The 70,015-nt window shown below is 57.8% G+C and overlaps 1 protein-coding gene and 2 long non-coding RNA genes across 3 annotated transcripts in view; all 3 read right to left on the bottom strand.

Moving 5' to 3' along the window:
* LOC101154601 (putative uncharacterized protein encoded by LINC00322) overlaps nt 1-1,412 on the bottom strand; it is a 2,467-nt gene extending 1,055 nt beyond the window's left edge. Inside the window, 3 exon segments of the mRNA XM_063702793.1 lie at nt 1-534; nt 629-717; nt 1,388-1,412. The exon segment at nt 1-534 is cut by the window's left edge and continues 130 nt beyond it. Coding sequence (XP_063558863.1) covers nt 1-534; nt 629-717; nt 1,388-1,412 — 648 coding nt within the window.
* LOC134757884 (uncharacterized) overlaps nt 1-2,814 on the bottom strand; it is a 10,062-nt gene extending 7,248 nt beyond the window's left edge. Inside the window, exon 1 of the long non-coding RNA XR_010132429.1 lies at nt 2,489-2,814. This is a non-coding gene — a long non-coding RNA (uncharacterized lncRNA). The remainder of the gene's footprint in view (nt 1-2,488) is intronic.
* Nucleotides 2,815-37,161: 34,347 nt separating this feature from the next.
* Nucleotides 37,162-40,303, bottom strand: LOC129529241 (uncharacterized). Its single transcript, XR_008674707.1, has 3 exons — nt 40,227-40,303; nt 39,114-39,330; nt 37,162-38,559 (listed from the first exon to the last, which is right to left on the bottom strand). It is a non-coding gene; the product is annotated as an uncharacterized lncRNA (long non-coding RNA).
* Nucleotides 40,304-70,015: the final 29,712 nt, after the last annotated feature.

Raw genomic sequence — 70,015 nt, forward strand, 5'->3', positions numbered from 1 at the left:
GTGGGGTGATGAGGGCACCGGGAGGAAACATCCCGCCAGACAAGTGGAGAGGCAGCTGGAGTGTTCCAGGGGCTGGGGCTCGCAGGACAGCTGAGTGTGGGGGTGCTGAGGACACGGCGTCTGCACACTGGTGTCCAGGCGGCCCTCGCTCAGCCAGCTCTCCAAGTCATTTCTGCAAGGTTTATGGAAACGCGGTTCTGCCCGGGAGGTATGTGTGTCACTGGGAATTGTTGAATGTCTGTTTACAGTCGCCATTCCTGCCGGGGTGATTAAAAGCGCCACCAGAGTTGATTGTAGCCTGGGTGGTCTCTTGATCTGGGGGTCCTCTGGGTTGACGGTGTGCTCTTGCCCTTCCCTTTCTGGTGTGGCCCGAACCTGAGCTGGAAGAGAGAGGCTCCCGCACCCTCCTGGCCAGAGACCGCAAACCCAGACGACCCCTGTGAGGTGGAGTGAAGTCTCGCAAACCCAGGGACTCGGCTTGGACAGAATTTCCTGGCTGCTCCATTCTTGAGCCCTTCCGTCTTGCTTGTCTTGCTTTTAGTCCTGCCTATCTGAGACAGCCCAGCCTCACCCCGTGTGTCCAGGGATCTGCTGGTCTTCCCCCGAGCTCCATCCCTCTGTCCCACACCAGCCCCTCCTCCTGGCACACGCCACACAGTGAGACCCTCTCACCCCCTCCAGGGTGCAGCTGGAGGTCCAGGAACCTGCGCGTGGGCCCTGGGAAGCAGCACGGGGCTTTGTGGGCCAGGCGGGGTCCAAGCTCAAAGGCTGGGTCCACAGTGCCTGCTGGTGACCTTCGGCACCCAGCTTCCTCCTGAATCAGGGATGCCCTTGCTCTGGGCCTGCTTCTGCTGTAGGAAGCCTTCTCCAATTCAGGCTGAGACAGATGTCACAAACAGGACTGCCTCCCCGATTCAGGCTGAGATAGATGTTACAAATAGGACTGTCTCCCCGGGACAGGCGGCCTGTGCTGGTGGCTGGAACCTCTGTCATGTCATGGCAACACAGCCAACGGCTGCTGTGTGTCCCTCCCAACCCCAGGTCCCAGTCCTTGGACAACTCATGGGACAGTGCGGGGAGCCCAGAGGCAAATCTCCCTGCTGCAGATGCCGCTGCTGCCTGTGGGTGGGGTCCCTCGGTGCGGGTTCCTCTGCACCTGCTGTCCTGTGTGTTCTGCCGGGCCAGTGTCACCTGGGCTTCCCTCACACCCACTCCCCACTGACTAAGGAGGCCACACAGACTCAGGCCTGAGCCCCAGCCCGCTGCCTGCAGGTTCAGACACTTGGGCATGTTTCTTAGCCATTTGGAGCCTCGGTTTTCCCATCTGGGAAATGGGGACAGTGATATCTCAGAGACACTGTAGTGATCACCGGAGAGGACCACAGACCACTCTCGGCGGGGGTGCCAGGCATCGTGTCCACGTTTGGCGAGGAAAGATTCAGCCCGACCCTTGGCTTTCTCCATCCCAGATGTCCCTTGAGGCATGTGGCCTGGGGTGGGGGATCCGGAGAGGAAGGGAGACAGGCCATGATGTACGGTGACCCCAGGCTAGGCCCACAGACCCGGGTAGATCGCCACCACTCCCACTGGAATTCTCAGGGCTGGACACCCATTGTTTGGAAATAATTATTTTTGTGCAGTCCTTAGTTTCCGTAATTAATTCTTTGATAACAGTCCCTTCTATAATAGCTCCTCACAAAGATTCTATAGAAAGCACCAGGCGGTTTCAGCTGAGCCGGCAGCAACAGCCTTTTCTCTAAGCTCAAGGTCCGGGCACAGTCGCAGCAGCAGAGAAATGCTGGGTAAAGAGGCCCTGGACGTTGGGAGGGGCACCAGCAGAGCAAGGGGCTTCCCACCGCCGCCTCCCTCCCCACAGGCTGGTCAGGCGGCCAGGCTACAGGTGCCCTGCTCTGCAGAAGGCCTTTCCTTCCAGAGCCCTGCAGCCTCTGGGAGCCAGCACCAGCCCCACCAAGCCAGTCCTCGGAGTGGGTGGAGTGGGGCCTGGGGGCTCGAACCCCCAGACCGACGGCCACAGCATGTCGTCTATGGCGCTCTGTGATGGGATGGGGGGACTGCCACAGAGGGAAGAAAGAGAATCGGCCCCTGCCTTCCCAGGGGCCTGATCCTACGGGGAGGTGGGACACTCGTGCTCAAGGGCCCAGATGCTGTAAACACAGCTGCCCCTGGTGGTCCAGGTCAGGAAGAGGCTCAGATGGGTCGGAGCCCCAACTCCGCGGCGGTTTGGAGAACAGCCCAGGGGCAAGTGAGTCTGTAGACGTATCTGGCCACCCCGGAGACTCCCCTCTTCCACCTGTTGGGAGCCAGAAAGCCTCCATCTTCCTGCCCCGCCTCGGTCTGCCACTCATAAAGCCTAGACCATCCCACTTCGATATTGCAACATTGCATGGCTGGGGTCCTTTCAGTTGAAGTGACAGAATCCCACCCCAAGCTCATTTCAGAAAAGAAGGGCGTTTGCAGGTTGACTTACCTAGAAAATGTGGGGTACGGTGGCTTCAGGTGTAGCTGGGTCCAGGAGTTCAGAGGCTGTCACTAGGCACCATCTAATTCAGACTCTAAGCTCAATCCTGCCTGTGTTGGCTTCATTCTCAGGGAAAGACGGCCCGGGAGCTCTAAGTTCAGGGGGTCCTCGAAACTCCCAACTTGGAGGGTCAGGGTGCTTCTGTCTTCAGCAAAATCCCAGGCAGGGCTTTGTGTGGGCTCGGGCCCCATGCCCACCCCTGTCCTGCTGTCTGTGGTGGAGGATTGAGGTCCTCTTGCTGGCTAGCCTTGGGGGTCATGTGATCACCCCGAGGTTGGCGGCAGCCCTAGAAACACAGACAACAAAATACATGACACTATGTAAGAGTCAGCAGGCGGGTTTTCTTAAACAAAACAAACAGGGTTTTGTGACGAAGAGAAGAGGAAACTGTCTGGGAAGGCGAAGATCACCAGGGCCCGACAGCACTGTAGACACAATGACATCACTCGGAGTAGCGCGCTTGCTTTCTGGGCCTCACATGCCCCCTGGAGTATCTTCCATCTCTCATGCCTGGGAGGCCCCGCCCCACATGCTGTCCCAGGAGCATAGCAGGCATCGTACACTGTGCAGTGTGGGGTACACACATAGGCACTCCAGACCCAGGAATCACGGACTCCTGTCTCCTGCCATCCATGTGGGAGGTCTCACCTCCCTGGGGAGGTCTGTTTGGTCTCCACTGTAGACAGAGATATGAGGTGTGTGTGTTTGCATGTGTGTGCGTGTGTTTGCTTGTGTGTGCGTGTGTGCATGCGTGTGCTTGTGTGTGCATGTGTTTGCATTTGTGTGCGTGTTTCCTTGTGTGTGTGCATGTGTGTTTGTGTTTGCATGTGTTTGCATGTGCATATGTGGGAGTGGCAGAGAGGGAGAGTGTGCACACATTCTGGGTCTATGCCCCAAGGGCCACTCCTACCCCTGCCATGGGGATGCGGTGCCCTTGGGGGTCTGCCCTCTGTGACCCCCAGGCATGTGAATTTTCTAAAACTGGCTTCTCCCCTCTTGGCTCCTGTCTGTCCCAGATCCGGCATCCACGTACGTTTGACGCCAATGGAAACTCTGCCTTGTGACTCGTGGAGGGGCCTCCACAAGGGGCATGTGACTGTGAGGGGGCCAGGCTGGGCTCGCTTGTGTGGAGGGGAGGGGCACTTTGCGGGGGTGGGGGGGCGCCACCCCCACCAGGCCAGCCTCAGGGCAGCCGGGGCAGAACCTGTGGCTCTGGGGTAAATGCCGGGGCCAGCTTAAAGGAGGCAGCTCTCTGCAGCCTGCCTCGGCTGGGTGGGAATGAGTCCAGGCTTCCAGGCATTTGGAACCCAAGCAGCTGCAGGGACAGGCTGGAGCCTCAGCCTTCCCTCCCCCACCCCAGACCCTCTCTGGCCCCTCTTAACCCAGCCAGATGAGCTGTTTGCGAAACCTGGCCTGTCACAGACTGCGGAGAGATCTGAGGAGGAAGGAAACCGTTTCTTAGCACCTCCAGCAGTTCAAGCCCACCTCAAGCCCTCCACGTCCGGGCTTTCTCCTCCTTTGCAAATCTGCTCCTGCTTCTGCGCTTCCAGGAGCCTGGCTGGGGCTGGAAATAGAAATGCATTCCATGCATTCATTCTCTCAACAAATATTTACTAAGCACCTCCTCAGGGCAGGCCGGGGCTGGGTACAGCGTCATCCTCCGCCTCCTCGTCCTCCTCCTCACCAGTGAGCAAAACAGACAAAGCCTGCACCTACGCGAAGTGGATGCCCTAGTAGGGGAGCAAAGGGAGGGGGAAGAAGTGCATCTCGTAGTATAGGGAAGCCTGAGAGCTTTGACAGGGCAGCCGGGAGCCGGGGGTCACAGTTCCACCTGGCTGTTGGCGGCGTTTGATCAGGAGACAGTCGCTGGAGGCCGTGAGCCCAGCAGCGTGGAGCTCCCTGGACTGCTGTGACTGCCGCGTGGAGCACAGACGGCGGCGGGGGTGGATGGGAAACTGTAGGAGTCTCCTGCAGTCATCCAGGCCAGCGAGGCAGGGAAGTGGGCAGATTCTGGATGCATTCCGATGACAGAGCTCATGGGGTTCCTGGAAACCAGGAGAACGCGATTCACTCTGAGCAACTGGAAGGATGGCTCTGTCACCACCCAAGAGGGGGATGGCCGTGTGCAGGGATGGGAGGTGGGAGCGGCTGTGCGCTCAGGGTAGGAGGGATGTCTCTCGTGAGACATTTACTGGATGTCCACTTGAAGGAAGCAGTTGGGGACACAGTCCGGAGGCCAGGGGCGAGCGGGGTTGCAGAGACACCCAGGAGCCATGGAGAGTACTCACTGCCATGACAAATCTCTTAATTCCTAGACCCAGGAAAAGTCTTGCAAATGTTTATCTGGCATCTCCCCCCACGGTCCCCACCCTGTAGGGAAAAGTTCCTCAGGACTCCAGGGCCAATTTTGAGTCCTCCCAAGGGTTCAAAGTCCTCCTCAGGTTCCTGAAGCTGGAGACACGCTGGTCATGCGTGAGCCTTCACGTCCCTCTCTCTGTCAGCAGAAGCCCCGCCAACCCCCCAGGAACCCTGACCACCAGAGGAGGCCGCAGTCTGATGGTGAGGCTGCTTCTGTGGCCCAGGTCCTGAAACCAGGAAGAAATTAGATGAGAAGGCTCCTATCCCCCAGCTTCCAGCATGGGCACTTCCACCCCACCCTCAGAGTGATGGAAAAACGCCGGGGGTGTGTCTGTGTGTGCGTTTGAGAGTATATGTACGTGTGTTGTTTGTATGTGCTTGTGAGCATGGTGCATGCATGTGTGATTTGTGTGTGTGTTATGTGTATATGCATGAGCATTGTGTGCATGCATTTGTATTTGTGTGTGGTTCAGCACACATATGTGTATGTTATGTACGTGTGCTCTGTGTTGTGTGAGTGCATATTATGTGTGTTTGTGCATGAATGTTCAGTATGTGTGTGTATGTTCTTGTGTGAGTGTGTGTTTATGCATGTGTGGATGTGTGTATGTCTGTGGAGTGTGCAGCACACATGTATATTTGTGTGTGTGTGTGTACTTAAGTCTGGTGTAGGCCGGGCATGGTGGCTCACACCTATAATCCCAGGACTTTGGGAGGCCGAAGCAGGTGGATCACTTGATGTCAGGAGTTCAAAACCAGCCTGGCCAACATGGTGAAAGCCCGTCTCTACTAAAAATACAAAAATTAGTGGGGTGTGGTGGCGGGCACCTCTAATCCCAGCTACTTGGGAGGCTGAGGCAAGAGAATCACTTGAACCTGGGAGGCAGAGGTTGCAGGAAGCCAAGATTGCACTCTAGCCTGGGTGACAGACTGAGATACCGTCTCAAAAAAATAATAATAAAGTCTGGTGTAGAGTGATCGAGTGACATCACACAGAGCCCTCCGGGGCTGCACCTCTCAGAGGCAGGGAGCAGTGAGTGAGTGTGTGCAGGCCAGGCAGTCATGGGCGCTCCGTCAGCAGCAGGCACGCACCCCCCGACCCTGGGGACACCAGTTGTATCAAGAGAGACTCACCGTCCACCTCCTGGCTGTGGGCAGAGAAGCTACTCCTTAGACCAGGTGGTGCTTCTGGGGGAGGGGGGCGAGGCCCAAGAGGGGCTGAGGGGCAAGAAGAGGAAGTGAACGTCCTCAGGTGAACCACAGCTGGGGTAGGAGAGGGCAGGAGGGGGTCTGGGAGGGCAGCCCCACCAGAGACAACTTCCTTTGAGTGCTTATCGGGACCTTGGCACATAAGGAACCCAAATGCCAATGGGTCAGCAGTGGGCACAGAGCTGGACAGATGGTGTGTGGCCTGTGGTCAGTGGTTCGGGGAAAGACAAGGATGCAGTGAAAGCAGTGTGGGCCATGGCTGGACAGTGAGCTGAGGGCTGACAGGACTCATCCTAGCCAGTGCTGACCTCCTGGGGTCCAGTGCACCCCTGATCATGCAGGCAGCCCCATCAGAATTGAAATGGGGAGCACGGATGATGATTTCTGCAGGTGGTTGGAAAGCAGATAGCAAATGCCATGAGCTTTCTCTAGAAAATGGCCAGCTTTATTTACAGCAGTGAGAACATTACTAACACCACCACTGCCACCACTACCATCGCCACTATCATCCCATCATTATCACTACAATCACCACCATCACCATCACCACCATCACCATCACCACCATCACCATCACCACCATCACCATCATCACCATCACCACCACCAACACCACCACCATCACCACCACCATCACCATCACCACCACCATCACCATCACCACCATCACCACCACCATCACCATCACCACCACCAACACCACCACCATCACCACCACCATCACCACCATCACCACCATCACCATCACCATCACCACCACCACCATCACCACCACCATCACCACCACCATCACCATCACCACCACCATCACCACCATCACCACCATCACCATCACCATCACCACCACCACCATCACCACCACCATCACCACCACCATCACCATCACCATCACCACCACCAACACCACCATCACCACCACCATCACCATCACCACCACCAACACCACCACCAACACCACCACCATCACCACCATCACCACCATCACCATCACCATCACCACCACCACCATCACCACCATCACCACCATCACCATCACCACCATCACCACCACCATCACCACCATCACCACCACCAACACCACCACCATCACCGCCACCATCACCACCATCACCACCATCACCATCACCACCACCACCACCACCACCATCACCACCACCATCACCACCACCATCACCATCACCACCACCATCACCATCACCACCATCACCATCACCACCATCACCATCACCACCACCACCACCATCACCACCACCACCACCACCACCATCACCATCACCACCACCATCACCATCACCACCATCACCATCACCACCACCATCACCACCATCACCATCACCACCACCAACACCACCACCATCACCACCACCACCATCACCACCATCACCACCACCATCACCATCACCACCATCACCACCATCACCACCATCACCACCATCACCATCACCACCATCACCATCACCACCACCATCACCATCACCATCACCACCATCACCACCATCACCACCATCACCATCACCACCATCACCATCACCACCACCATCACCATCACCATCACCACCATCACCACCATCACCACCATCACCATCACCACCACCACCATCACCACCACCATCACCACCACCACCATCACCATCACTACCACCACCTAGCTACTACTCTTGGGGGTAAGGACTGGATATTTCTGGTTGCCCCACATCCTCTCTCCATCCCTCTTCCTGCCACCTGTACTGCACTTCTGAAAGCTGCCTGCTAGGCAGGTGACTTCTCCCTCTAGGCTCCTTCACCTCTGGGCTTCTGTTTGGGGCTTCAGCCAATCAAAGATGGTGGCAGGACATCAGATTCAGGAAGGACAGACAGGACAGGAGGGACCTTCTGACCACGTCCCTCCAGGAGCACACCCTCCTGCCAGGTGGCCCCTCCCCGGGGCTCTGACCCTTGTTCTGGCAACAGCTTTCCTTCCTTTGCTTCTTTGGTCCTGGGGGTGGTCACGCCTTCCACTACCACAGGCCCCTTGGTGTTTTTCCCTCAACCTGCCGACACCTCTGAAAATGCTCTTTTCATAAACAAATCTCTTCAAACACCCCCGATGAGTGGGCCATCTGTTTCCTGCCCAGACTCTGAGAGGTGTCTGTCTTGCAGTGTGCCAGGATGGCACACACAGCCAGGGAATCCCAGCAGCACCTGTGCAAGGCCAGCACCACCGCAAAGTGTCTGGCGTTATCCGTGCCCGCAGTGTCCAGGTTGAGCTCAGGGCCGGGGCCTATCTTGGGGCTCTGCAGGAAAGCCAGGCTTCAGGCAGACGGGGCCTGGGCAAGCTCCAGAACCCAGAGGTGGTGAGAAGGCAGGAAAGATCCCGGGAATCAGATAGGCCAGATGCTATGCTGGAGGGGTGACCTGCTGCGGGCCCCAGAACCTGTCCTGACTGCCCCAGGCTGTGATGGCCTGGCTGAACTCTGGTGTCCGAGAGCCTTGGAGAGAGGGCAAAGAAAGCCCCTGGCCACGGGGACCCACCACGCTACGCCACGCCACGCCAGGGCAGTGGGGAACTTCCAGGCTGGCTCCTCTCTCCTGTGCATGGCCCGCCTCCCTGCCTCCATCCCCTCCTGATTCCCATCCTGTCCTTTCCCTGCTCCCATCCCATTCTATTTTCACCAAAGCAGCTCCCGGGTTTCCCAGCTCAGAAACCTCTGATGGGATGGGCGTGAGGAGCGCCAGCCCCTGCTGTCCATTGGTCATGACCTCCAAAGAAAGCAACCCCCAGAGCAAGGGGACAAGGAGGCACCTCACTGCATCCTGGGCTGCCCTCTCCTGTTCCCTTGACTCCAGGATGGGAGCCCAGAGTGGGTGCCTGTACCCCGGGAGGGTCTGCAGAAGCGGGCGGGTGGGACTCTGTCATTTCTCTACCAGCTCCTTCCGGAGAGTCCACCACTCCTGAGCTTCAGGGGTGCCCGGACAAACCCCAGCAGCGGCCACAGGCTGTGGTGGGGGGCACTGTCCCAGGCAGGAGGAAACTGGCCTCACTGCACAGGTGTGGCTGGAAAGGAAGCGTGAGTTTCTGGCGTGGAGCCCGACTGGGGCTGAGACGCCACTTTCCCTCCCCTGGGACCCCAGCTCCTTCCAGGGTCTGTGTGACCCCGTTTCCTTCCAGGTCTGGATCCTTGGCACGACAGCAGCCTCAGTCACTCTTCCTTCCTGCCGCCTCTGCAGCTGCCTCCTGCTGCCTCCTTCCTCTTTCTCTCCTGTTCTTCTCCGTAGTAACACTGGTAGCTACCACCCCCAGCCCCTGCTGGACACAGCTGTGAGAGCCATCTGGGGGCAGGTCACCCTTTCCTGGAGCACACTCTCATCTTGGGACTGTGAACTACCCCCAAAGATCTGGGAGGTGTCCCAGGTGCCCCGACAAAGCCACCGTTTCTTTGGAATCTCATATTTTTATGTGAACAATTCCAGTGTGTCCTCCTCCACTGCCCTATCAACACTGGCGCTAATGGGCAGTGCAGCCTCCCCTCAGCCTCTGCCTACAAGGACAGTGCTCCAGGAACCAGGCGTCTCCATCCTGCAGCTCTGCCTACCCCTCCCGGCCCATCAGGATGGACACGAGTGTGCATCCCCAGAACTTAGTCGAGAATGACCTGCAGTGTGGTGGCCCCAAAGACGACCAGGCCCTAATCCTGGGAGCTGTGAAAATGTCTCACCTTACATGGCAGAGGGTAGCTGGGGCGGGTCCCCACCCGGCTGGCAGTGGAGAGGCACCTGGGTTCCCCGGCAGGCCCGATGTGAGCACAGAGGGCAGGGGAGGGAGGACACCCAGCATCAGATGCAACACAAGGGCCCCGCCCCCCACAGCTGGCTTGGAACCGAGGAAGAGGCTGTGAGCCAGGGAATGTGGGTGGCCTCGGGAAGCAGGAAAAGGCAGGGAAGTGGTTTCTCCCTGCGCCTGCAGGAGGAAGGCCGCCTGGCCCACACTGTCATCTCCGTCAGCAAGAGCTGGGTCAGGACATCGACCTCCAGAAGCCTGAGAATCGATCTGCGCGTTCCAGCCACTGAGTGTCTGGCCGTCTGTTACCACAGGGCTGGGGAGGCATGGACTGAGCAACAAGCCCCATGGGAATCTCAGTTCTGTCTCCCATGAGTGTGCGACCAGGAGTGACCACAGCCTCCCTGAGCCTGGAATTCTCCACCTGGAACACGGTCCGTGAAGAGCCAGGCTGGCTTAGGTAGACAACACGATAGCACCTGGTAGGACGGCCTCCTCCGTCAGGGCGGCACCTCTGTCCCGGGACATCACCAGGTGGGGGTGGGCTGCAGGGGCTGGGGAGGAGGGACAGGCCCTGATGAGGGAGAGGTGCCCTCCAAAGATGACCAAGGCATCAGCATCTGCCTCTAGGCAGGGCTCCCAACCTCACACTCCAAGTGGGCTGCAGGTCAGTGGAGTTGTTGGTCCCACCTCGCCTGGGACTGGACGGACCCCCAGCAAGGAACCTCAGGGGCACCCAGCTCTCCTTGTGGCTGGGAATGGGATCCAGTGAGCACGCTCTGCCCAGGGTCTTTAAACACAAGTCAGTCTGTCCTCAGTGTTTAAAGCCAGCCCCGATGACCAGCAGAGTCCCCTCCCCAGGCCAGGAGCTGTGGCCCCGGCATGCGCCCTCCAGCCTGGGGAGAGGGGCCGTCTTGGAGCTCAGCAATCAGCTGAGGTGGGGTGTTTGAGCCGAGGAGCAGAGGGCGTCTGCAGAGGTGAGCTGAGGGAGGCAGGTCAGGCTGTCGGGGGCAGTTGCTGCCAGGAGTTGGGGGCAGCCTGCTGGCGGGGGCACCTGGATGGTGCCTGGGCTGTTGACTGACGCAGGGTAGGTTGGAGGGGTTGGGGGAGCTGCCTTCTTGGGAGGCCTTCCCGAGGATAAAGCGTGGAATGTCAGAGATGACTCACCTCTTCTGTTCCTGGGTGGGTGGGGTCGGTGACAAAGGGCGGTCGGGAGGAGACACACGTGGGGTCACATAGCTGGACTCAAACCCGGCTCTTTCCCAGGGAAGTGCTGCACTCACGCCTGACGCTCCCTGGAGCGCCCTGTAGGGACCCCACGAAGTGCACGTTCTTCTCGCCCCTCCTGGCCGCTGCGTTTCTCAGGAGTATCCTTTGAGGACCCTTTCAGTGAAATTGCAGGTTTCCAGCCGTGGCCAGGGCTCCTGCCAAGCCCCTCAATTAGCTGGAGTCCTTTGGTGGCCACAGGGTGGCCGGCCCACTGCTGCTGGGGGCCGTCAGGGCAGCCCGTCCTGGGAGAGACAATTCTCCAGCTTCCGCCTTCTCTTAGGGGACTGACCTGGTGCTTGTATCATGGAAACTGCTTTTAAAAACCCAGCTCCTGGGGAGACAGGGGTGTGGGCTCAGCACTGGGCTGCATACAGCCACCCCTGTCTCCCTGCGGGACCTTCTCTGCACCCCCAGAGCTGTGATGTCACCGTGACTCCCAGTAGCTGCTGAGCACCCGGCGTGAGCCCCTCCTGGCCAGCTCAGCACTGACGCAAATCAAAAGCTCCCAGCTCCCCAGGCAGCTGCCACTGCCCCAGCTGGCAGCCCTAGGCTGCCCGGGGTGAGGGGGGCTCTGGCGTGGGGCCTGCTATTCGAGGTCATCAGCTGCTCTTCAGGGGGCAGCCAGCATGGCTTGTGGGGCTCCCCAGAGGTCAGGGAGAGGCAGATACTCTGAAGTTCCTGGTGGGGACGGTGGCCCCATGAAGCCACAGGTTCTGCCTGCCAGGCCAGCCCCTGCTTGTCTCCCTGTTCCTGGCGGATGGTGGCCCCTTGGCTGTGGTCACTGGTGGTGTGGCCCGACTGGCACTTGAAGCATGGCAGGAATTCAGGCCAGGGTGCCCACAGGCTGTGAGGCAGGCGCCGTGCCTGCCCCAGGGGTGTGAAGGTGGCACATGGGGGCCATGTGCCATGTGTGGTGGCACATGGGGTCATGCAGGGCGGCCTCTGCAGGGGGGTGAGCGGCATGTGGGCCGTGTCCTATTTCCTCTGGGTCCCTTTATACCTGGGCTTCTTAATAGCAGCCAGTGGGAGCTACAGCTGCTGGCCTCCATCAGCCTCCCAGGGACTGTCTCATCTTTCAGAAGATCCTCGCCGGGGCGGCTCACCGCCACACGGACACACGGAACGAGTCTTCTGAGAGCCACATGGGAGCCGGGGTGCATAATGGGAGGCCTGGGGCACCCTTTAGACCCCACCAGACTGGAGCCACCATGGAGATCTCGGCTGCCCTGGCGAGCGCCACCCACTGCTCCACAGACACATGCTGCCAGCCTGCAGGAGCAACCTGTGCATCCTTAAATAGGCGCGTGCACACACACACACAAACATACACACGCACGCACACACACACACACACACAAACATACACACATACACAAACATACACACATATATGCATACACACATACTCATACACACACATACGCATACACACATGCACACACATACACACGCACACACTCACGCATACACACATACATGCACACACACGCGCACACACATACACACATATACACACACGTGCACATACACATACATATACACACATACACATACACACATACACTTGGGCTTACACGCACATTCCCATGCACACCCACACAACACACTCACTTGCACATACATATGCACGCACACACACATCAAGCACATGTACAGGACACGAGCACACACACGTGTGCAAAATGTGTGCACACATGTACACAGCACATATGTGTGTGTGCAACGCAAGCACACGTTCACACGCATAACAGCAGAGAGCGTGTCTCAGGATTTTGACCGTTTCTCTGTCCCCTCCACGACACACACACTGTGCAGCTGGGGCTGAGACCCTCTGCCCTGCACTCAGTTGGCATGAAGGATCAGGGTGTCCACGGGCTGAGAATGGCCACCTGGGGGCTGACAATGGGGCAGTTGTTCAGGGTCAGGGTGGGTCCAGGTGGGTGGGACGAGACTGGGGTTGAGGACGATGATGTGAGGCCCCCCCCAGGGCACCTTTGCCCCTGACAGGCAGCCCGGGGTGAGAACTGGCTCCAGCCACCTTTATCCGATATGTGAGGCAGACAGTCACGGGACACGGTGGACATGACGCTCTGTTGTGCAGAGAAACCGCTCTGTGTGCACAGCCCAAGTTCACCGGGCGGTGAGAGCTGGGTAAGGATGGGGAACACAGCAGCCTGTGACCTCTCAGCCACTGCAGAGGCCACCTGTGTGGGTGGCCTTCAGAGGGCAGAACCCTCCCTGGGGACGCACCTGCCTCGGGCGCGGCCTGTGCATTCCTGCCTGGAGACAGGAGCTACCAGTCCCCGGTGCTGTTTACCTTCCGTCTGGTGGCCCAGCAGAGAGCCACCACCCTCCCCTCTCCTGGCCTATATATAAGGCCTTGTCCTGGCTTTGCCCTGGGCGGGGACGCTGCTGTACTGTGCTGACCCTCTGCTCCCAGAAACCCAGGGCCACTGGCAGCTTCAGGGACAACCCTGCCTCTGAATTGGGGCCACGGACACCCAGGTTACTCACAAAACAGGTGCCCTTTTCCATGCAGATAGCTGAAGTGCAGACCCACAGCTCATGGGATTGCTGGTGGAAACTTCCAGAAGCATGCAGCAGGATTGCCATGGGGTTAGGAAGCCAAACAACGAGCAGACAGGCAGGTGCATCTCGGTAGGACCCCCCTCTGGGGAGGTCCCTGAACTGCATCTCCTACTGGGGTCAGGACCAGCCTGCTTCCCAGAGCGCCCCGTGTGCTCCCATAGCAGGGCTGGGCTGGCACTCCTGGGCAGGAACGGCACTCCTGGGCCGGGCTGGCGCTCCTGGGCCGGGCTGGCTCTCCTGGGCAGGGCTGGTGTCAGCGGGCCCCAAAGACAGGCCCCGGGCCTGGGTGAACTCAGGGGCTCCAGCTGCAGCTCACCAGCCCAGGAAGTGGTTGCTGGGGGTCCTTAGGAGGCTCCATTCTCCCGGTGGGCTCCCCTGCATCCCCTCCGGCTGCCTCCCCGCTGCACTAGCCTTTGCAGGTGTGTGTGTTTACCTTTAATAACTTAACCCTTTGGCCCAGGCTCCATTTGCCGATGCACAGCAGGCTGGCGGTCGTGCTCCCCATATGGCAGGGCTGGTGGCCATCACCAGCAAGTGTGGACAGGGCTGGAGGAGGGACCAAGCAAGGGCTTCTGCCCTCAGGCACAGCAAAAGCCAGAGAGGCGGAAGGACCCCTGCCCCCACCCCACCCGCTGGGGAAAGTCGTGGTCAGGAGGGGGCTGATCGAGGGTTGCTCAGTCACCCCAAGATGAGGAACAGTCGCTGGCACAGCCGCCTCGGCCCTCCTTCTCTCTTGGCAGGTAAATAGAGGCCCAGGTGGCCCCTAGACCAAGGCAGACGCCTCTGCTCATTTTGGCCGAGCAAGGCCAAAGGCAGCCAAGGGTTGGTTTCCCTGCCCACCCCCAGTCGAGAGTCAACATCCCACACACGCCAAACTGCCCTTTAGTTCCTAAGACGTAAATATTTGCTCTTCCGTTAAGAAAATACTCAGCGGTCCTCCTGTAAGTGCAGCGTACACCCCGGCACCCTTCAAAAGCAAACACTGCTGTTTCCAAACAAGGAGTGCGAGGAGAAAGCCTGGGTGGGGGCTCCTGGGGGTGCACACCGACGCTGCGGGCTCTGCCCCGACCTGCCTGAATGTTCTCCAAGCCCAGGGCACCCAGGAAGGAAGCCGAGTTTGGTGAGAGGGAGGCTGGCAGGAGCCCAGGGCCCTGAGACCGAGGCTGGGAGGAAGAGTGGGCTGCTCTCGGCCACTTGGTATTGCACAGCCGCCCCCAGGCCCCACCCGGGGGCAGCAGGCAGGGGCTTCTGCTGGGAGTGAGGCGGTGTCCAGGCCCCCAGCCCCCACCCGACCTTGCCAGAGCAGCAGTCGGAGGGCAGAGAAAGGCAGGGACCTTCAGTTGCACAGGAAGGTCTGCATCTGGGTCCGTTCTGCTTCTCACTGCACATGTGGCCTTGCGCAGCCTGTCCGCCTCTCGAGATCTCCATATTCTCACTTTAAACTAAGGGAACACAGCTTCCTTGCACCGCCGCTGACCTCCCTGGGCTAGACCTAAGCTGTGGCTGGTGGCTGGGGGTCCCAGCTTATGGACTGGGGCGTTTCGTCCCGACAGTGTCTCGTGACTTCACGTCGGTAGGTCGGAATCGGCCATGCTGGGAGTGTTTGCACCACGGGAACTGGTGAATGCTGTGCGTCAAAGCCAGGTCACCGCCCACGACGGCCCTGGTCTCCCAGGGCCCCTCTTGCCTCACCTTGGGGGCTGCATTACAGACTGGAAAGTCTGCTTATGAGCACGGCACATGGTGGACCCTCGCTACAGGAGTCACATGAATGCATGAGAAAACCAAGGAACAACTGAATAGACAGCTGGGGCCATGCTCTCTCACGTCTCCACTTCTGCCGGGTGTCAGAACTTCCCAGGGCAGGGGAGCAGCCCCTTCCCACAGGCGTCTCTCCCTGCAGAGAAGACGCCCCAGAAACCCACACTGCAGCGAGGGCCAGCGTGGCCCCTTGCCTCCCTGGCAACATCACAAGGGCCTCCATGCAAGTCCCAAGCGGTCCATCCGAGGTGCAGGGAAGCCGGGGGGCCCGCGCTCTCTGACTGCTTCCTGTAGATACGTATCGAGCTGCCTGGGAGCCTCTTCGACCTGGGTGGGTGCGTCCCTGTGCCCCAGCCCCCTCTGGAGAGGCTCCTCACTCCCAGCTCAAGCAGCTCCTAGAAGTTGTCTCTGATCTGGACCCCGCTCCAGACCACACTCTGGCTGGGAGCCGGGTTTGGGGCTGACCAAGTGAGAACTCCCATGGACGTGGGTTAGCGTCTGCTCCAGGGCTGGCGGAGGAGGAAGGGTGCCCGGCCGCCCAGACCCCACCATCTCGTCTGGGCCTGAGGCATCGGCCCGCAGAGCCCCATTTCCCCGTCGCCGAGAGGGTATGAGAAGCGTGTGCCCAACTGGAGCTCAGTGAGGATGACCTCTGGCTTCCTTCATTTTAATAATGTCTTTCCAGGGGCCTCTGGAGCTGATGCAGGGGCTCCCTGGGCCTCTCTAGGGGACGGTGTTACTGGCTTATTTTCTGCCAACAGGAGCAAAAGATTAGGCAACACATCACCCTGAGTTGGGCGGGGTGGAGGGTCGTGGTCAATCCCGTATCCACCACGTGATCCAGTGAGAACAGGCAAGGCCTGGGAACTGTGAGTAAGAAAGCACTCAGGCTGAGTCACGTGCAGCTGAGCGGGGGCCTGTCCTTCCTGTCCTCCTGGATGGAGGCCCTCCCTGCGGGTTCCTCTGCTCTTTCCTGCCCCACTCCTTCTTTCACGAAGCAGCCCCTCCGCCCCGAGCCTGTCCTGGCCCCATTTTAACCCACGCTTCTTCCTCTGCATCTCTGGCTGTCAGGGAGGCCCCGCTCAAGGGCCTGCTGAGGCTCCACCACCCCCTCCTCCTGCAGAAGACACTTCTTTCACCTGCCCCAAGGACCAGGCAGCCTCCTGCCGGGCCTCCCCCTGCATCCCCTCATTCCAGAGGGCTCCCAAGGGCAGAGGCAGCTTGAAGTGAGCGTCTGTGGACGGCAGGCCCGCCTCAGGGGAAGCACACACAGGCTCTGCTGCACTTGGAGGCTTCCAGCCAGCTGTGGACGGTCACCATTCCCCAGCTCAGGGCCCACTGAGCAGGGCTGGGAGATGGTGCAGTGGGAGGCCCAGAGGAGGTTCTAGGCCTACCCAGTACCTGGCCTGGCTGCTTGGGGAGGGGCAGCCACTGCCCCTGGAGGGCCTCTTCTGTGCAGGTGCCCCCACGGCACACACCATCCAGGAATTCCAAGTCCCGGGTCAGGAGCGTGACCACCGCCTGCCTGCAGCAGGCTGAGGAATGAGGTCTGTGAGCCTTTGCTTCCCGGCATGTTGCTGACTTACCCCTCTGCCAGGAATGACCACGCTGGACTCTGCAGCTTGGGCCGAGAAAGCAGTCCCAGAAGAATGTTTCTGAGATAGGATCTTCATGTCCCATGATCCGGCAGCTCCCAGACCACAATGAGGGGGTCAGAGACCACCCAGGTCTCCGTACCCCTTGGGGAGCTCTGGCGTCGCCCCCATCTGTCTGTTTTGGGTGTAAAGTGGAGTCCACAGGCCCTGGAACCCACCAGCAGTTTTGAGTGGCTGGGCCTGACCTTTCAGTTGGTACTGAGAAGCCCTCGGCCCTCACCCCCAACTGCCACCAAGGAACCCTGTGGTTACCTAAACCCCAGGCCATGTGGCTGGGACCCCAGGGCCTGCCTTTCCCACCAGGCCCACTTGCAAAGGCAAGGGTGAACCCCCAACCCTACAGAAAGCAGGCACCCGCACCTTCCAGATGGCTCCCCCACTGCCCCAAAGCACAAATGACTGGTCAGACAGTGGGCCTGAGAACAGATGCCCCATCACGACCCACGCACAAACTCCCAGGAAACAAGCCAGCGGCCCCTCCATTCGTCTGAGGAGCACACGAAGAGCTTAGACCTTTTTGAATTCTTCTTCCAGAGCATGTGATGGAGCCACACCTCACTGTTCAAGGCCAACTGACGGAGGACAGATGTGCCTGGTAGGTTCCTTCCCCATCCACAGTGCCGGCCCCCAGCCCAGCTCTGGCCCTGTTAGCCTGGTGACCATCACAGCCCAGGCAGGGAAGGGACGTCAGGACCCAGGGACCCCAGGACACGTGGTGGGAAGAGGCCTCAAATCAGGCAGGGCCTTAGGATGCTTGCGGTGGAATGGGATTTTAGCGTCTACTTTTGAACAGTCATAGATTGGTTTTCTTGCATATTAGAAAAAAATGTAGGGCATAAAAACCACGACGAAGGATTCTGGCGTTTTTGGCAGAGGCTGAATTCGTAGTCAGCCTGAGCCAGCTGAATGAGAAACACCCGTCTCTTGGAGGGGCCTCCTGTCGGCACCCCGTCTCTGGAAGGGGCCTTGCGGTCTCTGCCCTCAAAGTGCAGAAGCATCCACAGATGTGGAAAAGTGGGTGTGGCTTGTGCCAATTACACTGTGTTTATGGACCTGGAAATGGGAATTCTGTTTAACTTTCATGTGTCGCAAAGCCTTCTCTTTTCCCCAACCATTTGTAAATGTTAGAATCATTCCTAGCCTGTGGTCAGACACGGGCAGGTTGAATTTGGCCATGGCCACAGGTGCCACCCTGGAGCTGCCTCATGTTCCCATCCTGTGGCTGAAGGACAGACCCAGGACGCTGAAGGGGCTCGCTGGACGCATGTGGCACTGGGCATCAGGGCCTGGGCTGGAACTCCTGTCCCCACCTCAGGGCCCCACCTGGGGGTCTTGGGGGTGTGGTGGGCACTGGGTATGGTTGCTGCCGGCTGTATCCCAGCCCCTTCCTGCCTCTGCCGCATCAGTAGGGGGCCTCTTGCCTCTGGGGCTGGAGGTATCCCGGCTGGGCCACCATGCAGGCTGTGGGGTGCTGTGTGGCCAGGCCGGGCCCAGAAGGAGTCCCAAACGTCAGAGGAGAGAAAGAGGCCCCACCCAGAGGGAAACAGGGTGGACAGTAGGAGGGGGCTGGGTCGCTGAAGTCCCCAAGGCCGGCTCCTTCAAGGACTCTCAAAAAACTTCCTTTTTGGCTTAAAGTTATTTTGAGTTCAGGTCTCGTTTCCTGCAATTCTCAAAATCCTGAAGCTCCACGAGTTTGCCCTCGCCACCCAGAGGAGACCCCGGAGAACCCAGCCAGGCTCACTGTGAAACAGCCCCTCGGAGCTCATGGCCCCTCAGGACAGGGTCCCAGCCGCAGCGAGGAAGCAGGGCCCAGGGGCTCCAAGGGCGGCGCCTGCACACATGCCTGGGAGAGCAAATGACACACCCAGAAACCCACCAGCCCACTTGGACCTGCCCTGGGCAGCCCCGAGACATGGTCAGGGCGATGCAGACTGCGTTTCCCTGAGAGAAGCCCGCCCCTCGCCACGGTGAGCCCTGTCCCGATCCGCTCTTGACCTGTCCAGGGCACCACGGCCTTGCCTGGGAACTTGTTGCTGAGCCAAGATGAGCCCAAGGAGCCGGCAGTTGTGCCGGAATATTCCAAAGGCCCAGAGGCTGTCACAGACAGTGACGTGTGATAAAAACCCCCAAATGTTCCAGGACAGGAAGCCAGTTTAACCCTTCCCGTTTACCCTGCCTGCGGCTGCTGTAGAAACACAATCATTTCATAGCCAGAAATTTACCGGCGTCCTGCTGGAAGCCATGAATGTGTCTGACAAGAGACTGAAACAGCGGTTGGCAGAGACATGAATAAAAGACCAGTGTCTTGGTTTAATCACCTGGCTCTAAGGTGGCGCTTGCTTTTTAAGGGATCCAGGGGCCAAAGCTGGAGGAGGAGGCAGCCAGCTCCCGGGGGGAGGGTAGCCGGCTCAACCCCCTGGAGGCCCTGTGCAACCTCAGCCTAGGAGGCTGAAGCTGCAGCCTCTGCCCACTGCGCCATCCTTGCGAAGGGGCTCCCACAGAAGGGTTGGCTGTGCCTACTAGGAGCTGGTCCTGCCGCTCACTTCCATGGCCCTGATGGCCTTCATGGAGACAGCCATTGTGTGCAAAGGACGGAAAGTAAGAGGCCCCCTCCTTCTCTCACCCTTTCTGGGGAAACCGAGGCAAGTGACACCTTAAGTCCCAGGGCGCTCTGTGGAGCAGCTGAGACTCCAGCTTCCATTTTCTGACTTCCAGGGAGCTATCTTTCTGGGTCCCTGGGAGGGAGGCTGGAAAGGGCTCGTTTCAGAATGCGGTTGGGCAAGTTTGTTTTTCTCAATTCTGCATTAAAATGGCCTCGAGTCATGGTTCTGATGACACACGAATGTGTGTGTAGATTGTGCATATGTGCAATGGAGCCAATCGATTAGCAAAAGCATATTTTGCCATAATTTGTAACCTATGCTTCCTACATAATGACTGTGGTTTAAAGCACCTGAGAAAATGTTAATAAAAGGTATGAGTTCTCTGGCAATCTGGCTGACATCTTGAAGGCCACGACTGAACCAAGGTATCTTCCGGAGCAGGAGCTATCTGGGTCACCTCAGGATAGAATCCCAAGGTAATTCTCTTCCTCCCCAAACTCACTCTTTCCCGCCCCCCTCCCCCCTCCTCTCTCATCCTCTCTCCCGCCCCTCTGCTCTCACACACACACTTTTCCAGACGGAGCTGACGGCACAGTCCCTCCGCCCCCATCACAGGTGGTCCAGCATCTGGCAGGAGGGACGTATGGAGAATGGTCCCCCCAAGGACTTTTGGGGAGGACAGCCCCTAGCGCAGGGGTGCAGTTAAGCCCTCTGACACCTGTCCCCCACCCCGAGACATTCTGTGCCACCCCCAGGTGGCTGGGAGCTATGGATCCCAGGGAACTGTGACTGTCAGAGACCATTGGGACCGCAGGACCGACTCCCACTCAGACCAGATCTGGGGTGAGAGGGGGTGGAGACGTGGGGATGTGGGGGCCCTGCATGGCTCAGGGCTCTGAGGAGACATTGAGCATAGGTGACCAAACCTCCCCATTTGGCCTGGACTAGCAGGGTGTGGGGCTTTTAGTGCTGAAACCAAGGAAGTCCCGGGCAGATCAGGACCCTGGTCCCTCGCTGGGATGGAAGTCTGGGAGATCTGTGGGGCGGCGGGTGTGCAGATGAAGGCTGAGGCCCCAAGGCCCCACCATCCCAACTGTGTGCTTGCCACCCGGGTCCCGCCCCTTGGAAAGGACAGTGTTGAGTCCTGGCCAGTTCCCCCTGCCCGGGCTCAGGTGGCAGCTGAGAGGGGTGTGGAGGACACCTGGCCCCTCACACTGAGCCTGCTGTCCTCGGAACAGGCTCTGCAGAGACCAAGACACCAGCTATGGAATAGCTGATAGGCACCAATATGCCCTGGGCCCCGTCTCACCACTAGCATCACCACACACACTTCTCCGACGCTCCTCCCTCCCGGCTCTTCGAGATGCCAGCAGAAGGAGACACAGTGCCCGAGTGATGTGCAGCGGCACGGGGTCCCCCAGCCTGGCAGGTGAGAGAACGGGGCCAGCTTGGTTCAGGGAGGCCCCAGCTGAGGCCTCCTGTCCAGGCAGCCGGTAAATAGTTTAAATCCTTTTTTCCTCACTATCAAAATAATACATATTCATTGACAGAGAATTTGGAAATTAAGAACATTACAAGAAACAGAAGGAGAAAAACCCACCATATATTCACAACACAAAGAGAACACCATCAACATTTTGGAATGTTTCCTTCCAGCATTGCCTGTTTCTGTGCATTTCAAAAACATAGTTAAATAATGTCTCTGTGTGTGTGTGTGTGTGTGTGTGTGTGTGTGTTCTAGCTGGGTTTTCTGAGATTCTGTATTTGTCTTTTTGGCATCCATTTGTCACAGGGCCAATTGCATTCACTATAATTTTCTTATTTTCTGTATTCTTGATGCTCTGGCATTCAAAGACTCTTGCAGACTGTCCCTCCCAGAGCTGGCTGATTTCAGAGCCAAGATAGGGCTTGGCCTAGAGCAGCCAGTCCTGTCTATACCCCAACCACCCGCTTCATCTCACTGGTACACCAAGCCAGCATTTTCCCTGCCCTAGATGACCCCAGATCCAGGCAAGCAGGGACAGCCCCTACGCCCCAAAGTCCACCAGAATTGTTCATGCCAGCCAGTCCTGAGCCATCTACCCGCCTGCCCTACCTTTCCTAAGGAAACCCCAAGAAAGGCTGGTGCCTGCTCCTCCCCAGACTAACTGGCATTTCCTGGCCCTGCGAGGCGTCGCAGGCCCCTCCTCTTGTAAATACAAAAATCTCCTTTCTGGGACATGGCCTCTTCGGGTTGACACTCAGTCATACCTCCGTAAACTCACTCCCGGGTTTGATTTTAACCCCACGTGTGCGTGTGTGTGGTGTGTGTGTGCATAAGCTTAGCTCACGTTTGTTGCTCAACACCGTAACCATGGGGGTCTCCAGTGCCGTTAGCATCCTTTTTCAATGTAATTTGTAATGACTGTATGGCATTCTCTCCTATGGATATACCCAAATCTCTCCTTTTGCTATATTGGATTTGCTTCTGTGCATTTTTTAATTACCCTGAGATGAATCTTTTTCTGCATCAATATTTTCCCATAGCTTGGGATCTTTCCTTATGTTAGAGGATCAGAAATAGAAGCCCAGGATTGAAGGAACTTTTTCAGGTTGCAGATTCACGTTGACAACATCCTCTAAAAGTCTACCTGCATTTACGCTCCCCTGAGGATGATCAGTTAATACAATTTCGCTAGTTCAACAGGGAAACTATAGTGTCCGGATGTACATTCTTTTGTTGACGAATGAGGTCGAACCTTCTTCCCGGTGTTTAGTGTTCCCTTATATTCACATCCTTGAGAACTCCCTACCCCTCTTCTCGACCTGCCTTTCAAGTTGAGGTATGTTTTAAAAAGGTAAACTGAGGCATAATATACTTTTTAAAGAGTTGACTTGAGCAAACCACCATTCATGAATCAGGCAGCCCCACACCAGAATGGATCAGGAGCTCCACCAAGGGAACACACGGGCAGCTCTGCTAGGACATGTGCAGATGTCAGGCTGAGAAAGTCGTCTGATTGGTCACAGGTATGCCATTGCCTGTCGTACACCAGAGAAGGTATCTGATTGGCCACAGGCACGCAGTTGACGCACATAAAGCAGAGAAAGTGTCTGATTGGCTGCTAGCAGGCAGAGAAGGTATCTGATTGGCTGCAGGTATGCAGTTGCCTGACATACACCAGAGAAAGTATCTGATTGGTCGTAGGTACAGCAGTTGCCTAAGGTGAAGCAGAGAAAGTATCTGATTGGCCGCACGTACGCGGTTTCTTTATTGGGTCCATCCCATTGGAAAGTCCCTGGTTATGTAAGTTTGTTGGCTGCCTCTGATTGGTGGAGCTTAAGTTCTGTTTCTCTTTAATGCAGGCATTTACAAGAAATAGCTCAGTTTCGCTTACCTCTGCAACTCAAGCAAGGGTGAGGTCACTTGCGAGGACTGCCTGGCACCATCCGCTTGGGCCTCTTGGGGCCTTGTCTCCAATTTAATGTAACGGGCCACTGAGACTTCTTTATTTCCGTTTGGAGAAGTTCTTTGCTTATGAGGGGATTGTTACGGGTTGAATTACGTCTGTCTCCATTCCACTCCCCCATTTATATGTCGAAGTCCTGACCCCCACTACCTCAGAATGTGACTCATTTGGAAATAGGCTTTTTGCAGATGGAATTGGTTAAAAGGAGGCCATGCTGGAGTAGGCTGGGCCCCTAATCCAATGACCACTGTCCTTCCGAGAAGGGGAGATTTGGGCACAGACAGGTGCTGGAGAACGTGTGTGAAGAGGGAGACAGGGACCGGGATGACGCTTCCACCAGCCAGGGAATGCCAAGGGTCCCAGAGGCGCAGAGAGAGGCCGGGGCAGACGCAGTCCCCCAGCCCCAGAAGGAACCAGCCCTGCCAACGGCTTCATCTCGGGGGTCCGGCCTCCAGCAGCGCAAGAAAGTGAATGTCTGTTGTCTGGACCCCCGTCTGTGGTGCTTTGTGCAACAGCCGCAGGACACCCAGGGGTCAAGCCTGACCAGCCGGATGGCTGCCAGCATGGTCTCGATTTTCTCCGTGGGGGATGGAAGGCAGCTCTGCTCCCCTTTCCTGGCAAGGCCCCTTGGAGCTGGCCCTGCACGGTTCATGTCACAGAGGGGCCCGATCCCCCTTTTCTCCCCAGAGAGGAGCTCTAGGGGGTTCCCGACAGCCCAGGACGACATGACGCAAGCAGCCCTCAGTCCCAAGTCCCCTCTGTGACACCTGCTGCAGGTGCCAGGCAGCTGTTGGGGGGCGGCTGTTGGGGATCCCACCTGAGGGGCTTCCAGCCACAGCAGGTGAGGGTCCCTCAGTCCTCAGGGATGCATCCTGGATAGGAGTCCAGGACTGCAGCTCCTGCTCACCTGGTTGGGCAAACTGAGTATAGAACGAGGGCCCCAGCACCAGGAAGGGCCCCCAGCACAGAGGATGCGGGACGAGAGTGGTACTGGGCAGAGTGGAGTTTCAATAGACAGAGGTGGAAGCCTCAGGCCAGCACAGCCCTGGCAGCCTCGTGGCCCCCAACACCACTGGGTCAGAGCCAACAGGACAGCCTGGCCTCATGCTGAGGCCACAGCAGGGCGGGATGGGGCTCACTCCCTGCACATTGCTTTCACCTCTGCTCTCAGCCCCACGCTTTGTTTCTAGGGGCCCGGAAGCTGCACACTCACTTCCAGAACTCCCGTGCCTACGGGCGCCTCAGCCAGCTCTGCCGCAGGAGGAGGGGCAATGCTTCTTGCTTCCAGTTGGCATCGGCGGCCCCTCCGGTCAGGGCAGGTGTCCTCGCCCTGCTGGGGGCAGCCCCTCTGGTCAGGGCAGGCATCCCCACCCTGCGGGAGGCGGCCCCTAGGGTCAGGGCAGGTGTCCCTACCCTGCTGGAGGTGGCCCCTCACCAGCACATCCAGAGCCAGCTGCAGCTCTAACAGCTTGGCAGCACAGACTCCATGGGCAGCAGCAGCTCCTGTCACCAGGAGCACCCTCCTGCCCTGGCCTCCCCCAAGCCTGCTTCTCCCTTCTGCTCTTCTGGCACCTCGGTAGCTGATTCCTGGTGTTAAATCTCCTCTGTTGGAACATCTAGACCGGCTGGTTTTCCTCACAGGACCCTGACTGGCAGACCTACTGCCCTTTAGCGAAGTCAAGAATCAAAGAGCACCCCCAAGCCAGGTATAGGCCAGATTTGCTTCTGTGACATGTCCCATGCGGACCCACCTGAGTATGACCACCCCATCCTACTGCAAATACAGGTGAAAGCCCCAATGCAAATACAAACACAAATACAAGCACAGGTGCAAATGCAACTGCAAGTTCAGATGCAAATGCAATTTGCAGCTGCACCCCTGAGACTACCCCCTCCCCATCGCAGACACACATGCACTCATACTGGCATATTGCAGAGCACTGTGTGGTAGCATTGTTTTTAACTGCAAATACCCGAACTCAACCTAGATTTCCATGGATAGTTATGAACCTTCCAATGGGCTGCCACTCAGCCGCGGGAAAGGCTGGGGCTGTGTGGCAGTGGAGAAACAGCTCTGACGCATGGCATTTGCTGAAAAAAGCAAAAGTGCAGAAGAGCAGGAGCGATGAGCCCCCACCTCCGCATAGAGGCGTAGGCAGTGCTTGTGCCTATTTGCTCATTAACGCACAGAAGGATGCACACCGCGGTTGGCCATGCTGCTTGTCTCGATGGGCGGGCGGGGACCGGGTAGAAGGAAGGCTTCACAGAATAGATACCCTGCGGTGCCTTTAGAACTTTGAAGCATATGCCACTCTACAAAATACATGCAAAAATGTGCTATTTATTCAAGGACTGAACTTGAGTAACATGATTACTTCACAAAAGACCCTGGCACTCAAGGCAGGCAGTGGTGAGCAGGCAGCCCCCTTGGCGAACACAGCTGGCCCAGGCAGCTTGGAGCAGCAGTAGGAAGACTCCCTGCTCGCTGTAGACCTGAGCTCAAGCCAGAGGAGCCAGGCTTCCAAGCATCAGGGCCCTGAGGCCGCTGGAGAGGGTGGCTCTCCCACCCCTGGAGGCCCCCAGAGACCTCGTCTGGGGCCGGCGCCTATGCCTGCTTATTTGGCCATAATGAATGGGCACTCCCTGGAGCAGATGTGCCTAATAACAGTCCAGCAAGACTGCCTCAAGAGCCACCTCTGGGACACACTTTAAAGCCACACTCTGGCCACAAGGGACGCTGGTGATCCCGTGGTCTGCAGAGCTACCTGCTCGGTGTATTTATGTCACCTCACTCCCAGCCAGCCAGGGGAGGCCAGGGGAGCCCCTCCATGACTAATGTCACAGCTGCCACCAGGGACAGGCCCTGCAGCAGCCTGGAGGCTGATGTGTCCATACCAACGATGGCCGTCAGCAGGGGTTTTGTGGAAGGACAGAGCTGCTGGGGCCTTGGGGAGACAAGAGACTGGCTGCCGCCTGTAACTGCTGGCCTGGCTGTGGGCTTTTGGGTGAGGTCTGCAGCCATGCACTGGCCACCGTGTTGTACAGGAAGAGGACTTCTCACTGGTTTCCACAGTCTGTGCACCCTGACAGCAGGTTGTCTACTGGAACCTGGTTCAACATCTCTTGGTTGAACCCTTGGTGGTGCCAGGGCTTGAAAGCCCTTCCCCCGGAGGGCTCCCCTGTTGGTTCTGACTTGCTGTCCTCGGTAGGTGAGCCTTCCTGCCCATCCCATCAGCTCGAGGCCCACAGCCCCTCACCCCTCTTCCCAGGAGCACCCTGACACAGTCACACAGAGCCCGCACCGCTGACTTACGGACAGGGAAACCCGCATTGCTGACTCTGAGCACAGGTGGCCTGGCTCCTGCACAGACCCCCCCACCCCAGTCTCTGGGCACACACTTCAAAGAGCCTGCCAGGGTTAATGCCACTTCAAGAAACTGGTGGTCTGGGAGTCTAGAATCTTCTGGCTATCAGTCAGCGGTGCCTGCCTGTAGGAGCCCAGGCCCTTAGCAAACTCCTAGGCTCTGTGCTTTCCCACAGCGAATCTTCAGCACTAAGATTCAGCTCCCAGCCTTTCATCGGTTGTGTATGTCTTTCCTGGCCCAAATAATATCGTGGTGGGACACTAGATAGGAGCCTGTCCCCAAATAAATGAGTTGCAACAGTAACTAGTCACTTGTAATTAAACACACAGAGACAGACTACTATTATTATTATTCTGAGATGGAATCTTGCTCTGTCACCGAGGCTGGAGTGCAGTGGCGCGATCTCAGCTCACTGCAACCTCCGCCTCCCAGGTTCAAGCGATTCTCCTGCCTCAGACTCTGGAGTCGCTGGGACTACAGGTGTGCACCACCAGGCCTGGCTAATTTTTGTATTTTAATAGAGATGGGGTTTCACTAGATGATTTACCCCTTTTAAAAACAATGCACTTGGCTGGGCGCAGTGGCTCATGCCTGTAATCCCAGCACTTTGGGAGGCCGAGGTGGGTGGATCCCTGAGGTCAGGAGTTCGAGACCAGCCTGGCCAACATAGTGACACCCCGTCTCAAAATTATAATTTTGAATCTCGCTCATCAGAGTGAGATTCTGTCTCAAAATAATAATAATAATAGTAATAATAAAATGCACTTACAAGGAAATCAGCAAAGCTGGACCCCCACCTACTCCCACCCCAACACCTTTAAGAAGAAAGATGCCCTCAAAGAAGGGGGGTGTCCAAAAAGGGCAGGACAAGAGCTCCCCAGGCCACATCGCTTTGGGACGTGGGGCGGGGGCTGCAGGCTCTACACAGCTTCAGGTTTCTCTGGGCTCCACCATACATTGGTTCCAAAGGCCCCTCTGCACAAGGAGACTGTCTCCTGCATGTATGAGTTATCTCCTTGCTTTGCCTAACAGGGTATCATAGCTTCAATGTCTTTCATCACTGGCACAGAGGTTTGCTAACATCCATCTTTGTGGCCTCCTGGTCCGGTGGCAAGCATCCCAAGCTCCGCTTCACAGATGAAAAAGCTGAGAGGTTAATTAAACCGTTTGCTGTCCCACGCAGAGTCAGCTTTGGGGCTGGGAGCCACCACAGGACCTGGCTCCCCACAACACCAGCTGAGCCCGGAAGCAGCTGAAGGTTCCAGGACCCTCGGGGCAGCTCCCAGGCCGGCGAGGAAGAAGCCAGGGTGAAATTTGCGGAATGGATTTGTTTCCACTCTTGGAATTCGTGATCACTTTGCTCCTCTGAGTCTCTAGGAATTAGCAATTGTGCCATCGACCAAATTAAGGTGCAAATTATTTGTATTGTTAAACGACTCCAATTATTACTTGGAGAAAATTTTGCACTTCAATTAACAAAAGGACACATGGGGCAGTTTCTGAGCAAAGCCAGATTTTATAACACTCAGAAGAATGAGGTCCAGCCCCGGGCCTCGCCGCCCTCCTCCTGGCTTTCAGCTCAGCCTGTCCCCTGGTAGTGCCAGCAGCTTATCCGCATGTCCCCGAGGCCACCCGTTCCCTTCACACCAGGGCTCTCCCCTCTGTTCTTTGAGAAGCAGGAAGCTAGATGGATCCATCTCAAGGGGGATCCCCCAGAAGCAAAGCCTGAGAGAAGAGCTCTTGTGAAAGTGATTTATTGGGGGAATGGTCTGGGTTTTATGGGGTGAATTGCATCCCTCAAATTCCCATGTTAAAGCCCTAACCCTCAGTGCCCCAGAATGTGGCTGTTGTTGAGACAAGGTCTTTCAGAGGTGATTAAGGTAAATGAGGTCACTAGGGTGGGCCCAGATCCAGTATGACTGGTGTCCTTATAAGAACAGGAGGAGAGGACACAGGGGGATGCCAGGGGCCTGCTTGCCCAGAGGGACAGCCCTGAGACAGGGCAGCAAGAGGGTGGAGTCTGCGTGTCCTGGAAGGTGGGTGGGGGAGTGGGGGAGAAAGCAGCCTTGGGGGCCTGGATCCTGGACCTCCAGCCTCCAGATGGTGAGAAATCAGGTCTGCTGTTGAAGGCCTCAGGGTGTGCTATTTCAGTTTAGTGGCCCAAGCCAACTAAGACCAGGGGAAGGGGCTGGCAGCCAGGGAAGATGGCTAAGCCAAGATGTGGGCAGGAGGGGAGCAGCGGCAGGGTCCTGGGGCTAGGAGCCTGAGCTGCATGCCAGGTGGGACCACCCGTCCCAAAGACTCACGGCTGTGAGCCCCTAGCAGCTTACGGTTGCAGTGGGTGATGAGTCCTGGGGAGAGGGATGGGAGTGGAGACCCTAACAGCACCTGCCCCTCCGCACTGGACGCTCAGCCAGCAAGATCAACGCAGAACTCACGGAACAGCCAACCACCAATCACCGATCAGCCAACACCCTGGCAGAATTATCTCAGCATCTGGATATTGGCACCACAGGGACCGCAGGCTGCAGAGAACAGGCTGGCCTGCGAGTGGAGACGGCACCCGAGCTCGTGGCTGCAGAGGACAGGCCAGCCTGCGAGTGGAGATGGCACCCGAGCTCGTGGCTGCAGAGGACAGGCCAGCCTGCGAGTGGAGACGGCACCCGAGCTCGCGGCAATGTTGCGGCGAAGCCAAGACCAACCCCTGCCCGTGCCCGGTTTCCCCGAGGCCCCGTGTCCTCCGAGCGCGTCTCGTGGCTCCGCGCTCACTGGCTTCTAAGTCTCCTTCTGTCCTTCTGTCTCAGTCTCAGCCTTCACTCTTCCTTCTCTCAGGGAGAAAAATAAACCTCTGTGGCTGGCGTTTGCAAAAGGGAGAGACTTTTCCTGAGGAAATAAAATAGATTTCAGTCAATGAATATGCAAACTTGAGGCAGGCCAACACCCAGGAGTCAGGGCTGGGAGACATTGGAGCCCAGCAGCCCCCTGGCCCAATGCCCACACAAAGCCCATTTCAGCCAAAGGTTATCAGGTTGTTCACTGTGTAAACACACACCACACACACACACACACACACACACGATAAGCAACCGTTTTGGGGGGCAAGTACTGAAACTCAAAACTTGCTAGCTTTCAAGACCTGAATTCAGCTGCAAGAGGCTTATCCTGGCTTTTACATTGCAGCATGGTTTTTAATTTTATTTTTTACATTTTTTAAAAATCAGGCAGCCTTCAGAATCACAGAAGATTCAGAGAAACTCCCAACAGCATGGTATTTTAAAGCAGGAAACAGGTCTTGGCACTTTTTTGACACCGTGGAGTCCTGAGTGGGTGGTGGCCATCACGCTGGGTGCAGACCAGAGAGCAGAACCTGGGGGCTGCAGAAAACCTGAGCCAGCACCCAGAGTGGCGGGGGAGGCCGTGCGAGGAGAGCCAGCCTTCCGTAGAGCTTGGAGAGGCTGGTGTCACAGGGGAAATGAAAACAGGACTTCAAAGAGGGAGCGGGCAGAAGCCCCTGCAGGGAATTTTCTGGTTCCTAACCTGGAACAGGCACCGGCTCCGAGGCACACAGCACGCAGCCTCTGCCTTCACCATGTGCTGTCCACACGTCCCGAGCCCCCGGCTCCCGAAAAGAGAGTCACCTGCCCGGCTAAACCCACACCCCAACCCTCCCTGTCACTGGCTGCTGCTGGGGGTCCATTCACCTCAACCCCATGCTGAGCAGAGACCACCCTGGGCTCTTGTAATGGATCCTCATGGCAGCCACTGTGTGAGAACCTTTCCCCGCGGTGTTATCCCAGTCACGTGAATCAGGCTCTGAGTGAACGCGTGTATTCCTTGGGCGCCTACTTAGAGCAGAAGGAAAGCAAAGATGCTCACCAGGTAGCCGGGAGTGCCGCTTCCCTGCCCATGCACCATGGTGTGTGTGAGCTCAGGGCACGCGGGCACACATGTGTCCGTGGTTCCCACAGGAGGAGCAGGGCTCTCCTGAAACCCAAGAGCCACATCCCCAGGAGCCTCGGGCAGATGAGCGGGAGGTACCTGGGAGCTGGAGACAGGGCCGCCCCTCGCGAGGACAGGCTTTTCCACCTCACTTCTGTCTTAGCGGCATTGATTCCACGTGCATTCACCTCTCCGTGCCTCGGTTTTCTCACCCATAAAGTGGGGGCTCGCTCTGCCTGCCCAGTCGCCGTGCAGATTGAGCCAGGCCTGTACAAGCCCACATGGGGACCCCTGGGTGACTGCGCTCTCCCACCTCCCCTCCCACCCTTCCCGCTGCGGGACTCCACACACCAGGCCCACCGTCACCCCCTGCTCTCAGTCTCCAGGCACAGCCAGGTGTGGGCGGTGCATGGCGGGCCCAGCGGTCAACCGCGGCAAAGGTGGTTCCCAGGTCCCTGTGTAGTGGGGGTCCCGTAGCCCCATTGACTGGGGGTCTTGGCTGGACCAAGGCCATAGAGCAGCATGGCCAGCACTCCTGTTCCATCCTCTGCATCTCTGCTTCAACTGCAAACAACAGCCACAGTTCACATCTGGATCTGTGTGGTGCCCTTCAGTTTAAAACCCCTGCCCAGAGGCCATCTCCTTTGAAACTTCCCAGGCAGGTGTCAAAACGATCCTCCCTCCACATGTCACAGAAATGCAGCAGCAAGAAGCCCGAGGCCTCCAGGAGGAGCTTCGGGCTGGCCCCACCCACAAGCAGCTGCAGGCTCACAGTCACAGTCCTCTGAGGACAGGCTTCTGTTTCCCACTCCCCGGTGAGCGGGCACCACGGATGTCAGTGCCATGACTGGCCTTTGTGCTTTGGATAAACTCCATGTGGAATGGAAGGAAAGATGGGAGCATTCTAGAACCTGAGCATTTTGTAGCAAGAGCACTGTTCTCACCGCTGATTTCCAATGTCCAGGGCAGAAAGATGAAGAGATATCGTTTTCCCTTAAATGGGAGTGAAGGACAGAGGCAGCACGGTGGCCGGTGATGGACAGACCCGTGTCTGCTGGCAGGACACCCCGGCCGCCTCCATCTCATAGATAGAGCAAGCAGTTTTCTCTATGACGTGGCTTCTTTAGGAGGCAGCTCGGCTGCCCAGATCCCTCCTTATTTTTTAGTTCTCAAGCCCTGTAGGGTGTTTTCGGTCACAGTTGTTTCGGCTGTGGTCCTGACCCTCCTGAGTTCCAGTGGCTCTGTTCAGGAGAGCTGCCTGGGGCCGGGACTTCTGAAACAGACACTGAGCCACAGGCAGGCCCGGCGGCTTGGGTTCACCACAGCCTCTTTGTGTGTGATGTCCTGGGATAGGCCCATGCACGTTCAGATGACACCGTACATATAAATAACTTGTAGCCGAGAATAGGATGGGGCGGGGAGGAGGGGAGGGCAGAATGTACCACAGCAGCAGAAGTCACTGTGGATGCCTTTGTAAGTTGCATGGAAAGTTTTTAAACCTAGCCCTGCCAAGCAGCCCTCTCCTGGTCCGGGAGAACGATGGGGAGAGAGCTGGCGTTCAGCCTTCATGACTGGAGCCGTTCCTTCTTCTGGCCCCCCAAGGGCCTGCTCATGATCACACTTTGTCTTGCTTCGGGGGTGGCCCCTGTGACCCCTTAGAGGTGCAAATCCAAGGCAGTAGAAGCCGCCTGCCAGGCCAGTGCCCGCCACTGCTTAATTCAGGCAGAATCATGGCTCAGAGGGTTCCATCCACTTTCCAAGGGAAACATGTCCACGGGGTATCTCTTCCTGCGTATTTTCTCACGACCCTTCCTTACATCCAAGGCCATGTCTCTCGACACGTTGTCCCCCCTCTGCCGTCACACATGGCGTAATCCACGCCCCCCCCACCCCCCACATCAGCTGCTCAGCGAGCCGCACTCACAGTCACAGGCCCTGCCGGCGGCAACCCCACCTCCTCCCGCCCAGGCAGGAAACGCTCAGCTGCACCATCTGCTCGGCTCCTCAGCCGGCCGCGCTCCAGGAGCCCCGGGGGCGAGGCGGCCGTGGCGTCCTCCACGTCTGTGTCTCCCCGCACGTCAGCCGCCCCACGCTGTCTCTGGAAGCTTCCGGAGTACCCAGGCCTTCTGCACTCCACGCACTGCATGTGCGCCTGAGCTGCTGTCTCGATTTTACAAAACGGAATCTAGCAGTCCATGCACTCAGGGAGGCGGCTGGCAGGATTTTCTGGCAAACCAAGGGTGTTCTTTCCTGGCCAAAAGAAAAGTCTTTTGGAAAATGAATAATCTCTTCCTAATTTGCTTGACTAGGAAGATGGGTTTTTGCACAGTGGGTTTCTTGAAGGGAGGCAGCTCTTGAAATTTTGTTCATAATCCGACATGACAAGGGTGACCGTATAATCTACCGACCCATCTGAGCCCCTTGAGAAGAAAGGAGAAGGTTGTTAATACACACACTGGGACCACAGGCATCACTGGGCCTGTTCTGGGCAAACTGATTTATGATGGCCGCCGTTGACCTTCGCTGTGGTCAGCCTAAGTGACCTCAGCGTGCACCTGCCATGATTTCCTGGAATCACTCTCTGGGTTCCAGGCATCTTGGCCTGTGGTTTTTGGGCTGGTTTCTCTGAATTCTCAGATCCTGGTCAGAAGTTTGTGGGCAGATTGGTGTCTGATGAATGAGGGCCGCTCATTCAAGAAACCAGCGTAGCAAATGGGAGGTGGTGCGGGGTCTCCCTGCGAAGCACTCAAGCCCACTTCCCTGCCCCCACGTGTCCTGATTTTACTTTGAAATTTCCAGTGGATGCAATAGTGCCGACCATGTGCACATGGGGTCAGGATCTCAGGCCCGCCAGCTGGACTGCAGCGAGTACCCATGGCCTCAGGGAAAAGGTCCCCTGCTGCAGGCTGTGGGGGACCTCGGCTATCACAGTGGCTATGCCTGAGAAAGCCCCTCCAGACTCGCCAACCTGGCCCGCGTGTCCTGTCCGGAGGGCAGGGTGGGGCTGGTGCTGGTTACAGATGATCCTCAAGGGCACAGCACGCAGGCCACCAGGCGCTCCTCCTGCAGCTGGGGCAGAGAGAGGCACAGGGAGCCTAGCTCCCTCCAGGTCAGGCTCCACCAGGGCCACCCCAGCGACCTGCAGGAGAGGAAGGCAGATGAGGAGTGGCCCTGCCCCCGAGGGCGCATCGTGCAGGTGGCACAAGGGGGTCATCTGCATCCTGGTTAAGGGGGAGCCCACCTGTCTCCTCCAGGTCGGGAACACTCCCTGGAGGCCATGGTGTGGAGCGTCCACCTGGGCTTCGTCCTCCAGCCTGAGCTGCTGGGAAGGGACAGGCCCAGCACCCGTGCAGCCGGGCTGAGCTGCAGGCAGAGCGCCCTGCCTGGGAGAGACAAACCCACCGCTGAGGACACACCCTCAAGGTTCACCCTTCCCCACTTCTGTGTTGCCCTTAGCTCTAAGGTGCTAATTCCATCTCTAGTTTCAACAGGCTGATTGCTCTTAGGGGAAAATGGGGTTGCACAATCCGGCTGTGGTGGCCGGGGCTCTTGGTCTCCCCCCAGTAAGAGGATGGACTTTCCAGCCCTGCTGATGGTCAGCGGGGACCACGTGGAGGCTTTGGCAGATGAAATGGGGCACATGACATAGCCCTGCCCCAGTGGAAGCCTCGGAGCCATGGCTGGGCTCCACCAGGCTTGCTCCAGCGGCCATGAGGACCATGCCCCACAGGCAGGGGCTGCACCTCCACCCTGGTTCCAGAAGGAAGAGGCACAGCCGACATGCCGCTCGAGCAGGAAAGCCTGGGGAAGGTGGGACATGAGATCCTGTGTCTGATACTACAGTGTAACCAGCTAGAAACTGACTCAAAGGGGCATTTTTACAGCAGAAAGAGACGAAGCACACATGCACCTGCCATCCTGTGATTGTCAGGCCCCGTTTAGGAGTGGATAGCTCCATGGTTGTGTTTGAGCCCCACACCGGCCCTGGGGGGTTATACTGCCCTGGAGGACAGCTGACCTCAGTTCTCCAAGCTTCCATTCCCCCTTGTATGGGCACAGCACCCCAACCTTCTTTTGGCAGCTCCCACGCCCCCCAGTGCTGGTGGGCTCTAGGGCTCTGGTCCCTGATGCTCAGAGGCACAGAGACAGCATTCCTCAGGGGCCCTGATCCTCTGGCCCGGTTCAGACTGTGGTGGGGCCTCGGGACCTTTCCAGAACCTTGGAAGTGGGTAGCACCCTTTGCTGGGACAGACATGCCTGGAGCTCCGGGCATCGGGCCACTGCTGGGATAAGCCCAGGACAGAATGAAGCCGGGCAGGCAGAGAGAGCTGCGGGCTCCCTGGCCACTCCTGTTTCCGTAAAGGGCCTGGTGTCTCATTTCCTACTTACCTTGGACTTTAAGGGCCTCCTGCGGCCTTTGTCACACACTCTTCTTATTTTTTTGTCCATTACAACCTTTTACGGCGGCACAAGCTATTGTTCTCAGGGCCAACGCGTGAGTCCTGCGGTGAGTTTCCTATCAGTGTGGCTCGAGAAGGTACCCGGTGCTGACGAAGCCTGGAGAGGCAGGGCCACACTGCAGAGCCTCAGGCCAAGGGTGGCGGTGCTGGGGCCTCATGAGCCCAGGGTTCACTGCCCACCAGGCGGCATCAGCCTGCGGCTTTGGCGCCCAGAAGTCCCGACAGGCAGCAAAGTCTCCTGCTCCTGGCTGCTGGCCGGGAGAGCCCAGCTGGGCCCCACCTGATCGAGAGGAAACGCCTGTGTCCTCTAATCAGCATCTCAGTGACAGAGTCACCCCTGGTACAGCAAGTGGGCTTTCAAGGACATCAGGTGGCTGCGTTCAGGCTGGTACCAACACCGCCCTCAGCTCTCACAGTCTGAGGAAGCCCCCTGAAAAGTCACCGGAGTGGGGCTGCAGGAACCCCACAAAGGCCTTTCCTGCTCCCGAATAATTCCCAAGCACCTAGGACTTCCCGGGCCTGGCTCCTCCGCCAGCCCAACCTCCGGACCTGAAGACCAAGCAGTGCCCAAGTGTGAGGTCCCTGGAGAAGGAGGAGGAAGAGTGGAAGGGGGTGGAGGGTAACGCATCCAGAGGAAGACGCTGAGGGTCAGGCTGGCCCCGGGTCTGACCTGACCTTGGGGTGAGCAGGCTACTGCACTGTGGGGGTGGGGGGACTCCTAGGCAATTGGCCAAGAGGTAACTGATGCAGAGAGAGGAATGCTGAGACCACGGCCATTCCGGGCCTTCATGGCCACAGCTCGTCAGCACCCATCGGTGCCAGCACTGAGGCCAGCTGGGCTCCAGCACTGGGAAGCTCAAGGAAGACCAGGCACGTTTCCCCTGAGTAAGATTCTGCCCTGGGGCTTGTGGGGCCACAGACAGACACCAACCCTGGCACTCTTGGGGTCAGGAGGGGTGGCCCAGGGTTGCACAGCATGGAGAGATCACGCGGAGGTGATGTCTTTACAGATCCCGCCCCACTCCCCCAGGGGCCATCCCACAGACCCTTGCCTTTGTTTTTTGTTTTTTCTATTCCTGGCTTTTTTCATCTGCTTTCAGATCAACTGCTTCATTAAAAAACGTCCGCCTAAACTGTGGAGACAGAGGAAGGATCAGTGCTTGCCAAGGGCTGGGGGAGGAGGAACAGGCAGAGGGTTTCAGGGCAGTGCCGCTCTGCGTGATGCCCTCACGGAGGGTCCAGGTCATCACACGTCTCTCCAAACCCCTAGAATGCCCAACACTGACTCCGAAGCCTTATGTCAATGTGGGATCATCTGTTGTAAAGTCTGCACCGCTGTGGTGGGGGCGTGGATAGTGGGGGCGTGGATAGTGGGGGCGTGGATAGTGGGGGCGTGGATAGTGGGGGAGGCTGTGCGTGTGTGGGGGCAGGGAGTGTATGGGAAATCTCTGTACCTTCCGCTCAATTTGGCTGCGAACCTAAACTGCTCTAAAAAAAGTCTATTTTTAAAAAGCATATGCCCAAAAAGTCCTTGAAAATGCATCTTTCCCTAAATATTCAAATTTATGTTCATTAATAAAATAGCACATATTTATTCTAATTTTTAAATCTTCACAAATATCAGTGATTGCATGATTTGTTCTCAAAAACACTTTTCCAAACTACATCTAGAAGCCACATTTCTGTGGTCGGCTCGCCAGTGGTGGGCACGCGTCAGGTCGGGTGGGTAGGGCCTGGGGTGACCCTGGCTTTCTGCCCTCTGAGCACGACATGGAGGCTGGACTTGTGCCTCTGCAGCCCCTCGAAGCACTGCCACCATCCTGCCGAGGGCCCGAAGCCTTGTCTCCACCTGCGCGCCTTGAGTGTCCTCGCTGGGAAATGGGCACAGCAGGGGAGTGAAGGTGCTGGTGCTGACATTCCATGACTGTGAGAGCCGGGAGGCACCCCATGCGGAGACCAGGCACAGATCCCCAGATCACTGAAGGGACGATCCCCCAACAGGCAGAACCAGGGTGCGGCCAGGGGTTCTGACTCCTGGGGATTCAGGGCCCTGGGCCTGGCGCCAGCTGGGCACGTTTCTCAGCCCATCAGAGGACACAAAGGGCAAATGGAGCGGGTTGAATTGTGTCCCCAAAATGATCTGTCGAAGCCTGCACCCCACAACCATGAATGCAACCTTCTCTGGAAGTGGAGTCACTGCAGGTTTATTAAGATGTCAGTTAGGATGAGGTCACCCTGGAGAGAGGTGGGCCCTGATTCGGTGCGACTGGTGCCTGGTAAGCGGAGGAAAGACGCAGAGATGCGCAGAGGGAAGCTGCGTGAAGGCCCAGGAAGGAAGGCCTGAGAAGGTGGAGGCAGAGGCTAGAGCGATGCCTCTGCGAGCCAGAGATGCCAAGGGCTGCTGGCAACAGAGAAGCCAGAAGAGGCAAGGAACAGATTCCTCCCTGCAGGGAGCACGGCTCGACACGCCGCACCTTGATTGCAGGCGTCTGGCCTCCAGCCGGAGCCGGGACACGTTTCTGCTGTTGTAAATGACCCCATTTGTGGCCGTCTGTTGCAGCAGCTGTGGGGAACTGGCACCGATCTCAGGGCCGGAAGCACAGCTGGGCACGGCTCTCCCCAGCTCCCTCGGTCACTGTCCCCTGTCACAAACCCCGTGCAAAACAGCCTGAGGGGGTTCCTTGCTGCCCTCCAGGGCTGTGTCTGAGTGCTGAGCCAGCCCCTGGAGGCCGGGGCCTCAGAGCACAGGGGAGCCACAGGAAGGGGTGTCTCCACCCGGAACTGGAGCAGGAGGGCCAAGGCCTTCCAGGCTGAGGAAGGGAACAGGATCAGGGCCTCCTCCTCTCAAGGTGGCCCCTGCCAGCTGCCCCTGGAGCTGCAAGGCTACAGGGACCTGGCCCCAGGTGGGGCTCCTGTCACCCCCCTGCAGGGAACTCACTCTCATCCCCAGCCTTTCCTACCCCTCACACCACCACCCTGCATCCCACCCCAAACTGGGTAACCCCCCAGCAATCCCCCAGGGACACAGAGAGGAGTACCTGGGGGATGACTGGGAGGAGTGCTGGGGAGAGGAGTGCTGGAGGATGACGTGGGGGAGGAACAGGGAGAGGAGTGTCTAGGGGATGACTGGGAGGAGAGCCGAGGAGAGGAGTGCATGGGGGATGACTGGGGGGAGGTTGGCCAGAAGCACCTCAGTGGCCGCTCAGAAGTGCTCAGCATCACTGGTGCTTGAGCACTTCCAGTGTGCCCAGAATGAGGAGCACATTTACGAAGGCAGCAATAGAGATGGTGGCAGCCTTCATCAGAGAGATGGGGTCCTGCCCAGGCCTCATAAGGAGGTGCATGCTGGCAGTGACAACGGGGACAAGAGGGGCAGAGATGAGACACTGGGATGCAAGGATTGCATTTGAGCCCGATGAAGAAGGAACTGTTGAGAGTATCCCACAGTTACAGACCCAGAGTGGGGGCATCCCCATGGCTCAGGGAACCCCAGCTTCAGAGACACACACAACGTGCAAGCCACATGAGCAGGCCGGGGTACCCCTCCACCACGTGAGCCCAGCAGTCACCAGGGCATTTTGGAAACAGCGTGGTCTTGGTCCCGAGCTGCAGATACACAAGATGTTCCCAGGGGGAAACTGAGTGAAAGGTACATGGAATCTCTGGATTTCTTTTTTGCAACCTCCTGTGAATATGTAATTGTTTCAAAATAAAAAGTTAATCAGACCAGTATGGTCAGTGGTGTGACCATGTGTGTGTATGCATGTGTGTGTGTGTGCATGCATGTGTGTGTGTCCGTGAGTGCATGTGTGTGATGTGTCTGTGCATGCGTGTGTGCACGTGCGTGCATGCATGTGTGTGATGTGTCTGCATGTGTGTGAATGTGTGTGCATGTATGTGATATGTGTGCACGTGCGCATGTGTGTGCATTGTGTTATGTGTGCATGTGTGTGATGTGTCTGCATGTGTGTGATGTGTCTGTGCATGCATGTGTGCATGTGTGTGCATGTGTGTGATGTGTCTGCATGTGTGTGCATGTGTGTGCATGCATGTGTGTGTGTGTGTGCATGTGTGTGGGCTGATGGCAGAATTTCAGGAGCATGGCTAATCTGACCCATTTCAATCAACTCCATAAAAAAAATGATTCTGGAAAGACTCACCTCTATGGCAAACCATGAAAAGACTTGGTGACAGAACCACTCAGCCATGACACTAGGCTCATCCCAAGGACAGTGGTGACCCGTTTCCATTAGTGCCACTTGATGTGGATGGAGGCAGCACAGCGAGACAAGGGCTAGACACACACGCATGCGAGGGACGGGATGAGTCATCGACACACGTCCCTGTTCCCGTCACTGTCAGCCCAGAGCTGGAGCCCTGTGAGGCAAGATGAGGGGCAGATGAGAGCTGAGAGCAGAAGGAAAGAACCGGACGCCCTGGCAGAAAACACAGACCTGGGTGGGAGGGCGGGGGGAGCGCAGGGGAGAGGCAGGGGCTGCAGGGTCAGGGCATGGAGGAGGCTGTCAGGAAAGGCTGCTGTACTTTCTTGAATGCAGCCCCGCTGGCCAAGACACAGGAAAAGACAGGGTTTTATTTTAAAATGGTCTGTGTCAGCTGGAATGGGGGTCTTGGATGAAACCTGCGGGGACTGGACCTCACAGGGCAGCCAGCAGTCGGTGTCACAGCAGCTCCACAACTGTTGGGATACCAGGTTTTCTTGGTGGGCAAAGTTTACTTTTGGCTCCATCTCTCAGAGCACGAGCCCCTCTGACAGGGCAGACACCGATGATCTCAGCACAGCCTTGGCACTGCTCGGCACAGCTGCGTGGGGATCGTGCGTGAAACTGCGACTTGACTTTTTCCAAAGCCCCGGGATTCCCCTTGCATGGGAGCCTGGTGCTGTGCCGGTGGTCACCAGCCTCACTGCCCCCCCACTCCCCCACCCTGTGGCCTCTCAATGTCCCCTCCAGCACACAGGACCCGGCTCAGTTGCTCAGAGAGAGATTTTTCCAGCAAGGCGTTTGCAGGCGGCCTGGCCGTGCTTCTGACCCACCGGCAGGTTTCTGAAGAGCTGCTGCAGGCTCTTTCTTGCAGGACATGAAGCCGTAATTAGTTTTTCCTTCCTTGCCAAATTGGGAGCCCGCGGGTCTGGTAGCACTGAGGAAAATACAGCTCAGTGTATAGCTGAAGAGTGAGCCCAGGGCACACGTGTGTGCACATGTGTGAGAAAGAGAGAGGAGCTGAGAGGCAGGGAGCCTCTCTGTGGATCTCACCTGTCTGTCCGCGCCGCACGCCCCCCGGCAGCATCACTTTCAACACCACTTTTCAGAGCTAAAAGAGTCATCTGTTTTGCTTCAGCAAAAGAAACGTCAGCCTAGAAGCTTTAAGCATATTCCCACAATGGGCTTTAATTATCAGAGAAGGTTGGCAATACGTTTGCATTTTAATTAAGATTGATGAATCATGCATGATTCATCAGGCCGTTCCCCTCTGTTGGCGGAGCAGTGATGAGAAGGCCACCATGTCGCTGAGGGGCCATCTGCAGGGACGGTGTGTCAGATCTGAGAACCCCACTCAGTGGTCCCTCCCCTGGGGCCCCAGCGGCAATCTGTCCTCATACACGCTGCAGCCACGCCTCAGCCATGTGACCTGGGGGGTTTCTGCTTCTCCAGAAAGGGCGTACTGGGTGCAACTACACACACACTTACCCCGTAGGTGCCAATTAATGCAACGTTAAACAACAAGTCTATGGGTAAGTAAGTTTGAGAAATGCCAGGTTACACGAAGGTGAGCAGAGTTGTGTGTGTTTCCCTGCAGGACTCCTCAGGCCTGTAATACGCACATGTGCGCTGTGAACCCCCAGATTCATTTGCACACAGAAGTTATCCTTCCAGAAATCACCTTTGGGATTAGTACAGTATTCCCTGTAAGCCAAAAATAGAATTCTAAGCCCCCCAACTGCCTGAATGGCTCCCCTACTCTTGGCCAAGGGGATCCCAAAAGAACCTGATAAACGAGTTCAGGCCAGGATGGGAAGAGGTAGGGTTGGACATGCCTCATAATACTCTCCTCCCTCTCTGGAGTTTAGGCACAGCTGACCAGCATTAACATGAAAACAGATCATAAGACTGGCAGAAAAGACTCTTTGTAGCAATAAGACACCAAATTCCACCCTGACTCTAGTATAGCATCACATGACCGATAGCAGGCCTGGAAAAAAATAAAAGTACTTTACCCCAAAATATATTTCTCTGACATATTTTGAAATGGCCCTGCAAAGCTGTCTCTTAAGGGGGAAATTTGCATTCTGTAGAGAACTCCCTGCCCTTAATAGGTCTTTTACAGAGAGTCTGACGCATTTTAAGTTCCCATAAGAGACATTCGCCATCTAGTCTCTCTGAAGCCTGCTACCTGGAGGCTTCATCTATATAACAAAAACCTTGGCTTCCACGAACCCCTTGTCTTAACTCAAGCATCTCTTTCTGCCCACCTCAAACTTTTTAGGCAAAGCTCAGCTCTTTCAACCAATTGCCAATCAGGAAATCTTTGAATCCACCTATGACCTGGAAGCCTCTCACTTTCTGGGCCACACCAATGTATACCTTACATGTATTGATTGATATCTTTGCCTGCAACTTCTGTATCCCTAAAATGTATGAAAGCAAAGCTGCACCCCAACCACCTTGGACACATGTTCTCAGGACCTCTTGAGACTGTGTCACAGGCCATGGCCCTTAACCGTAGCAAAACAAGCCTCTAAATTGATTGAGACCTGTCTCTGATATTTTTTGGGTTACACCTCCAAACCAGGAATTGGTGATCCAGGAAAACACTCCATTGTGGGGTGATTTGAGTGGGTGACAGAAGCCCAGGCCAGCCCTCCAGGAATGGATGCACACTGGCACCAGGGATGCTTGCATAGAGATGGGGTTGGGGGTGTCCTTCTGAACACTCCCACAACAACCGGGTGCCAGCTTGCATCTTTGCTTGACGTGGCCGTCACCCGGCTGGCCTGTGAGTGCTGCATGGGCCACGCCTGCAATGTGGCTTGCTCACCGTGGGATCCCCAACACTTCTGGAGGTGCCTGGAGCACAGTGGGTGTCCCCAGACAGCCGCAGAACACACAAGGGAATGTGCATTCAACCCTCTTCTCCTAAGGAGGCTGTGGCCCACCCTGCTTGCGATGGCAATGGAGGGGCCAAGCGTATGAATAACCCCCCAAACCATTAAAACATCAGCGTCCCTCAAACAACTTCTTGAGATGGGGTGTGTGAGGCTCACTACACGTAAGAAACATAATGAATAAAACACAAAGGCCATTACAACCCACTCAATAATTCAGGGACTATGAAGATAGCTGGCGTCTATGAATTAGAAAATAAGGGAATTCTTCTGGGTGTGGAGGTAGGGGAAGAGGTTTCTGCGTATTCATTCCGCCCCCTGCCACGTGGGTATCTATTGCACTGGGCTGGAGGTCTGGGTCTCAGGGCTTGGGGAGCTGTTCCTGCACCTCTGCCTGTCCCCACCACCAGGCAACAAGGTCAGTGTGGCCCACCAGGGAACCACACCAGGGCCAGCAGCTCCAGGCCCCATCTCCCTGACCCCCTGGCCAGACCTCGGGAGATGAGAGAGACCCAGGCCCAGCCAGGGCGGGAGGTGGGGAGGGGTTGGGGGATCATTCAGGGCACAAGGGGAGGAGGAGAGAGCATTCTGGGGAACGGGGTTTGGGGAGGGAACCAGGACAGAGAGGCATGGTGAGAGCTGGAGGTGAGTCTGGCAGGGACCCCTCAGAGGACAGCAGTGGTGCTTACCCCCACAGCGAGGGCAGCCTGTGGTGAATGACAGCAGTGGGGCTTACCCCCACAGCGAGGGCAGCCTGTGGTGAATGACAGCAGTGGGGCTTACACCCACAGTGCGGGCAGCCTGTGGTGAATGAGTGTGTCCGGGCCTCCCCTGGGGGCTTCGGCACCTGCTTCCCTGTTTCACCTTGTCTATCTGAGCATCAGTAGGAAGATGGCAATACCTCTGCTGAATTTCATCCTCTGAAAGGCGGAAACCAAACCCTCAGAGCCAGGTGAAGCCAAAAAGAAGGGACCCCTGACGGCTAGGAAGAGCGGCCCCAGAGCCGCACCGTGGGATGAGCCAATGGCACGTCCTGGTCGCCGGCCGGGTGTGGTGCTGCCCGGAGCCGCAGAGCTGCCAGGGCTTGCACACGTCTCTGGCCATGACGCATGTTTTGGTCAGGACCAGGCCTGGAATTTGGTTCTCACTTTACTGAGAAACCTGGCAGCTTCTCAGGCCACCGCCCAGGTCACCTGCGCACCAGCAACGTGAACCACAGGAACGGAGGCCGTGCGGGAGGCGGCTCTGCTCTGTGCTGGGCCCCCTCCTCCTCACTCACCCTCTTCAGTCAAAGGAAAAACGAAATGGGGCCGCATAAGAGTAATGCAAAAGTCAACGTTTCTGCATTTTCAAGTTTTCCAGACAGAGCTGGAAACCTGGGTTTCATGTCAACTCTCCCACGTGGTCAAGAGTTGAAGTCCTGGCCCGGCCGCTCATCAGCCTGGGACAAGCTCCAGACTTGCTCCAATTTGGTTTAAGAGCCTTGACAAATGGTGCTGTTTGCTGGGGACGGGAGTGGTTGGGGGAGGAGGGGCTTTCAGTGAAGATCCGAAGTTCCTGTGAGATGTATCCAAGGACCGATGCCCGTGAGATGCCAGGACCCTGGGGCTCCATCGTCCTCAGGCCTGGGCCCACAGGGCTCTGCACCAGACCTTGGAGCCCCTGGCCCAGCACACCCCACTAGCGAGGCCCCTGACCCTGCCCCACCCAGGCTCAGGACCCACTGACCGTCTGCTGGGGCCGGTCCCTCAGCCACATCTTCCAGCCCGGCCACCTGGCCCCTGCTCGGGCCAAGCGTTCAGACTACAAAGGTGTTTGCTGTTTGTCTGAAATTCAAACTGAGCCGGGCATTTGTGGTGTCTTCTCTGTCACCCCATGGAGGGTCCCACTGGAGTCTCCGTTCTTAGGATCTGTAGGAGGCCGTGACTCAGGCAGCCGCGGCTCACCCCGCACACAGGCAAAAGGAGAAAGCTCCAGCTCCAGCAACCTGAGTTCACCTTGGCCCTCCTGTGCCCAGAGGCAGGGCTCTTACAGTGAAGGGTCTGTGCCTCTTCCCCAGGCAGGCGTGTGTCTTCCTCGGCTTCCTGTGGCCCCTGTCTTGTGCTGGGGACCCCTCACAGGCCTGCTGGCCCTGGGATCCGGCTCTAGTTCAGAGGAGGCTGCCAAAAGGCAACTGGGCTGCTCTGAGCACATGGTGAATCTAATCAGGGGACGGGATTGACAGCTGCTGCCTGGGACGGGATTGACAGCTGCTGCCTGGGACGGGATTGACAGCTGCTGCCTGGGGTCATTTCTCTGGGGGACCCTCAACCACCAGTGTTGCTGAGTGTTTCACTCCTGGTCCCTCCGCTTTTCCCAAGAGGGATGCTCCAGTGCTCCGGGGGTTTAAACTTGGCTCAAATTGCACCGGCTCCCAGGAGGGCCACCAGCATGTGCAGAGGTCACCCTCTGGCTCCAATGGGGGCTCTTGTCGCCCCGCCACCCTGCCCACACTCTGCGGTCACCTCTTCAGAGTGACCACCCCCTCTGTTGGAGTGGGCAAAGGAGACGTTGTCCTGGGGCAAGGGGTATAGGAGAGGATCTGGCCTCCTTGCGAAGTGGCCTGCGGCCCCTGCCCACCCAAGCTCCTGAGCAGTGGGTGGTGTGCGAGTCTTGCCCTGGGAGGACCCTGCTCCACCCCAGGCAAGGACCTAGCACCCCCAGCCAGGACATCTGCCTCACCTTCCCGTCCACAGAGCAGCTTCTCCAACACCATCTGCTCTTCCTGGGCCATCCTCCTGTCTCCCTCCTTCCGTGCCGATTTCTGCCTCTCGAGGCCCTGTCTGTGATTTTATAGAGTTTGGGAGAGGAGTGGGAGAGGAGCAGAGATGGAACCGGGCATTTGGGTTTTGCTGGGAGCACACGGCCGGCTCCCCTCTTTCTGCTATGTCCATCTGTTCCCTCATGGGACACACAAGCACCTTCTTGATGCCTGGGGCAGAGGTGGCTGGAGGTGGCCAGGGTTTCGGCCAGGGTTTCAACCAGGGTCACGTGCCCATGGTGGCTGCTGAGGAGCAGTGTCTCACAGTGACCCTCCCATGCAGCAAGGGCCCCACTGTCTATGGTGGCACCTCCACAGCCGTGCATCTGACCCCTGGCCTCAGCACACATCCTGGCCATCCACATGCTCAGGGGTGCTGGGTCTCCCACTGTGTCCCCGGGCCTAGAGCTCATGATGCTCGCAATAACATATGAATGGGAGGAGTGAATTGGAGCCGGGGTCAGCCCAGAAGCCGGGACTGACCAGCTGGAGATCAGGTTATAAAGCCACCACACAGGGATGTCATCTGAGTGTCCACTGACTCCTGATGAGTGTTCCCACTGCCCCCGAGGCACCCTTTGTGGTCTCTGTCACAGAGAATCCAGCCTGCTCCGGGGGCGATGAAGCTGAGTTTGGGGAATGCTGCAGCCACTGTGGGCTGTCCTGGGCCTCTGGCTGGGCCCAGCGTCCTAAGCCCCACGCAGGGCACATGACGTGCATTGGGTTGTGTCTCAGTCTGGTTTGTTTGGCTATAAAGGAATACCTGAGACTGGGCAATTTATAAAGAAAAGAGGTTTATTGAGCCCACAGAGCTGCAGGCTGAGAAGTTCAAGGGTGTGGCCCTGACTTCCACTGAGGGCTTCCGAGCTGTGTCACACCACAGTGGAGAAGCTCAAAAGGGGAGAGGACACCTACCAAGAGGGGAGATTCCGAGGGCCCAGGCCCCAAGCACCCTCTGTCTTTAGGGTCACCCTTTCAGGCAGGGTGGGGACCCCTGGGGAGGGCCACCCACCGACTGTCCACCTTAGGGCCAGTCTCAGCCCCATGCACGATCCTCAGCATTGATTCGTACTGGTGGCTTGGAGACTGAGCTTGCGTCTAGTGAAGGATCCTGTGTAGGCGGCAGACTCCCAGGCCCCACGCCCAGCTGGGGAGATGAGGAGTGGAGGCTGCCATGGGTGTCTTCAGGGACTAGCCTGGCAAACCCGCACACTGTGCCACATGGCGCTCACAGCACCTGGCACAGGCATCACCACCTCCCACAGAGGCACTGAGGTCAGCGGGATTAGGCCCCACCCAGGTCAGAGGGAGAGGGGGCAGAGGCAGCTGGAACCCCCCGAGCCATGCCTCTCGAGGTCACGAGCTTTCAGCCCCCAACGTAGAGAAGAGAGGCCTCCCCAACTCGTCCGCCATGCCAAAGGCCTCCAGGTGCTGGGAGAGTGACCGGGGGTGAGCCCAGGCCCCTAGACTTCCTCACTATCATGGTTGGTCGGTGCCAAGCCCTGGGTACCTGGCCCTGGTGCCAGCTAAGAGCAGGAAGCCCACGGGCCTTGCCTGGACTGAGGAGGGGCCCTCCGCATCAACAGCTCCCCAGCCCCACAAGCTTCACTGGCTCCTCCATAACCCACTGTCATCTGCCCATGTCCTGCAGGGATGAGGCACCTGCGGGCCCTTCCCTCCGCTCTGTCACCCAGTCCCCATCGGAGCCCACCGGCTCAGCCCGCCTGCCTCCTCTGAGCTCTGCAGGCAGATCTGCCCTGCCCCCTACTCCGCCTGCATGCTCCCAGGGCCAGCTTGGGAAAGCCCCACCCCTCAGCTCCCTGTGCACCTCCTGTATGGTGGGATTGTTGGGGTGCTTGTCCCTCCCTTTCCCTGAGGGTAGGGAATGTGTTTACATCATTCCGAGACTCCTGTCCCAGCAGGAGGTCAGGGACACACCCCAGGCCCCTGCAGGTGCTGCGAGCGAATACAGGAGGGGCTCAGGTCAGCAGGCTCCGCACAGCAACCACCCCAGGATCACGGGAAGGGTGTCCATGGACCCCTTGCCTCAGTTTCCATGTGCATAAGAGACTGAAGTAGCCAATGAACGCTCAGGGCCCCTTCTCAAGTCCCGCCAATGGCAACAGGGTGATGGGTGTTATTCAAATCATCATCTCCACTATGTAAAGGTCACCCACCACCCTCCCATTTCCGGAATCTCTGCTAGGTGGAAACCAGCCTTCCTCCCCCCCACCCTTCAAGGCTTCCTCAACTTCCAGATGGCCCCCAGGCCGTGGTCCTTTCCGCAAGGAGGGACACACTCCCTGCATTAGGAGGAGGCCATCTCCCTCCAGCAGCCCCAGTCAGGGGCAGAGATAGTCATGGGTGCAGGGCCTGGCAGAGGCCGGCCCAACAGCTGAGAGGGCCCTTTCATTTTTTTGTGTTTTTTTTTTTTTGTTTTTTGAGACAGTCTCGCTCTGTCGTCAGGCTGGAGTGCAGTGGTACAATCTCGGCTCACTGCAACCTCCACCTCCTGGGTTCAAGAGATTCTCCTGCCTCAACCTCCCAAGTAGCTGGGTCTACAGGCGTGTGCCACCACGCCCAGCTAATTTTTGTATTTTTAGTAGAGATGGGGTTTCACCATGTTGGCCAGGATGGTCTCTATCTCTCGACCTCATGATCCGCCTGCCTCGGCCTCCCAAAGTGTTGGGATTACAGGCATGAGCCACCGCGCCCAGCTGAGAGGGCCCTTTCTTAGAATCACCGCTGCCAGAGGACACAGCCATGGCAGCCATCAGGCCTGCTGCAAACAGAGCTGGCACTGAAGGTTTTCAAGCCCTCCCATGACAGAGTGCACAGTGGTCGAGGGTTCAGGTCACCCCCACCAACCTTGGGGCCAGAGGGGATGGCCTGACAGCCACCCCCAGACCTGGCCACAGGATCTCTGGCAGCAGCCTCTCCTCAGTGAAACCAACAGACGAGCCAAGGGCCGTCCCAGTCACCAGCAGTTTTGGGTCCCATGCACACTTGGGTCCCTTGTGCACCTGTTGGGGAGGGGCATGCACAACTGGGTCCCATGCATACCTGGGTTCCATGCACACCTAAGTCCCATGCACACCTGAGTCCCATGCATACCTGGGTCCCATGCACACCTAAGTCCCATGCACACCTGAGTCCCATGCACACCTGGGTTCCATGCACACCTAAGTCCCATGCACATCTGGGTCCCATGCACACCTGGGTCCCATGCACACCTAAGTCCCATGCACACATGCACACCTGGGTTCCATGCACACATGCACACCTGGGTCCCATGCACACCTGGGTTCCATGCACACCTAAGTCCCATGCACACCTGGGTCCCAGGCACACATGCACACCTGGGTCCCATGCACACCTGGGTTCCATGCACACCTAAGTCCCATGCACACCTGGGTCCCGTGCACACATGCACACCTAAGTCCCATGCACACCTGGGTTCCATGCACACATGCACACCTGGGTCCCATGCACACCTGGGTTCCATGCACACCTAAGTCCCATGCACACCTGGGTCCCATGCACACATGCACACCTAAGTTCCATGCACACCTGGGTCCCATGCACACATGCACACCTGGGTCCCATGCACACCTGGGTCCCATGCATACCTGGTTCCCATGCACACATGCACACCTGGGTCCCATGCACACCTGGGTTCCATGCACACATACACACCTGGATCCCATGGACACCTGGGTCCCAGGCGCACCTAAGTCCCATGCACACCTGGGTCCCAGGCACACCTGAGTCCCATGCACACCTGGGTCCCAGGCACACCTGAGTCCCATGCACACATGCACACCTGGGTCCCAGGCACACCTGGGCAAGCTGCTGGCTGCAGTGCAGGGAGTGATGACAATTCTCCTAACCAAAGACCCGCTGGCACCAGCCTCGTACTTGATGATCCTTCACCTCTTTGCTGAGCACCTTCCATGCACGGCCCTCAGGGGAAAAGCCCTTGATGGAAGGGAGGTGGGCCCTAGAGACACAGGTGAGGAAGCCAAGCCTGTTCAGTAGCGATGGCACTACAGGGAAAATAAAGCGGGAGCCCTGGGCATGGTGGTTTAAGTAGGTAGGTCCTGCCTGGAGGTCCTGCAGGGAGGTCCTGACATGCTGTTTTTGGGCAAAGACCTTCAGGCTTGGAGTGGCGTGAAGCCTGGGGTCTGCACCTCGGGGAGCTGCTGCCTCTGAGACAGACCCCAAGCAGAATCAGATTCGGGGTCCCAGATCCCCAACCCGCCACTGACGGTGACTCCCAGGCCAGGAGGGAAACCCACGTTCTCATTGCCTTGATTTCTCAGGGGGCTTCATGAATATTTTGGTGTCTGGGGCACCTGTGGACAGTGGAGGAGGGGTGAGGTTGGCCCTGTGTGAGGAGGAGTCCAGGAGAAACCTGCGGTTACGCAGCCACCTTGGCCTGCCTGACAGTCAGGTTCCGCCTGAGGCCACAGTGAGATTGTGGTACGGGACCTTCCTACTCGGTGATCCTCTGGAGGTCAGCTAGACGTCCTCTAGAAAGTCCAGCAAGGCCTGGAGTTGAGTGGCCCTGGCTAGTGTCCCAGGACCGGTCCGGGCCTCCTGTGGAGGAAAGGGTGTCCAGGAGGGGAGTCGGGGCAGGGACATACAGGACATCTCCGACCTGGAGGAGGTTCCCCCGCTGCAGAGGTCTCTGGGGATGAAAGCGGGGAGTCCCTGTCTTGACCACACCTGAACCCTACAGGAGGCTTCAAGGGCAGGTGGGCGGCGGGCTGAGGGGGTGCTGAGTCTTTGGCCTCTGAGGCGGTGCCCCATCTGTGCGGCACTGGGGGGCTTCGGATCAGCCTCCTGGCAGCCCTCCCTGCTGAGCCCTCAAAGCTGTCCAACCTCGGGGGTGGGGGTCCCGAGCCCCCTTCTCTAGAAGCCCCTTGGCCCTTCCTGGACTGAGGAGCATCTTGAGGCTCTCCCGGCCCTGCCCTGTGTGTGACGGGAGGGGGACTTTGCCTCAGTTTTGTGCAGGATGAGTCACACCCGCGTCCAGAGAGAATGGGGCTGAACTCTGCCCCGTTGACAGTTGTGCCCCAAAAGGACGCTGAGAATGTGCGAGTGTCTCTCCTAAAAGTGCTACCCTTTCCCTCGGCCAGGAGGGAGGGGGGCAGGCCAGGACTTGGAGGTACCGTGTGGGCGAGAGGGTTGTTGTCATAGCTCCTGGGTGGCGGGAGCCGGAAAGCTGGAGCCCAGTAGGAAGCAGTCCCCAGGTTCCCACTGGCTGATTCTAGGGTGAGGGTGAGTGGGCGCAAAGGAAGTGCCAGCCCTTCTGGGGAGCCCCCGAGGCTGTAGCAGGGCCAGATGGAAACCACCCCTCAGTGAACACACAGCCTATGCCTTCTGGGGCTGGGAGGTCAGGGCACCTCTGCCCAGAGGGCTCCTAAGCTGCCTGGGGAGCATCTCCTGCTGGTCACGAAACCCCAGGGAGCCCTGGGCCCCACCCGGCAGGCACAGAGAGCGCTTTGCCACCCAAGACCGAGTTGTCTCCTTCTAACACCACGGTGCACCCCCAGAAGCTGCAGTCAGGAGGGGACAGGGCAGAGGTGTTGTCCCCAAGCACCCTTGCTCCACAGGGCTGGAAAAGAACAGAACTGTCTGGAGTTACTGGTAGTTGCCTTGAGGGGGCGATGAGCCTGCCCTGTGGGATCCTGTGGCAGAGAAGAGGCAGGCGCCGGGGCCTTCTGGGAGGCGGTGAGGGTCTCGTTAGCCCTCCCAGAAGCAGCAGCTTTCCCACTGTGCAAGTACAGGCCCCCCAGGACCTGCCAGAGGCACCAAAACCACGGGTCTCCGTGTGTGTGTGTGCGTGCTGTGTGCATATGTATGCATGTGCGTGCCTACGTGTGTGCCTGTGTGTGCCTATGTGTGCTATGTGCATGTGTGTGGTGTGTGCCTGTGTACAGGCCTGTCCCTTAGCAATTGTTGCAGGCCCCATTCCCCCGGGTGACAACCACTCCTCCCTGCAGCTGTCACCTCACACCCCAGGGCCAGCAGGATGTCTCAGCCCCCTCACCACCCTGCTTCGGTCTCCTGGTCTGTCAACTGGGGCCATTCGATGAGCCTCACCTGAGGTCTCTGCAGACGGCCTGTCCAGGTGGCAGGTGATGAATGCCCGGACACTGGTGGAATCCTATTCCCGGCCCTCCCAGGACTCACTCCAACTCCACAGGCCTTGGGTTGGGGCCCAGACACCTGCCCCTCCTCAAGCTTTCAGGGAAGCTCAGGTGGCCTGGTCTTTGCAGGCAGGTGCAGTGCCATAGTGCACAGCCCCCCACCATGACCAGCAGCTGAAACCCCCTTTCCAGCCACCACGGCCACCCCACCCGACTTCTCACAGTGTGGCCTCCTGCGGTGTTTCGGTTTTGTGTAAATGGGGTCCCCGCTGCCCCCTCCCATGCTCCTGCACTGGGCCACGACGAGCAGTGTGTGGTCAGGGCTGTCCCGCCTGGGTGGGTGTTTGGGGGTTTCCGGTGTGGGCTGCATGGGCCGGAGCTGCGGAGAGCAGGCTTCTGATTTCTGGTGCGCAGATGTGCTGCCGGGCCCCAAGGGTGTGTTGGTTCTGCCTTAGCCAAAGCACCGAGACGATGATGTCCCCAGCCGGACTAAGAAGCCCGGGGAATGGGCGTCCATCAAGAAGGAGCCGCGCCTGGGCAGAGGGCTGTGCTCGCCCAAGGACAGCGACCCGCGCTCCCCACTTCCTCTCCGGGGACTGGGGGTGGAGGTGCCCCAGAGGCTCCACCAAAGGCAGCCTGAACGGGCCTCCTGAGCCAATGCAGGGCCCCAGGATACTGCTCGGCAGGGCCCTGGAATCGTTTCCCCAGCCCGCCTGCACCTGGCCAGACAAACTGTGTGTTCGTTTGCCTGTTTGTGTGCTTTAGTGGGTGCCAAGCTAGAAGCCACTGAATCTGATCTGTCCCAAGCCACTTGAGCAGCCATTCCTGACACGCGCCACACTGGGCACTGCCCTGGACACCTGCAGGGTCAGAAAGGAGGAACCAGACGCGCGGACCTGCACCCTAGACCCATGGCCTGGCCCGAGGGAGAGGTGCATGGCTGGCACAGATGCACGGACACACAGACTTGCCCCCTGGACCCACGGCCTGGCCCGAGGGAGAGGTGCACTGCTCGCATGGAAGGCCGCACATTCCCATCTTGAGGGCAAAGACACCAGGCGTGTGGCAAGGCAGGTGGTCACTCGAGGACACTGCAGAAGCTGCCGGCACTCCCTGGGGCCCTATAAGCAGAAGCCCTGACCAGGGACCTCCTATGGGCTCCAGCTCACATTAATTTCTAGATAGTTCCATCGCGGCTTCGGTGCTTGGTTGGTTTGTCTCCCTGTGGTGAGCACTTTGCCCAGCACTGGAGAAGCTCATGTGCCACTCGCACCTGCCTCTGCTCGCTGAAGGCCTTTTTCCCCAGAGGAAGAGACGCCTCGCTCTCCACAGCTTTCCACGTCAGAGGTCCTTGGAGACTCCACAGGAAATCCCACCAGGAATGTGGGGGTGGAGGCAGCTCTGTTCCCCTGCACCCCAGCTCTGGGCCAGCTCCTTGGCAAGGCCCCTTGGGGGACCCATGTAGAGGGCAGGGGGGCCAGGAGCACCCAGCGTCCCAGAGCAGCCCCTCCTCTGGAGAAGCCATGACTGGCTGAAGTTAAGGGGCCTTAAGAAAACAAGCTCTGTGGGCCTTAAATGTTCGCTGCTGTCCGAGAGGAGAGTGGAGCACCAGAAGCCATAGACATCGGTCAGGAGGAGCTGGGTGTCCCTCCCCAGCCCCAAGCCACCAGGGATGCCGAGGAGAACACAGGCTAGGAGAAGCCCCCTCCCCACCCTCTGCCTGGCTCCAGCTTCCGGGAGACGCCCACCCCCTCTTCTCTCCTTCTCCTTCCATCCTTCCGGAGGCTTCCCGGACTTCCCTGCTCTACCACACACACTGTTGGCCAAAATTTACTTTTAAGTATTGATAGAAAAGTCTCTTACTGATAGTATCGTGTGTATTTTTGGGATAATTGAATTTCGCGAGGTGCTTTGTTCTGTTTTTACATGAGCTAGTGGGTCTGGAAGAACCTTCCACAGAGGAGCCCCTGGCTCTGCTCCCAAGCCCTGTCTCTTCCTAACTCCTTGGACTTGAAACTGCCCGGACACGACCTCCGACCCTGCAGGTGTGCAGGGGCAGTTTCCCAGAAGCCATTCCTGTTCTGGACAGCTGTGAGGTACACATAAGTGACCATGAGCCATCTGTACAGTCATCCCATAACCCCAACTAGATACAGTTTGGGTATCTGTGCCCCCCAGACTGTGCCAACAAGGGTAGGGTGCCTGGGGTGGGGAGAGAGGCTGCCGGGTAGAGAGCGTCAGGTGGGAAACAGGACTGGGCTACACACTTTTGTGGAGTTTGCACCACTCACACCACTCACACCAGCTGCCAGGACACTTCCTGCCCAGGGCCCAGCACCTCTGGCAGGTGGGAGCCCCATTCAGTGACCGTGGCCCCGCCCCCCGAGCCTCCAAAGAAAGGAGCCGTTGTTTATCCAGCAACAAGCCCTGTGGATAGTGAGGATCCCGGGAGGGGACAAGGAGGAACTGAACACCAGCTCCATGGGACAAAGGCACCGGCTCTCAGTCTCCAGAGTGTGGTCCCCTGGCTTGTTCAGAAACCCCGCCGGGACTGGGGAGGGGGAAGGGGACAGGGGGCAGAGCAGGTGTGACTAGGACCCAGTAGCCAGCGTATGTGTGGCTGGTGCAGTGCTACTTCCGTCCCCCCTCCTGAGCCCCCCTTGAATCAAGTGGCACCGTCACCCCTGCAGAGCGCGAGAAGCCACCCACCCGGGAGCTGCTAAACGTCATTAAGTCCCTACGGTGATGGTGACGCAGGCACTGAAAGCTCTGAGAAATAGGCCGGCAGAGGGAGGGAGGGAGGGATCCAGGATGCCAGGCCTTTGTGTCCCTGTCACGCCAGGCTCAGGGACATTGGGGACATCGTCTGAGCCAGGAAAGAAGGAGGCTGGGGGCTGGGCCCAGGGCAGGGGCCCTGTGTGTATAGGAAGGGAAGCCCCGGGCAGGGAGCCCAGCCCTCCGAACGCAGCCTGCTAAGGGCACCGGGAATTAAGACGTGAAAGGCACACAGCAGAACGCGCGAGGGCCTCGAAAGGCTCCCTCGGAGCTCTTCATGGGCTGGCCCCAGGAGTGTTAGCGAGAGTGCCCACTGTTCCCACCCACGGACCCCCGGGCCCCGGCAGCTACAGCCCGAGCCTTGTTCCTGAGGCCCCACGCAGTACGAGAGGAGAGAGCGCCACCCAGAACAGACCTCAGAGAGGGTCCCTCCAGAGGGCACGGGCCCACCCTCCTCTGTCCTTTCCTTGCTGGGCATGACACAGGGAATAAAGTAACTCCGGATAGTCCTTTCCTGGGGTTTAAGGCAATTTTTTTTTTTTTTTTTTTTTGAGACGGAGTTTCGCTCTGTCGCCCAGGCTGGAGGGCAATGGCGTGATCTCGGCTCACTGCAAACTCCGCCTCCCGGGTTCAAGCAATTCTCCTGCCTCAGCCTCTCGAGTAGCTGGGATTACAGGCATGCACCGCCACGCCTGGCTAATTTTGTATTTTTAGTAGACGGGGCTTCTCCATGTTGGTCAGGCTGGTCTCAAACTCCCGACCTCAGGTGATCTGCCTGCCTCAGCCTTCCAAAGTGCTGACATTACAGACATGACCCACTGCACCTGGCCAAGGCCAATTTTTAGATACCCATTTTAGACACCCATCCCAGGCTGTGTTCAGGAAAAAGTGAGGTGGGGTGTCAGGAGCTGTGTGAGCCTTGCGGTGCTGAGTGGTCATGGGCAAGCCCCTGCCTTCTGGGCCTCGGCTGGGACACAGGTGTCCCTCCCCTGGCTGGAATCATGCCCAGCATGGGCCCATCCGGCTCCGCCCTGCCCCCCGGCCTCACCTGAGCTCACCACACACTGGCCCATCAGGGAAGCGGGACTGGGCACTCCCTGGCACCCCCGAGAGCCGGGGCCAGGCAGAGAGGCCACACAGGCCCACCTGTGCCCAGGTAGGCAGGTCCCATAGAACCTGGACAGGTGCATGACCTCGGCAGGGGTGACAGCAGAAACACAGCTCCTCATTAAAGAGAAAACCTCGTCCTGGATGTGTGAGTGGGTGTGAGTGTGCTTACTTGTGAGTGTATGGGAGAATGTGTGTGTGGGTGTGAATGGTGTGATGTCGGCGAGGGTGCATTTTGACAGAGAGTGCTGCTAGGTGTGTGAGCGTATGTATGACATCACCTCTAATTGTGCATATGACCGCTGTGAGATGATGTTGGGTGTCTGATGGGTGTGTGGTGTGTGTGAGATGGTGTGTGGGTATCTGATGGGTGTGTGGTGTGTGTGAGATGGTGTGTGGGTGTCTGATGGGTGTGTGGTGTGTGTGAGATGGTGTGTGGGTGTCTGATGAGGGAGTGTGTGCTGTGTGTAACCATGTGTCTCTGGTGTGTGTGTGTTATGTATGTGAGTGTGTGGGGAGGATATGTCTTTGTGGTGTGTATTGTGTGTACCCATGTTGTGTGTGTTTCTCTGTGTGTCCATGGTGTGTTCACAACGTGTACCAGTGGTGTGTGTGTCCATGGTGTGTGTGTGTGGTGTGCGTCCCTGGTGTTTCTGTGTCCCTGATGTGTGTGCATCCCTGGTGTGTGTATGGGTCCCTGGTGTGTGTGCGTCCCTTGTGTGTCTGTCCCTGGTGTGTGTGTGTACCTGGTGTGTGGGTCCCTGGTGTGTGTGTCCCTGGTGTGTGTGTGGGTCCCTGGTGTGTGTGGGTGTCCCTGGTGTGTGTGGTGTGCGTCCCTGGTGTGTGTGTGGGTCCCTGGTGTGTGTGTGGGTCCCTGGTGGGTGTGTGTGTGTCCCTGGTGTGTGTATGTCTCTGGTGTGTGATGTGTGTCCCTGGTGTGTGTGTGTCCCTGGTGTGTGTGGGTCCCTGGTATGTGGTGTGTGTGTCCCTGGTGTTTGTGTGTCCCTGGTGTGTGTGTGGGGGGGGTCCCTGGTGTGTATGGTGTGTGTCCCTGGTGTGCGTGTGTCCCTGGTGTGTGTGGGTCCCTGGTGTGTGGTGTGTGTGTCCCTGGTGTTTGTGTGTCCCTGGTGTGTGTGTGTGCGGGGGTCCCTGGTGTGTGTGGTGTGCATCCCTGGTGTGTATGATGTGTGTCCCTGGTGTGTGTGTCTGTCCCTGGTATGTGTGTGTCCCTGGTGTGTGTGTGTGTCCCTGGTGTGTGTGTGTGTCCCTGGTATGTGTGTGTCCCTGGTGTGTGTGTGTGTCCCTGGTGTGTGTGGTGTGCATCCCTGGTGTGTGTGGTGTGTGTTCCTGGTGTGTGTCCCTGGTATGTGTGTGGTGTGTGTGTCCCTGGTGTGTGCGTGGGTCCCTGGTGTGTGTGGTGTGTGTGTGTGTCCCTGGTGCGTGTGTCCCTGTTGTGTGTGGGTCCCTGGTGTATGTGTGTCCCTGGTGTGGTGTGTGTCCCTGGTGTGTGTGGTGTGGGTCCCTGGTGTGTGTGGTGTGAGTCCCTGGTGTGTGTGGTGTGGGTCCCTGGTGTGTGTGTGGTGTGTGTGTCCCTGGTGTGTGTGTGTCCCTGGTGTGTGTGTGTGCGGGGGTCCCTGGTGTGTGTGGTGTGCATCCCTGGTGTGTATGGTGTGTGTCCCTGGTGTGTGTGGTGTGTGTCCCTGGTGTGTGTGTCTGTCCCTGGTGTGTGGGTCCCTGGTGTGTGTGTGGGTCCCTGGTGTGTGTGGGTCCCTGGTGTGTGTGGGTCCCTGGTGTGGTGTGTGTCCCTGGTGTGTGTGGTGTGAGTCCCTGGTGTGTGTGGTGTGGGTCCCTGGTGTGTGTGTGGTGTGTGTGTCCCTGGTGTGTGTGTGGTGTGTGTGTCCCTGGTGTGTGTGTGTCCCTGGTGTGTGTGTGTGCGGGGGTCTCTGGTGTGTGTGGTGTGCATCCCTGGTGTGTGTGTGTCCCTGGTGTGTGTGTGTGCGGGGGTCCCTGGTGTGTGTGGTGTGCATCCCTGGTGTGTATGGTGTGTGTCCCTGGTGTGTGTGGTGTGTGTCCCTGGTGTGTGTGTCTGTCCCTGGTGTGTGGGTCCCTGGTGTGTGTGTGGGTCCCTGGTGTGTGTGGGTCCCTGGTGTGTGTGGGTCCCTGGTGTGGTGTGTGTCCCTGGTGTGTGTGTGTGTCCCTGGTGTGTGTTGGGGGTGTCCCTGGTGTGTGTGAGAGTCCCTGGTGTGTGTGGTGTGTGTCCCTGGTGTGTGTGTCCCTGGTGTGTGTTGGGGGGGTCCCTGGTGTGTGTGAGGGTCCCTGGTGTGTGTGGTGTGCATCCCTGGTGTGTGTGGTGTGCGTCCCTGGTGTGTGTGTGTGTGTGTGTCCCTGACCTGTGTGTGTATCTGTGCACACGGCTGCCCACCCACAGGCTGTCCTGGCCAGGTGCCTGGTTCTCCCAGGCCCTGTGGAACACTCTGTGCGGAGTGGGCCCAGGAGGTGGGATTCCTGCAGAGCCGGTCCCTCTGGCCCTCGGGGTCTGCGCATCTTGGGCAGTGTCCTGTGGGCTGCTCTGAGCCCAGGCACTGCTTGCAGGGCAGATGGGACACCGGCTGGAGGATGCCCACAGCCCATGGGCTGGTTGCTGCTGTCTCCCACCTGCCTGCCAGGGGCACAGCCGGGGGTTTAGGATGCAGCCTCCGGCCCGCTGGCTCAAGTTTCCAGAAGAGTCTGCCACAGACAGATCTCATGTAGCAAAGGGCAGAGGCCAGAGGTGGACTCCACACGGGCCTGCAATGGGTGACTGTGGGCAAGTCACCAAACCACGCAGGGCCTCCTGGTCACCGACCAGTCGCCACCCCTGTCCCAGGGTAGGTGATGAGACAAAGCCCTTCCCTTGGCCCTGGCAGAGGAGTGAGGAGCAGCCGCTCTGCCTTAGTTTATAAAATGGGAAGAACAAGTCCCTGAGGGTCAACGTTTTGGGGACCTTGCAGAGACTGGGCACAAAGTGTCCTGCACATCTAGGATCAGGCAGGTGATGCTCAGACAAGTTCCAAACACATGGGGAACCAAAATGTGGTTGCCCCAAAATGTGGTTTTGGGGACCCCAACACCTGGGGTGGGCAGGCACAGCGTGCTCCTGTGTTGCTGAGAGCCAGAGAGGAAGTCTCCAACCCCACAGGGCTTTCCTGATCCGGGCATCTCGGCCCGGGGCCTGGCTGCTGGGCAGGCCCCAGGAGTGCCCCCGTGGAGGACCTTCTGGGATGACATTGGCCTGTGGCCACTGCTGCAGCCCCAGCCCAGCCTTTAGGTCTCTCCTGCTTCAGAAGCCCTTGGCCATCCCCAGGCACCTCCCGGACATTGCCCAGAGCAGCGGCCCTAAGAGGACAAGAGCTGTGATGCCCCGTTGGTGCCGCTAGGACTGCCCAGCCCTCCTGCTGCTCCGTGGACCTCCGGGGTCTGGGATGGGTGGGTGGGGCCCTTCCTGGTGACTGGCGTTTACTGGGCTTCTGTGGGGCCACCAAGCACCGACACAGGGTCACAGTGAGGAGAGAAAGCCCTGACGCCTGCCCTCATGGGGAGTCGGTCTCCTCCGGACACGGCCTTGTTCCAGTGACCACAGAGGCTGGCGAGTGCCACGTGGTCCCCACTGCATCACACACCTCCCATACCCTGCCCGGCGTCAGGGACAGGAGGCTCAGGGAAGTGAAGGACACTGCCCAGGGGCACGGGGCTGGCCAGGGCTCGCCCAGGCCTGCCTGCCCCAAAGCCCAGCTCCTCTCTCCACCCGGCTCCTAGCTTTGTCCCAAAAAGCAGGAAGGACCAGACACTTGGTTTGGGGCAAAACTTAAGTGGGAGGGTGCTAAAAAAAATCAAGATCAATAACATTTTAGTGTAATACTTTTAAAAATTAAAATTAATGCACAATTCATGATGAATGAAATGTCAAACTTCTAAACAAGTCAAGGCCCGCCTCTGTGTGGCACAGCCCTGGGGGCGAGTGCTCAGCCCACCCCAAACCCCTGGGCCGGGCTCCGGGGAAATGCTGCCAGCTTCCCACTTCCAGCAGAGCCAGCCCCTCAGCTGTGAGACGGTTTCCACAGCGACCAGCCCAGGTAGCGGGGAGGCTCTCCAGTTCAGGGGCTGCTAGGAGACACTGGGAAGGGGGATCCCTGCTGGGAAGAGCCAGGAAGGGGCTCCACACTTCCTCTGGAGGAAACACGACCTCCAAGGATGAGGAGAGGAAATCCCTCCAGCCCAGGAATTTCCCAAGCCAGAGCTCTCTGCCTGATGAGAATGGAGCCACCGTCCCCAGGGCCAAGGGAGGCTGCTCCCTCCCTTCCTCCTTCCCTCCCTCCCTTCCTCCTTCCCTCCCTCCCTTCCTCCTCCCTGTCCTTGCCCCCCGGGAGCCTCAGAGCTCGCTACCTGGGGTGAATGCCCGGTAGACCGTGCAGTTCCGATTTTCTCACACACTGCACTTTCCGATGATTACTTATGGATGCTAGCCATTACGAAGGAAGCAAAAAGCCGTGTGCAGTGCAGGACTGAGTTTGCTTGATTAAAAGCCCTCGCCAGTTGCTGACGCCCTGGGGTTGCGTCTGAGGGGCGGTGAACGAGGCCTCCAGATTTCTCTTGCTGCAGAGGCTTGGGCAGGTCCCGATGGCAGTTGGCGGTGGGGTGAGTGGGGAGTGCCAGGCAGGAGGCAGGGGCCTGGCAGGAAATAGATGTTACATGCAAATTGAATCACTTAAGGAGCATTTAATAAAGGAATTACAAGAACAGGACAGACTTGGGAAACCAGGAGGGATGGGTGCTCAAGGGGCAACCCGGGCAGGAGAACTGCGTCTTCCCAAGGCCTGGAGAGGGAGGGCAGGAGCCAGTGCCGACCCAAGCCTTGTAGCTGTTGGTAAGAAGGCCTGGACAGGAGCCGCTACCCCACCCCCGACACACATAAAGGACACAGTGAGCCCCAAGCCCTTGGAGGGCAGTGGAAACGCCCCCTTAACAGGCAACGTTCTTCCGAGAAACAGAACCAGGGGGATTTGTCCCAGCTTTCCTGACATGAAAAAAACAACGGGCAGTTCACATACACGTATATATGTTTAGACAACCGGCGGTTTACATACACGGATATACGTTTAGACAACCGGCGGTTTACATACACTGATAGACGTTTAGACAACCGGCGGTTTACATACACGGATATATGTTTAGACAACAGGCGGTTTACATACACGGATATATGTTTAGACAACAGGCGGTTTACATACATGGATATATGTTTAGAGATTTATTTTAAGGCATTGGATCCCGCGATCATGGGGGTTCAAAACCTGCAGGGCAGGCGGCGGGCGGGAGACACGCAGCAGGGTACGTCACCGTCTGGAAGCAGGTGTTCTCAGTGAAACCTCGGTTTTCACTCTTAAGGGCTTCCTTTGAAGGGATGAGTCCCTCCCAGAAAAATCGAGGCTAATCTCCTTCAGATCATCTGATTGTGGATATTGAGCTCCTCTGCAGGACACCTTCCCAGCTACACCTGGGCTCGTGTTTGAGCACTTAGGTACTGTGGCCTGGCCAGGATTACAGGTAATGCAAACCTCATCCTCCCCATTTTGCCTCTCCCATCCTGGGCTTCTCTGCCAGGGCTTCCTACGGGCTGAGCCAGAGGAGGAGAGGGCCTTGAGGGCATGCAGAGAGCTCAGCAGAGCAAGAAGACGTCAGCCAGGCTGGGGATCCTGGCGACTCAGGCAGGAGCCTGAAGTTTAATTCCAGGTCTGCAGGAAACCATCTTGAGCTCCAGGTGGGAGAGGGTTCCCTGTGATCAGATTCTGAGCCCCGGGCGGGAGAGGGTTCCCTGTGATCAGATTCTGAGCCCCGGGCGGGAGAGGGTTCCCTGTGATCAGATTCCGCAAAAGAAGAGCTTCTTCCTTCCCCTCCCATTCCCAGTCACCCCTGAGACCCGTGGCTACCTGGTGGTGGCATGTGGGGCAAACGCCTGTGTTGACCACCTGGGAGGTTTGGTTTCCTCCACTAGAAAACTGGAGAGCTGAAAACATGTCCTTGTAGAACATGTGAAATGACCTCCTGGGGTGCCGGACGCTGCCCGTGCGGGCTCTGGCGATGCCTCAGTGGCTCCCTAAGACACACCCTCCTTCACCCCGCACAGTCTCCGGTGCAGAGACGGACGAGCTGGGGGACTCAGGCAATTTCCCCACAAAGTGTTGCAATGGATTGAGAACACCTCCCGGAGTGTCTGAGGCCACCTGCATTTTCAGAAGAAAGTTCCACTTTCTTCTGAACAGATAACAAATGGCGCTTTGACTGCCATTGTTATCTGCTGCACCGAGTCAGGAGAGGCTGGGCCGTGACGTGACGCAGTAACAAGCAAACCTCCAAAATCTCACAGCTTAATCGCGCTACAGTGTATTTCTCTCTAGGGCAAGCAGCACATGGATTGTCAGGGCCCTCCTCCAGGGTCACTGGGGGGCCGGGTTCCCCATCTCCTAGTGCCACCCTCACAGACATGCCTCCAGGGTCCCACGGCAGAGAGAGGCCCGTGGAGGAGGCATGCAACCTCTGAGTGTGTTGGCAAGCCGACTCATGGTCCTTCTGCTCAGAGCCCATTGGCCATGGCTGGTCACATGGTCCCAACCTCACCTCGAGGGACGCTGGGCCTGAAGGAAAACACACAGAATATTTAGAGAATTCTCCTGCCCTTCCTCTATGGAAATGTGGGACAGCTGGGCATGTCTAAAATTAATCGGTTTTTAAGAATGTTCAGTAAGATCCCATCCTGGGAAGAAAACCCTATTTAAAAATATATCATATAGAATATATAAAACATATACACATACAGATATAGACTGTGTGTGTTTTCTATTTCCATGTAGCAAATTACCCCAAAACTGAGCAGTGTAAAACAACAAACCTTCATTATCTTACAGTTTCAGAGGCTCCAGGATTTGGAAGAAGCCCAGTGGGGTGGCTGTGGCTCAGGATCTGGCATGAGGTTGCCGCCAGGATGGCAACACCTGCACGTGCAACTGGGCTGGGGGATCCGTTTCCAAGGAAGCTTGCTCACATGGCTGCTGGGGAGAGGCCTCCAGTCCTCACAAGGCCGTTGGTGGAGGCTGCAGCTCCTCACAGGCTGTTGGCGGGAGGCCTCTGTCCCTAGCCTCATAGGCTTCTCCACAAGGCTGCTTGAGCATTCTCCTAACATGGCGACTGTCTTTCCCCAGAGTGACCCCAGGGAGAGCAAGGTGGAATCCACAAAGCCATTTGTGAACTAGGCTTGGACATCACTCACTGTCACACAGGCCAACTCTGATGCAATGATACCAGGATGCTGTGATGGCCAATTTCATGTGTCACCTTGACTGGGAAGAGGTGGCGAGACATTTGGCCGCATGTTCTCTGGGGTATCTGTGAGCTGTCTCTGGGTGAGATCAGCATTTGAGTTGAAGGACTGAGGAAAGTCCATGGCTGTCCCCTGCGTGGGCGGGCATCCTCCAATCCCTTGAAGGCCTGAGCAGAACAAAAGGCTGAGGGAGGGAGAGCCCACTTTCTCTGCCTGAAGGTCTTCAAGCTGATGGGATCTTGTCCAGCCTTCAGATTTGAACTCGGCTGCAACATCAGCTCTCCTGGGTCTCAGGCCTTCAGACTCAGATGGGGACATGGGCCCTCCTCCGTCTCCAGGTGGCAGGTCTCAGGACATCTCAGCTTCTGTAATCACATGAGCCAGTTCCCTGGAATAAATAAACCCATCTCCTACTGCTTCTGTTTCTCCGGAGAACCCTGATGAATACAGCTATGGAGCCTGGCGGGGAAGACCCCAGAGATATCCTGGAGGCTCCCACAGAGAGAGGGGGGTGGTGCAGGGTTTTATTTCCAGTAGGATTTTTACTAGAGCAGCGGAATTGATGACTAAGGTCCACAGATGAAAATGGCAGAGGTTCCAAGCAACCCCCAACACCAGCCAGCACAATCTCCACATTCTAAGAAACTCATTAGACCCAGACACATGGCCTGCAGGGCTGAGCAGGACTGACCCGCCAGTCACCCAGCCGCAGCCCCAGCCTCTGTGTGGGGATAGGGAGGTCGGAGTCATCAGAGCTGGTGGCTCATCAGGGCACCAGCCCAGAGGGTAGAGGGGAACGAGCAGGAGAGCACGCACACCTCTGTCCCCACCCCAAGTCTGGAGAGACAGCAGCCTCACCCCGGGGCGGGGGAGCATGAGCGGGACAGAAGATTCGAGCTTTCAGCTGGGCTGGGCTGCATTTCCACAGTTAAAAGTGAGCAGATGGCCGGGTGCGGTGGCTCAACGCACTCTGGGAGACCAAGGCGGGTGGATCACAAGGTCAGTAGTTCAAGACCAGCCTGGCCCACGTGGCGAAACCCTGTCTCTACCAAAAATACAAAACATTAGCCAGGTGTGGTGGTGGGTGCCTGTAGTCCCAGCTGCTCGGGAGGCTGAGGCAGGAGAATTGCTTGAACCCAGGAGACGGAGGTTGCAGTGAGCCGAGATCACACCACTGTACTCTAGCCTAGGCAAGACTCTATCTAAAAAAAAAAAAAAAAAAGAAAGTGAGCAGACTCAGGGGAGTCTGTCCCAGGGGCTGTAAGGGACAAGGAGGGGAGTGTGACGGGGCTGGCTGAAAGCTGCGATTGGCCAAAACAAAGTAGTCTGTACTCATCCCAGGGCTGAGGCTGGGCCAGCAATAGTATATAGACAGCACGGCCCAGGTCGGTGTCAGTGTGTAGACAGCACGGCCCAGGCAGGTGACGGTGTGTAGACAGCACAGCCCAGGCAGGTGACGGTGTGTAGACAGCACGGCCCAGGCCGGTGTCAGTGTGTAGACAGCATGGCCCAGGCAGGTGACAGTGTGTAGACAGCATGGCCCAGGCCGGTGTAGACAGCACAGCCCAGGCAGGTGACTGTGTGTAGACAGCACGGCCCAGGCAGGTGATGGTGTGTAGACAGCACAGCCCAGGCCGGTGTAGACAGCACGGCCCAGGCCGGTGTCAGTGTGTAGACAGCACGGCCCAGGCCGGTGTCAGTGTGTAGACAGCATGGCCCAGGCAGGTGACGGTGTGTAGACAGCACGGCCCAGGCAGGTGACGGTGTGTAGACAGCACGGCCCAGGCCAGTGTCGGTGGTAGACAGCATGGCCCAGGCAGGTGACGGTGTGTAGACAGCACAGCCCAGGCCGGTGTAGACAGCACGGCCCAGGCCGGTGTAGACAGCATGGATGCAGCCGGGCTCCGGCTGCTCGGCCATGTCCGTGGCCTGCAGAATTCTAAGAAAAACAATGACAGGTAGTGTGTGTGTTCATCCATTCTCGCATTACTATAAAGAAATACACAAGGCCGGGCACGGTGGCTCACGCCTGTAATCCCAGCACTTTGGGAGGCCAAGGCAGCTGGATCATGAGGTCAGGAGATCCAGACCATCCTGGCCAACATGGTGAAACCCCATCTCTACTAAAAATACAAAAAAAAAAATTAGTTGGGTGTGCTGGTGTGCACCTGTAGTCCCAGCTACTTGGGAGGCTAAGGCAGAAGAATCACTTGAACCTGGAAGGCGGAGGTTGCAGTGAGCTGAGATTGCACCACTGCACTCCAGTCTGGCAACAGAGTGAGACTCCATCTCAAAAAAAAAGGAAGGAAGGAAGGAAAGAAGGAAGAGAGAGAGAGAGAAAGAAAGAGAAGGAAGGAAGGAAGAAGGAAGAAAGGAAGGAAGGAAAGAAAGAGAGAGGGGGAAGGAAGGAAAGGAAAGAAAGAAAGAAAAAGAAAGAAAGAAAGAGACAGAAAGAGAAAGAAAAGAAAGAAAGAAAAAGAAAGAAAAAGAAAGAAAAGAAAGAAAGAAAGAAAGAGAAAGAAAGAAAGAAAAAAGACAGACAGACAGACATGAGACTGGGTAATTTGTAAGGAAAGAGGTTGAATTGGCTCATGGTTCTGCGGCTGTACAGGAAGCATAGCAGCACCAGCTTCTGAGGAGGCCTCAGGAAGCTTCCAATCATGGCAGGAGGCACCAGGGGAGCAGGTGTGTCTTCCATGGCCAGAGCAGGAGGAAGAGAGAAGAGAGAGTGGGGGCAAGGTGCACCTGCTTTAAAATGACCAGATCTCATGAGAACTCACTGTTGTGAGGACAGCACCAAGGGGATGGTCCTAAACCATTCATGAGAAATCCACCCCCATGAGCCAACCGCCTCTCACCAGGCCCCACCTCCAACACTGGGAATGACAATTCTGCATAAGGTTTGGGTGAGACAGAGCCAAACCTTGTCAGTGTGCATGTATTTGTCTGATTTAAGGAGCTAATTTATAGCCCAGTAAATAAAAAGAGAAGATGAAGAAGGGAGTTAGGAAGGGAAACGTTGAGACAGAGTGAGCTAGAAACCCGTCCGACTGCTGCAAACTGGGGTTGGTGCTGTTTCCCCACAATTAAGAGTAGGTGGGGCCTAGGGTGTCTTTGCAGTCCTGTCGCTGCAGCTCCTCGTGGGGTGGGGGCAGGCTCAGTAGCCCCTGCTGAGCAGAGGGCCTCTCCAGGCTCTCAGGGACAGAAGGCCTTGGGAGGATGCACCCCCAGCCAGTGCAGGGAGGCTGAGGAAGCTCCCACTCAATGGCAACCACATTCATTTTGCCTCACAGTCCACTCCAGGACTTGGGCGGTCCTGTTAGCAATGACAGGCAGCAGAAAGCGTTTTCATGTAAATTCCTACAAAGCTCTGCTCTCTTGCTCCGGCTTCTATGATTGGAGCCTGGAACACTGATTCGAAGGACCTTCAGTCAGAAAGGGGACCTGCCACCTTCACGGCAGCACCCAGAGAGCAGCTTCCACGGGGCTGGATCCAGGACCCTAAACCATGGCCCCGAGGCTCTGCCCCTCTGCCCAGGCTGACGCCACGTGTCCTGCCCAGAATAACCAAGGCAACCAGTGACCGTGTCCGGTTCAGATCTGCTCTCCCACTGTTCCCAAATGAGCTTCGCAGGCCGGAGGTTTTGACTTGGAACTGAGCGAGATGAAAACTGTGAGAAGGGCCCCAGGGCAAGGAAGCCCTTCCCTCCCCCACGGTCAATTCTGCTGCAAAATTTATTCCTGTCCCTCCAGGCCACCAGCGGAGGGAGAGCCAAGGCCCAGGAGGCTGCGTGAAGAAACCCCAGCCACCCCACTGTGTCCCCAGGGCCCACATGCTCCACTCTCTTTGGTCAGAGTCCCTGGTGCAGCGGGGTGACTGGTCCATAAAGATTGTGTCCACTTATGCGCCAGGCACGGGCAAGGGGCTGGGGATACCGAGAGCCTGGAAATGCACAACCCTCCATCACAGTGCTCGCCCATTTGGCTGGGGAGGTGCACACACTGCCCAGCCTCCGTCCTCCCCTTTGCAAGGCAGCAGATAAGTCTCCCTTTTCTATAGGCTGACCCTATCCTGTTATAAGGAGGCACATGCTCCCTCGCCAGCCGCAGTGATCAGTCCTGGGAGCTCACACAGCCCAAGCTACACCATTGGAAGTCCCTGGGAGACTTGTCCACAGAGTGAAGGGAAAACCGGCCTCTTCTCATCAGGGCTGCTAACCTGGGATTGCCAGAGGCCATCCCCCACTGCATGGAGAGAGAGCTGACACCCTGAATGAAGTCAAGTAAAGACAAGCAGGGCTGAGATGCCGGGAGAGAGACAGAGCTTTGAGTGCATTATTGAGGTCCTGGATCCAGCCATGCCTGCAGCTGCGCCTGGGTGAGATAGTTATAATAAGCCAACAGGCTCCCTTTTGGCTTACGTTCATCTGAGTTGGGATTCTGCACCAAGAGAGCTCTCCCTACCGCAGATAGGACAGCACTCCTGCAGTAATGCTGGATTAATACAATAGGTGCGCAGACAGGGGTGTGCAGAGGTGCTGTGGATATAAGGCGGTAGGCAGGACTCAGGTCTTAAAGGATGACAGCAGCTCTCCAGGCAAAGGCCCTCAGAGGGTTCCAGGCAAGAAAACTGCATGAGCCTCAGGGAGAGGCAAGGGAGCAGGTCGGGGCACACACAGTTCACAATGGCCATGAGGGCCGCGTGCAGGCCACAGGCAGTGGAGGGGGCGGGTGCAGGAAGGCAGAGGGCGATGGTGGGAGCAGCACCTCCACTTTCCATCTTGCAGCAGAGAGGTGGTTAAACACCCACGACACACACTCACAGCAACCAGACATAATTCACAAATAGCCCCTCCTGTGTTCTCTCCCAGCAGTGTGAGGGAGACGCAGAACCAGTGTCTCCTCTTAAAATTCCCGAACCCTCCCGCTTGCTGGCCCTGAGCAGTAAAGAAGACACCTGCGCGGCCTTCCTCTCCCAGCCCCTAACTGAGCGACGGCTACATCCCGCTCCTCCCACCAAAGCTCTTCGGCCAGTCAGCCCTCAGGCTCTAGCACAGCTCGGAGGGGCCTGACCCTGGTATAGCGCCCGTGGTCACTGTCCGACACTCTTAGAACAACAGCCGTGTTTCTGTTCTGCACTGGGCCCTGAAGCTCACGTCATCAGCCCTGCCGGCTGCAGGGCTCCCGGATTCTCTGACCTTGACCCACGCTGCAGCCACTCCGCCTGTTTCCTGGGGCTGGTTTACACCCCGAGATGCAGGGAAGGCCCAGCTGCGGAGCCCCAGGGAGGCCAGGAGCTGTTCACAACTCCAGGAAGCCACACTGGGCCTCAGTTGACGAAGGAGGTGACACCTTCGTGTGGGCCTTGCCTGCTAATCGGTGTCCTCAACCCAAGGGCACAGGCGCCGCTCCCAGGCCGCACAGGCAGAGTAGAGCTGGGGTGGATGGCAGGCTTCAGGGACCCAGCCCCGATGAGTCACTTGGAAGGCATTTGCCCCAGAGCTTCGCTGGCCACTGCGCCTCCTCCCGCCCCAATCCAGCCCCATCTGGGTCCGAGCCTCAGGAGAGGAGCTGGCAGGTCAGGATGCAGTTCCCGCGCTCTTGCCTGTGTGTGGGGACCCGGAAGCCAGGCTGGTGGCCAAGGATGGCGAGCACAGCCCCAGCCCCTCGGCCTAGCGGGAGCTTCACGGGACGGTGCTCCCCCCACACCGTGGTGTTGCTTCTGTGGCCCCCTTCAGGGCCCACAGAGGGAAGGGGTCTGGCCCTCCCACAGGGCCTCTGTAATATTTAACCATAAACCAAGGCTGCGGGGAACCCAGTTTGCAGTAAACTTCCATTTCTCTCCCCTGGATGCGCAGGACTCCACTCAGCCAGGTAGGAGAATCTGCACTCACCTGGTTTCCGGAACAAGGAGGCTGATGGCATCAGGGACTACCTCCCCTCAGCTTCCTCGGGCCACGCAGGAGTCCCCGGCCCGCCTCCTCCAAGACAGTGTGCGCATTTTGCCCGAGACAACACGGGCCTCAGACCGGGTACCGTGCCCAAGCACACACGGGCACACGCCCCTCCTACCTCCGGGCCATGTCCTGCCAGAGTCCACCCTCCTGGGCACAGGGCAAGCTCAGCTCTCAGCTCTCCCTGCCTGGCTGGCAGCAGCTGCAGCAGGTCACACCAGCAGCTTGGGCTCCCAAGAGCCTCGGGACCCCAGAACCACAGGTGGCCTGGCCTCTGGGGATGGTCGAGGGCTGAGCGTGAGACCCCAGCTGGGTGGCAGAGGCCCCAACACTGAGGATTCCAGGCCGTGGTAGCAGTCCACTGCAGGCCGACCTGCAGGCCAGGAGGAAGGGGCCTGCCGCCCAGGGTGTCTGTTCTAAGGAGCATAGGGACAGGGCCTCCCCTGCAGGCGAGGCCACAGAGTGGGCCACCTCCTCCTCCCTGACCCCTCCTCCCAAGGGGCTTATCCTCCTCTGCAGGGCTGGTGTTACTCCCCCAAAGCCATTACCCCCCTGTGTCACCTCCTTCCTTGGCCACTTGGAGAAGTGGTCATTGTGGTCACTCCCCACTGTGGTCACCTCCCCCCAGGTGACCTCCCCACCAGGTCAGTTCCCCACCAGGTTACCACCCTACTATGGCCTCCTCCCCCAGAAGTCACTTCCTCCTGTGGCCAGCTCCCCACTGTGGTCATCTGCCCCAAATAACCTGACCCTGTCAGGTCATCTCCCTGCTGTGATCACCTCCCCCAGAAGCCACCTCTTCCCGTGGTCACCTCCCACCAGGGTGTCTCCCCCCAGGTCACCTCCCCACCAGGTCACCTCCTCCTGTGGCTAGGTCCCTGTTGTGGTCATCTGCCCCAGATATCTCATCAGGTCATCCTCCCCTGTGGTCACCTCCCCCAGAGGCCACCTCTCCCTGTGGTCACCTCCCTCCCAGGTCAACTTTCCCCCAGGTCACCTCTACCCCACACTCATGCTGACCAACATGAGGTGCCCTTCTCCTGCTGGGAGCCCACCCGGTCACCAACACTCCCCCTGGAGCTCTCTGGCTCCTGACCTGGAGTCACTAGGGCCAACCCCATCAGACATGCTGGACAACTTTATGTGGGTCACTTAATGCCTCTGAACCTCAGCTTCCTCTTCTATACGATGGAGACAAAAACATTTGCTCTTCAAGCCTGTGGTAGGGACCAGGTCAGAGTAAACAGGAAGACAGCTTTCGGCCAGGCGGTGCACCTCGGTGCTCGTGAGTGTGAGCGTGTGTGCGTGTGCACGTGTGCAGATGTGTGTGGACGCTCCCTTCTCCGCAGCAGCTCCTGACCCCCTGCAGGTGACCCTCAGCCAGCCCCAGGGCTGCCCCCCGTCTCCCCTGTGGACGCCTACCTCATTCGGGGTGAAGTGGGTGGACTGGGGTGTGAGGGGTGCTTTGGGGGGCACACTTCGACCCCTCTCTCTGCAGGCCAAGTCCTGAGGCTCAGTTTCCTCCTCGGTGCCCCGGCGACGTAGTGCAGGCCTCGCGAGTGACGTGAGGGTTCATGACCCACGGGTGGGCAGCCAGCCCGTCACGGGAGGCCACCCACCCGGCCACAGTGCCTGGGAATTTAGGTCGGGCACTGCCGATATGTCGCCTTCCACAAGGCGGGCCTGGGCCTCTGCTGACCGTGCACCGGTCCTGGGGCTGGGTAATTCTGCAGCAGCAGCGCAGCCCATGCCGGGGAATTTGCGGGCAGAGGAGACGGTGGGCCTGCGTTCTGT

The sequence above is a fragment of the Gorilla gorilla genome, chromosome 22 (genome assembly GCF_029281585.2).
Source record: "Gorilla gorilla gorilla isolate KB3781 chromosome 22, NHGRI_mGorGor1-v2.1_pri, whole genome shotgun sequence".
NCBI classification, from domain to species: Eukaryota; Metazoa; Chordata; class Mammalia; order Primates; family Hominidae; genus Gorilla; species Gorilla gorilla.